Here is a 72,089-nt window from a genome sequence, read left to right as displayed (position 1 = left end):
GAGATGGTATAGCAACCCCCCCCCCCCCCCCCCCCCATTGAAGTGCTAAAAGATTAAACCCAGAGACATTGTAGTTCAGGATGATCTGAGAGAACATGATGACAGAGAGGCTGAAGGACAGAAATGGAGTGATGAAGGAAGGCTAATAGAGAGACTATATCTATGAGGGGACCTTCATCGGCGACCCTGACGGTGCTGTCATTCCTGCAGTGTTGAGTCATGCTGGATGTTTCTCTGCAGTCTCCAGGCCCAGCAGCCCTTTTTTGGGAATGTCATGTTTTAACAAATCCAATGCCTTTTAATCCCTGCTTCTGAAAGTCTGTCTGGAAGTATCGGAATGCATGCGAGGCAGCAGGCCAGACGCGAGTGTTTGGAAATAAACTAACTGTCCAATCTGATTGGCCTCATTCTCAAGAACGTGGGAGCAAGCAAGTCTGCAAATACACAACACACTCACACACGTATGCACAGACACAGATGGGCAAGGCTTCCACACACGGCCAACAAATGTTTTCTGTTTAATCGTGTCGCTACATTCCAGTTGCTTTTATGCCTATATCAAAGCACATGCAGCCTACATTTCACACATGAGCTGAGATAAAACATCTTGCTAAAAGCGTATTCAGTAAATAACGCATGCACGGTACGAATGCAGGCAAACACCGCGTTCACCACGCACTGAGCAGGGATCTTGCACGTGAGCTGAGATAAAGAAAAAGGCTGATGGGAAGACTAATTCTTTTTTGTTAATATAATTCCCACAGCAGGTCTGATGGGTCTGTGATTCAACTGCAGGAGGCTCCTGGGAGTCGGGTTAATGGACCATGTGTGTTCATATCATCATCTGTTTGTGTGCGAGTGTGTGTCTGTGCTGCATGTCTATGTGGTTTTCAGTCTAAAAAGAAGAACCAGCAGAGGGAAGTGATGAAATAAGCTACAACAACATAAAAGGGATCTAATTGTTCCCTAAAGGCACAGTGTTTGAAAAGTGACAAGAAAAAACCCCAACCTCCCACATACCAGCAAAAGACCGGCAACGACTTAGAACAGCTCGAGATCATTTGTTTGATTAAAAAAAAAATAATAATATGGAAGGCAGAAAGATTGCCTGAGAGAAAGGCTAAGTGGGAGAGAGATGTCTGTTTCGGTTTTGAATTATTATATTTTAATTGGTAAGTTGAAGGACAGCCGGCCTTTGCATGTTCCTCGTGATGTCACAAGCAGATGAGAAATAGGAGAAACCCTTACATGTCCCCTTTAAGACTACACCACCAATAGTATATGATTAGATTCTGATATGTAAATGATCCCGTTTCTTATTAGGACTGTTGCTCACAGTGGACTCTTAATCTTGTATTTATTTTAATCATCCTTATAATCAACTGTCAGCAGAAAAAACAGTGACTTTGTTTACTGTATTGTGATTGTAAGTCAACATGTTGGACTTTGGTACGAGGAGCACTGACACAAAATATTCACCTTCATTTTTTAAATGAGATAAAAATAGAAAAAATATATATAATCATAAGAAATCAGCAAAACAGGCAAATATCAGTTAAATCACTATTAGAATAAACCGGACAATGTTTTAGTAGTAATTTATTTACATATATAATGACATCTGTAGTCATGAAGTCTTTTGAGCGCCTGGTTCTCCACCATCTGAAGACCCTCACCGCCCCCCTCCTGGACCCGCTGCAGTTCGCCTACCGAGCCAACAGGTCTGTAGACGACGCAGTCAATCTGGCCCTCCACTTCATCCTGCAGCATCTGGACTCCCCAGGAACCTACGCCAGGATCCTGTTTGTGGACTTCAGCTCTGCGTTCAACACCATCCTCCCGGGACTGCTCCAGGACAAGCTGCTCCAGCTCGACGTGCCCGACTCCCTCTGCTGGTGGATCACCGACTTCCTGACGGAGCGGAGGCAGCATGTGCGGCTGGGGTCTACGGTCTCGGACACCCTGACTATCAGCACCGGATCCCCCCAGGGCTGTGTACTTTCCCCCTGGCTCTCCTCCCTGTACACCAACTGCTGCACCTCTGGCCATCAGTCCGTCAAACTGATTAAGTTTGCGGACGACACCACCCTCATCGGGCTCATCTCGGACGGTGATGAGTCGGCCTACAGGAGGGAGGTGGACCGGCTGGTGTCCTGGTGTAGCAGCAACAACCTGGAGCTGAACAGCCAGAAAACAGTGGAGATGATTGTCGACTTCAGGAAAGTCACAGCCCCACCGCCCCCCCTCGCCCTCACATACTCCCCTACCCCCATCTCCATCGTGGACTCTTTCCGCTTCCTGGGCACCACCATCACCCGGGACCTCAAGTGGGAGCCGACCATCAGCTCCCTCATCAAGAAGGCTCAGCAGAGGATGTACTTCCTGCGGCAGCTGAGGAAACTCAAGCTGCCAACCCAGATGTTGGTGCAGTTCTACACCTCCATCGTGGAGTGCGTCCTCACCTCTTCCATCACAGTGTGGTACGCTGGCGCCACCACCAGGGACAGACACAGAGTGCAGCGCATTGTACGTGCTGCGGAGAAGGTGATCGGCTGCAAGCTGCCATCGCTCCAGGACCTGTATGTCTCCAGGACTCGGAGGCGTGCAGGTCGGATCACAGCCGACCCTTCCCACCCTGGACATGGACTCTTTGACCCTCTCCCCTCAGGCAGGAGGCTACGGTCCATCCGGACCAGAACCTCCCGCCACAAGAACAGCTTCTTTCCCTCAGCCGTAAGACTAATGAACACTTAATAATTCTGTCCCGGACTCCTGAATACAACTTGCACTTTTCCATTTGCACTGCGTGATGACGATAGTTTACTGCTGCTAGTACACATCTGTGTAACCACTCCGGCTGCTGTTGATGTCTGTACCTGTATGGTCTTTGTATTTTGTCCTTAATGTTAGATGTAGCACGACTTCACCGAGCAACGTTCCTAGTCTGTGAACCCTCACTGACAATGGCAATAAACCACTTCTGATTCTGATTCTGATTCTGATATATTTGACATCTTTTTAATGGGCTAGATTTTAAAAAGTAATCAGAAATGCAATCAAGCAATCCTTGACTGTGTAGGTGTACCGGCAATATAATTATACATAATCTTTGCTGATTATAGTTGTGGTTATTTATTCTAATATATAATTTGATCCTGATTCCATATAATCAGTTTTTACCCAATCCTGGTTGCTGCAGCCACGTCTCTGGATGGCCCACAAAGTCCATGAAAACACTGGGATAGAAAATCACTGAAATAATTAAATGTGTGTGCGTGAGTTGATGTGTATTGAAGTCCTAATTTGCATAAATCAGTCCACTTAGAAAATTCTGTGTTTGTGTGAAAGCTGGATGGATGGATGGATCTGTGTGACTGCTGAGACCAAAGTTAAGAATGATCTTTTCTTCGACACACTAGTTCACAGTGTTACTGTGACATAAACAGAATGATGGAATAGGAGGATTAGGAAATACAAAAGCGCATGGAAGAACTCGCCTGAGAGTCCTGGGTTTGAATAATATGCACCTATAATCGCCAAAGAAGCTGATGTTTTGCTTTTGTGTGGTTTTGCTCAATTATTGGTTTGGCCAAAATATGTCGCCCCCCCCCCCCAAGCCTGAGAGGTCGGTGTGTCCCGAATGCTAAAGGATTCTGCAACCGAACCAACCGAAGTCTACTTAAACCATCCCAGTCAAGTCTAACCAAGGGTAGCTTCATCTAAACAACAACAATATACTGTATGTTCATTTTGAAGCTTACATTTTAAGGTATTGCAAAGTGTGCTCCTTCTGTGGTGGCATTGTGAAACAGTATAGGCATGAAGATCAGGATGATGAATGGACTTTCAACTTAAATTCAGCCTTACATGATATTTTCCAGGTAGCGTTGTAGCCTCACAACAAGAAGGTCCTTGATTCCACCTGCGGCCTTTCTGTTTGCATGTACTCCCACCACCAAAAAACATGCAATTCAGGTGAATTGGTCACAATAAATTGTCTTTAGCATGAGTGGGTGTCTGTCTTTCTATGTGACCTACTATCGTAGCCACAGCTGCCCAGGGGCAGACCGACAGGGGCGAGGCTGCCACATTGTGCCACCGTCGCCCACCTTTACAGGTGATAAGTTTTCTTTTAGAATTTACTGAGGCTAGATGGAATCCACCTTAGCTTCTCAATGCTGCAGGTTTCCACTTCCAGACGGTGCAAAGCAAAGCAACAGTGCATGCTTCATCCTTTCTCCTCCAAATATACCATTGAGTCATAGGCCTCAAAAGCTCCGGTTTCATTTCAATGCTTCACCGAATCAAATGCCCCTTGATGTCACATTATCTAAAGGTGATGCTCAGTTTGGTGTGCTCCTTCTACCCTGACCTCCTAACCCTAACCCTTACTTCTGCTTCGAGTGAAGTGCAAGAGGTGTGTGAGTCCTTCTTGTTGTTTCTGAACCTTTCCACCAAAGCCATGAGAGCAGAGCTTCTTTCAGCTAACAATGTTTACAAAATTTAAGGCGCACCACGGACTTAAAGGCTGAGTGGAATGGTTTTGTGGAATAGAAAGGCTAATGGATTTTCTTTTGCAAGGGAAAAACACTAGTATTTGTACTTTTGAGTACAATTTAATTCATTTAATTCCAAGGAATTTATCTCGAATACCTGTATACTGTAGTATTCAACTAAATATGTGTTTCTCCGGTCCTTTAATCTGCAATTTGTAATGTTTGTTTAATCATGATTTTGTTGTTGTTGTTACATGATAGATGTATTTATTTAAGGATCATAACCAAATATAATCATGTTAGCGAGCCACTTGAGATTTTCTGCCAAGGCGACAGCCAGAGCAGAGCGGTCCACTTCTGGAGAGCGATGTAACCAAACAGAGGCTCCATTCTCCTCCAGAGCTCATTTACATTTTCCTTGGTGTTAGCAACTGTGCTTCACAAACTCTTTTCCTCACTTACACACACACACACACAGTGAGGGGTGTGCGTGGGCAGATAGAAAGGAGAGGAATCCCTGATAAGCCAGTAGCCTGGCGGAGGGCATAGAGAGAGGAATGGCAGCTATGCCGGGCATTCACAACACTGTGTGGTGTCACCAAACAAAGCCTTCCCTTCTCCCGCCTATCAAAGACGCCATTGTGGTGTGAGGAGAGAGCCTTTATATCACGCACACATTCCGCACATGCCCCTCCCTCCACCACCAAACACACACAAATGCACACAAATAAAAAAACACATGTAAATCAATATATATATATGCATTAAGAGAAGAGTGTGAGAATATTATATCTGTTTTGTTGCAATATTAACAGTAAATCCATGCAAAATGGATTCATAGAGAGAGCAAGCAGGGAGGCCAAACGTTCACCAAGGCTCCTCAGTTTATCTATTATGTCATTGCACCTAAAAGCAATAGTCTCATGAGAGTGTGACCCTCAGTATACGACTCCTTGTACACGAATACCTACTCCCAGAATGTGGAGTCACAGTATTATTATCAGTATGACAATCTCTTAATTCAGAACTACACCAAAATCTGTAGATTTCAAAGCCCTCCCTTCCTCGCCGTTTAACTCATGAACAAAGCAGTCAAAAATAACACAATTTTGCAGACAGAAAAAAAATGACAGACTCTGTCTTTGTCCAAGCTAAAATGTTACGCCTGCAAAATTTCATAAAAATCCACCTTGTACTTTATTTGTAATGGAGGAAAAAGTTGAAAAATGCCCTTATTTTGGCAAGGTCATTAAAAGCAAAGAATATACCTGCAGCCATTCCAAAATGTAATAGGCTGTTCCCTATCATACAGCCAACCCTCCCACTAAGATACCCACAAAGCTACTGAGTACTTTTGTGTAATCCTACTAACAGATAAACAGACAATTGAGAACAATCAAGGAACACTCCTTAATTTGAATCCAGACATGTAATATCTATGTATACAGCTTCTCTTTTTTTGCATTTGCTTCTGTTGCCTCTGCCCAGCTGTACTGAGAGGATGGAGATTGGGGCTCCCTGTAGAGTCTGGCATTCCCAGCATGGAGCACCCAGTGAGAGTTACCTGTGAGTGGGCAGGATTGAGGGGAAAGCCGATTCTCACTGAGAGTCTGGGAAGTCAGTGACAGCCGACACGCTCCCTGGGGCGGGGGGGTTGACGGCGAGAGTGTATGCAGGTTATTCCTACAAGAGGGCTGGGACTGTTTGTGTGTGAGAGAGGGAGAAGAGAGCGTGAGTGTGTTAGCCTCTTCCTGTCGCTCCGACAAGCTCCTGACTGCTCATGCCACCTCCACTTCATCCACAAAGGACTCATGGGAAGGCAGACATGACAGGAGGGCGGGGCGTCCATATGTCTTGTGTCTGACTTTGCCAAGTGACTGCAAACACCTGTCAATCACTGTCAGGACAGGACGGGACAGGACATTACAGCTGGGGAGTGAGTGTGTGTTTGTATGTTTGAGAGAGGCAAGAACCGCTAGTCAAGCTTTGGAAGTTGAACATTTAGGGTTTAAGTGCATTAAGTTTGTGAAATGGTGGTGAGAAAGTTCATGTTTATGATTTTACATTTTCAATCGAAGAAAATAAATATGTTGTGGATGAAAGGATGCTGCTCATCTGTTTCATATTTCAATGAAAAGTCCCACAAATCTCTTCACCAATTTAATTTCATTATGAGATACAGGGAAACCATTTTGCTTGAACATATTTACCCTCATTACTTTAAAGGGGACATATTATGAAAAAGAAACCCACTTCCCCCATGTTTCTAAACTCATATTTGGTGGTTTGGGGTCATCACCAAACCAAAAACTGCAAAATCAAACGATCCAGTCAATCCTGCATAGTTTGCGTAGCTCTGTAATTAAGTATTTGATGCATGTTAGAAACATGTCACATCACATCCGGGGGGGGGGCAGTTGCAAGATGCGCATGCACTCTCCCCGTGTCTGCGCTCTGCACGTCCACGCTCTACCTGTTGCTTGCACATGAGGCGAAGAAGAACAGATTGGATAAAGTTTCAAAAATGTTTTTGTGTATACTGAAAAACTAACCTGTTACCATGGTAGCTCGCTATGATCTTAGTTTCGGTTTCATTTCCAGAGGCGTTCTGACAAAGATGTTTGAGACAGAAATGATGGACGCTGTCCTGCAGCATCTGTTTGCTATTTTTACCAAAGACTGTCGCAGATATTTCATATAAGTGTCTGGGAACTGCGTTAACTTGTGGAAAAAGGGAAGAATATGTGACATTTAAGTAAGTGTGGAAGAGGACTGGGTGGGCAGCAGATGCTGACAGGCTGAGATCATTTGGGGCCGGCGCTCCTGTCAGCCTCGTGGAGAACCTCCCAGCATGGGGGTCACCATTACAGAGGAAGCTCCCAACTCCACTTCCCCAAGTTACAGTGACAGGACCTACCAGGAGTCTGGGCCTGGACAAGAAGTCCTGCTGAGGAGCTTAGTGGCTGCAGGGAGTCTGGTTAGACTGTTGGATAGGGACCGAGACAGTAGGTGCTGAGCACAGGGACAATACAGAGACAGTAGATGTACGGTAGGGGAGAAGGGAATTACCTGCCAATTAGGGAAAGTTAATGGGAAGAATGACGGGTGTCAACCTGTCAGAACAGGGGCAGCCGGGGGGATAAGATGGATAAGACCCGCGTTATCCCTCAGATTACACTCATTACATGATCTCTCTCTCACACACACAAATACACACGTACAGGCACACTTTAACAATACACAAAATACATTGCAGTGCTACAGTATTATCGATCACCTTTGCATTTGCAATTTCATTCATTGAACATAAAGCCACTCACCTCTCTTACTTTCTGGTGGCAAAATGGTTTTAGAAATGCGTGGATAGAAGGTATGTTTTGTATTTTCCTCTGGCACAGCTGATAGCAAATGAAAGAGACCAGGATGATAAAAGGGGGCATCCAGAATGGATAACCTTTGGGTTGATTTTGTGATACTCTGTGGGTCAGTCTATGCACAAATTCAGACATTTGAGGCTGTCCACAATTTTTCCTGAACCATTTGTGTTCGTCTATGGATTCAGGATTAAATCTTGATATGAGTATGTATATATAAATGAAATAACTGTAACATTGTATTTTAGATTCAGATGTTTTTTTACTCTATTACTTCAAATCACTGTCATGTGGTCTATGTCGATTTATCATACTTGGAATCCTAGCTTTTTTTGTAAAGCCCGATTGTTTATTACTTAAATGAATATTTCATTTAGAGATGCACGGGCGACCGACATCGAGTCCCAAGTGTTTTCATGCTGATGACATTAACTCGATCAGCCATCGTCAGTGGAATATCACAGAACTGTTTGTGGTCACGCATTTGGCTCTGTGGCACAACTTGTGACTCCCCTTCTCCCTCAGGAAGCCATCCTTTTGTTATTTTAGTCCTCAGTGGAAAACTTGTCTCTTTTTTAATATAAAACAAAGATCAGGGTCAATGGGCCAGGAATTCCCCTCTGTGGCTCTGGTATGTGTGGCATGGCCATTCTGGGCCACATGGTGACAGTAGCAGCAGGTAGGGGCGTGTAATGTAGCCTGGAATGATTGACAAGCAGGTGGCAGCGGAAGGGATTCCCTACTGCTGGGTAATGTGTGTCTTCAGTTCCTTTTCAACTGATTTAGCACTATAATAATGACAAAACTGTTTTAAGTGACATTCTTGGCATTTTACAGATTAAAATACAAACGTTGTCATTTATAAATGACTTCTGTCATCCACTTTTTTTTTTCTTTCCAGATGTGGTTCAAACATTTTCCAGATTTCTACCATTGATGACTGCACGTTTTGGTGAAACAAAACATTCACACAGTCTTAAATGATCAATAAGATGTGGCATTCTGGTTTATAGCTACAACTTATTTTCTCCATTTTTCAACATCTGGCCCTTTTACCAAATGTGTCTGAGTCTGTGCATCATCATCACTGCTCTATAGAGGATCTTATCTCCTTTGAAAGGAGACAAATGTGCCTCTTGTTTAATGCATAGCAGGTATTTGGGACATAGTCAATGACTTGACTTCATTTAAAGAATTGTTTATGAATTGAAAGGAGCCAAAATGTCAAAATGGGACAGAAAGACAGTGCAGCTACGTTGTCATTGGGTTCATTTTAGTTGACGGCTAACAAAACATTTCTCACTAGTGCGTTCTACAGGAATTTAGAAATTGCTCATCCTGCTTTGAAGGGATTCTTTTTTAGGGTTGTGTTTTGTGACCTTTCAGCTTTAGGCATTCAGTCGAAGCAATTGTTCTCATTTGTCTTTCTTATATTATCATTCATGTTATATTTATTGTTCTGTGACAGATAACACTAACATTTTAGAAATGTCTTATGTTATATGAAATATGATTAGGAATATGTATATTCCTACACTATATCATAACTTTTGAACAGCTATTGTCGCTCTACAAACCGGTAACTTATCCAACACTGACTATAACTGTAAGTGAAAATAAGTTATTATATAAGGCCTTGTTTAGTGAACCGTCGCTGAAAGAACCTGTTAAACCATTTCTAAGAAAGCTTTACACTGTAAGCCTTACAGTGACCTGTGGAGAGCTTTAACATTGAAGCATTAGTGAACATTTCTTTTTCATAGTTTCATAGTTATAGTTTGGAGCGACTGAAATAATCCATTAGCAACATTCCTGAAATCCTGGGACTGGTGTATAAAAAGCCATATAGGAGTGTAATCCCTGATCGTCCAGATGCAGGCAGCGCAGGGGTGGAACAACTCAGTGGAGACGGAGCAGGGGAAACAGGTGTTGGTTGCCTAATGTGCTTTCAGTGAGCAGAGGAATGACAGCTATGTACTGGCCGCTGTGGTTACTGGCACGTTACCCAGAGCAGAGCTGACAGAAACAACCTCGAGCTGCTGCTGCTGCTGCTGCTGCAACCCGGGCCTTTATGAATGGAGCGCCTCTCCCTCTCATGGGAGGAAGGTCTTACTTCAGGGAATGTAACTGAACAAAACCAAAGGAAATATATTGTGTTTTTAACTGCATTATAATCATTAATTTCTCCTCCCCTTAACATTAATGTGTGAGTCACGGCTGACTCAATGCTCTTTGGCTCATTCTAGCAGTTAGACTATACTCAGTGCTGACCTTTGATCCTCCAAAAGCATTAATTGATGGGGATTTGTTTTGTGTTTCATTATTTGAAAGGCCCATGGAAAAAAGTATTCAGAAATCTGACAAAGCAAGATATCATCATGAATCCTGAACACACTGTGTGTGGGCAGGCGGAGGAATGTGGCTGGCCTGTGTTACATGGGAGGATGTCCTTGCTGTACGCTGTAAACAGGAGTAAATGGTGATCATTTCTGTGGTGTGAATGTGCATTGAATTTTGATCTAACAGTCTGCGCTCGACTGTTGGAGCTATAACAGACTTATAGCATTCACTGCTTCTTGCCATATGGGATTAAAGATATAAACATCAGCCCTGTTGCGGATAAGTCACAAACACGTCCCCCCCCCCCCCCCCCCATCTTCACATTGCAATTAAACATCCTGAAGTGATAAAAGTGAAACAATAGAAGGAATAGTTCAGTGCATTCCTTTGCGATATGTGATGAAAGCAGCTTGACAAAAGAAAGCATCAACAAGAGATATACTAATAGAAACTATTTGGATTAAAAAAAAAAGGCGGGGGGGGGGGTAGATTACATTATACCTTTACATTAGAAGATATAATGTGGAATAAAATAGGTCTAAATGTAGTTGAATTACTGGTGGATGAAAAAGCGCTAAAGATTTTAACTGCTTCCATTAAGATCCACTGAAAAGAAGGATTTCTGCTCTCTGTTTACACCACGTTGTGCTGAGACCATGTTGCCAAAAAATAAAAGATTGCATCACTAACTAACTATTTGATTTAGTCGTCCAAGTCCACAGTGCAGCAGTCAGTCTGCAAATGGCATTCTGCAATTCTGCATATAACTCACCAGGAGACGTTGAGATTTTCCTTCCAACTGGACATTTGGCTGAATTGGTTCATTCTGATTAAAGCAGGAAATGTTGCACATTTACACATTTATCACATGTTACATTCTTGTTTCCCCTGTCTTCCTGTCCTTTCTTGTAGCATACCATGCTATGTTATTCTCCATAGCATCATTTTAACATCACCCAATTTAAATTTTATCAGATTACGCTATATTGATTAAGTACAATTTAGTGTTGGTCTCAGTCAAACCCCCTGTTCTATTATTGGTGCATTTAATTTGCAGCATTGGTTATAAAATTGATATGAAAAATATAAAACAGAAAATGTTTTGTTACAACACTCTTTTAAAAAAACCCTCAAAATATGCAGCAATAGTTGCTCTGAAATGACCAGGCAGGTGTCATTTAAAACAACGGGAGATTTGGAGAATCAGGCTTAATCAGCGGGACAAGTGCTCTGAGACGCTGCCTCATTAGTCTGTTCTGTTGACACAAACAATGTGGTGGAAACCAGGCCTTACAGGAATACTCTTAAAACCCCCTAATTCTTGCACAAGGAGGGCAAATTAACTCTAATTACCCCCAGTGATTTGAAGGTGTGGAGCAAGTTGTTAGAAGTGAGAACATATGTTTGAAGGGAAAAGGAAGGGAAAGGTAATCCTCTCCTCTCCTCTCCTCTCCTCTCCTCTGTATTTGCATAGTTTTGGATTCAGACAGCTGGCGCACTGCTGACTGTGAGACTAATCATCTGCTCAATTACTCTGGAATGTGAATCTGGAACGTGTTATGACTGATCAGCTTTCTCTCGCACTCACTCTCTTTTCATCTCTTTTACACCACGTTGTGCGGTGGACGCTCAAGTTTGCTGCTCTCTTTCACCATCTGCTCTCGGCTCCCTTCCTCTCTTGCCGTTTCTTCAGCTCTCAGTTCAGTTCAGTGACTGGCTACGATTACTCTGGATATTCCCTTAGTCATACATTGGCAAAGCAAAAATTAAAAATCGTAATCATATTAACAACAGAATACGCTTCCTGCTACAGAAGACCGTGTCAGGAGTGACAATAAGACACGCTAATTCCTTTTTAAAGTTTATAAAATTGAGAATATTAGTCATGTATGCATGTACGCATGTATATAATAGTATGTAAATTCTGTTAAATGTTTGTTTGTGTGAAGTCAGGTAAAGGCTTGTCCCAGTCTACTGCAGATGTCTCTGTAAAGTCAAGAAGCTCCTCAACGGCTGGGTATGAATGAGACTCAACATTCTGTCATGGTCGTGCTGGTTTGCTGGAGAAAGTCTATGATGGAGTAGCCTGGGAAAACATGGATCACCAGGACCGCAAACTACCCAGTCCACTTTAGACCAATATGAGAGTTGTGTCTCCAGTCCTAGGGGGCAGTCAAACATGTTCTCTGTGGGGTTTGGAGTCTTTCAAGGCCACATTTTGTCTCAGATCTTGTTTGTGCTATTTATAGGCAAAGTGCAGTTTAGGAAGTTCTGAATTTTGTCTCTGCTGTTTGTTCTGTTGCCCTCATCAGTCTGTGCTCTTCATCATGCAATGGAACAGTTTGTAGCTGAGTGTGAAGCAAGTGGCACAAGAACACCGCCAAACCGCAGTCCATCTTTCTTTGCTGGAAACTGTTGACTGTCTCTAAATCTTGTGAGGCAGCGAATGTGTCTTGGAAGATTTTCTTCTTCTCTAAAACCTTAGTTTTATGCAACAAAACAAAACAAAACAAAATAAATATAATAATAATAATAATAATAATAAATAACTGGTATTTTAAGGGTATAAAATGTCTGAAATTAAGACAGAAATGTAATGATGAATAGCTCAGACAGGGCTCACAGGTTAGAAGAAAATGTGAATTCTCAAAAAAAAAAGAAAAGCGAGAGAGTAAATATAGCTATAATTTCTAATTTCTTAAACTTAATGCAATGTTCTGATACAGCGAGGAAATAGATGTTGGTAATAAAAGAGGCAATCATAAGAAGAGATGAGAATCCTAAGCTCCACATTGAATCTGGGTTCATCCTCCTTTCATTTGCTGCCTATTGTGCATGGAAACATGAGTTTATGTGGTGAGTAAATAGAAAGAAAAATCTATTTTATAAATATATGCTAGATTGTGTTTTATTTACAGCCAAGAAAAAGCATCATTAGTATTGCGCGAACATTGACTGTTTCCTATAATATTATTTTTCCATTAATTTGGAGTTATGATATCGAAAAGATTGTGGTTACTGCCTTACTGTTGAACTTTTGCCATCCCTGGTTTTCGGGACAGACAAAAGACAAAATTAAAGCCCAATTATCCTCCATCTGGATGGACAGATTTATGTCCATCCGTAAATGGTCTATTCTTCAGTTCTTATGTATATTGACATTAATGCAACCGTAATGGAGCAATGACGCTAAAAGGTTACGTGACAGAAAATATGAAGACGGTCAGATGAGGTCATGAAAATTCACCTCGCAAGTGAATTGTCTCACAAGTCTGTCTTGTCTGTCGTGCACAGAAATATTCAAATTGAACACGGAAGAGACCTTCTGTTGTTATTTACTCATAAATACAATGCCATAATATCTGTTGACTATGACCCATACCTAAGCCAAATAGTCATGCTAATCTTAGTATCAGCCATTCTGCGCTTTTTCTCATGATATTCCAGTGTTGTATTTAAGCCTGTTTGCCGGCCTTTGCTGTGGGTGCTGACTGACAGTGAACATAAATGAGTAATGTGTCCTGACTTAATAACTGCATATTTATTTTAACTGCTTTTTATTTACATGGTCAAGACAGTTTAGCTACAGTAGAGCGTTCTTAAAGCATTTAAAGTTTATTTTGTGTTGTTTTGTTTGTTGTTGTTGTATTTGTGTTTTATTTACCTCCCTAATACCAACACATTTAAATGCTGTCCTGAATTGAACGTGGTTTCGGCTGCTATGCATGTGAACAGACAGCGCCTTCAGTTATTACTTTAAATATCTTATATATTAGTGCAAAGCATTTAAATTAAATGCTTAAATTAAAAGCATTTCATTAAACTGCACATGAAACATTTCCTTTATTTCTGACAGCACCACTTGTTTAATAACAGACATATTAATTGACTTTTCCATAGCTTCCAGCTTGATTACTTCAACTTGGTGTTCTTCCTGCAGTGGAAGTGCCTGTGGTGATTCTACCAAGGCTGCCAGTGGGATGCCTATTTGCATATAAGTACGCTACATGCTGATACAGAAGCTACATGCTAATGCTAATTAAGAGCTCTGAGGAGAGGAGAGTAGCTCTTATTTTTATTTTTATTTTATTTTACTCTTTCTCTTCTTTTGTGAGGTCTGGGAATCCTACCAGGCTGAGGTAATAAACACATTCACCATCAAATGTGTGTTTCTGGAACATTTTTCAATTTATTATATCATCACATAAACTGTAGGTATTTGTTTTAAGGCTTAAACAAGCAAAAATAAATAAATAAAAGACAATGCTGCAACAATCAAGAGAGAGATATGCACAATTAGAGGATTCATGTTATATTTATTGTTCTGTGACAGATAACAATGCCGGGCTGATCACCTATTCATCCCAAATGTGGGTTGCTTGCTGAAAGCCTCAGTCATCATTGAATTGGCATGAGCTCAAGACAAAAAAAAATCTCTGAGTTGATTTGATCATATTTCAAATCTCATTCAATATTGAATGAGAAATAGTTTTTGATAACGACAAATGTTTCCGTTCTAATTGTTGAATTCTCTGTTTCCAATCAGATTTTTCCACACAAGCGCGTGATGATTTGTTTATTCCTCGGATCGAAATGCAGCGGATGAGATCCAGATTTGACAGTCTTGAGACTCTTACGGTCGTAGTTAGCTTCTGGCTCTGTGCCATTTGGTCTGCGCAGAATAATACAAACTATTTCTGAGGAATTCAAAAGTCATAATATGTTATCATAACTCCTCGATCTACTATCATGTATTATTAGTAGCATTGCTAAATATTTTAGTTCAGGCTACATCAATACAAGATAAAGAGTGTCATGCCAGCGAGCTACAGTGCATGCGTCCCAATTCCACAGCACTGTAGGACATTAATATTCTCCATGATGGAAACTTTAAAGTCGGTATTTGAGCTAGAGAGCAGTGGGTGAATTCTGAGCCGACATATATTTCATTATTTTTTTTTTTTTTTTTTTCATTTTCTAACCGCTTAATCCGCTATCGGGTTGTGGGCCAAGCTGGAGCCAATCCCAGCAGTCAATGGGCGAGAGGCAGGGGACACCCTGGACAAGCCGCCAGTTCATCGCAGGGCAACACAGAGACATACAACCAGCCACACACACACTCACACCTACGGCCAATTTAGTGTCACCAATCAGCCTAGGCTGCATGTCTTTGGTGGTGGGAGGAAGCCGGAGAACCCGGAGAGAACCCACGCAGACACGGGGAGAACATGCAAACTCCTCACAGAATGGCCACAAGCCGGAGACGAACCTGCGACCATCTCGCTGTGAGGCAACAGTGCTTACCACTGCGCCACCAAGCCGCCCCCGACATATATAGTACATACAAATTTTAGCTTTGACATCAGCAACTGACTCACCTATTTTATATTTCTGATGCTTGCGATGCCATCAGATCCACAGGTTTCGTAGAATGTCTCCGCATGCGCCCGCTGTGTTGTTGTTGTTGTTACTGCAGCATTACCTGCTGCCATGCACACCTGACTGATTTGGAGGAAATGACATTCAGTTTGTGCTTGAGCACACACAAACATTGAAATGCACATGCAAGCAGCTGTTGATTGTGTTAGGATGGGTACAAATAACGCAGCATGGTTCTGACTCAGGACCAATTTTGACTTTTTTAAGAACATCAGTGCAGACTTTCTTTTGGAACTTGATATCTGGGTTTTGCAGGGGCTATAATTTTAAGCATAATGTCATATCAAAGAGCTCGATGTGTAATAGAATAACATCAAACACAAACGCAGTGCTTCAAATCTTTTGCGTGTGTCTTAGAATGTAGTCTGCTGCCCTAGTGGTCTGCTACCCTTACAAGCTTCCTGTCCAGACAGGAAACCCATTCTTTGGTGTGTATTTGCCAGTCTGGGTGTGTGTGTGTGTGTGTGTATTTTTGTAAGCCTTTGCGTGAAGAGAGAGACAACAGACACGTCATGATATCTTACAATAACTGTCTGTGGAATGTAACCCACTTCCTTTAGTACAAGAGCTCAGCTCCTGTCTGGTCCACAGTCCTCCTGATGCGAACTGCAATATTCTGTTAACCAGTGTCCATGTGAGAAACATCAGCTACTTAATCATCGAACAATACAGTATCTGTATTTATGTATTTGAGCAACAACCCAGATCACATGGGTTTATAAAGAAAAGATATTGAAATAAAAATAGTCACCAGTTATTGAAGAATGTCTGTAGCTACTGTAAAGTCATGGGTCTGTCTCCAGTTAAAAAAAATTGTGGCTCCACCGTCATGCTTTGCTCCGGGGTATTTCTATTAGTGCTATTATTTATTGTATACTAGCAGTATGAAGGCTTCAGTTAAGACATTTTAGAATGTCTGACTGGAAATTTCTAAAACTGCTTTTCCTTTGCAGGATTGCAAATGATATCTCTTCACAGAATAGCCCACGGTCTGTATTTTAATCCAGTCCTTGACAATGTTCTGCCCGTAACTGGAAAAATTCAGACAGATTGCATCAAACCTGAGGTTGCATTACCAAAATGACTATTTTTTTTCTTCTGATTTTATAAAGCAAGAGGGATATGACGAGAAAGTAAAGTGTGACGAGCTGCAAAACAGATTTATGCCGTTTGGGAGACAGAATTTGCTTTTTCCATTAGCTCGAAAAGAACCAGACTGATGTGCTAAATACTGCCTAGAGTATCAAAAAAATCTGGACTTTACAAAATGATGTCTTAAAAAAAGGAATTTCCACTTACAATCATATACAATTCAGCAATTTATTATTTACATGTACAGCATCAATATTTATACTACACAACAAACCAAAAGCCAAATAGTAAGGGAGCATTCAGGCAAACATTTTAGCAAAGAGCATCCAGCAAACAACAACCTAGCATAGCAGAATTGTACACACACACACACACACACACACACAATCATACTATACTTTTACAGATGTAAACAAACATGTACTGAACAAAACAAAATGTGGATCATAATGAAGCTCCTGAAACAGAACCACTTGGTCTCACATTGCATGAAAAGGAAATTAAGCTTTGTGCTGATGAAGATAAAAGGCCTCTTTTTTTTTTTTTTTTTTTAAAGCTAGTAGTCGGTACCGGTCTTCAAAGACCTGCAGCCACATCATCAAATCACTGTCGTTAAGTCCAAAGCCTGAGTTCAAATCCGTGAAGAGTCAAGACAGTGCAGGATTCTTAGTCTGAGCTACAGTAAGCCCGTCTATCACAGCCTGCATCGCACATTATAGTGCACGTGATGGGCCCATGCATTGATAGAGTTCTATAGTAGATCCTTTTTAGTGTGAATTGATGATGAGCCGGTTAGAACCAAACTGGCATCTTTGCTTTGGTCTGATCAAGAGCTGCAGGGAATAAAGAAATGACGTGACGTTATTACTGTGCACCCTGTGAGAAAAACGTGACGTTTGACAAGTGCATTTATTCTGTTGATCTCGTTCTGTGGCATCTACCTGAGTCATATACCTCCAAGGATCCATGGAGGGCCGAGGGGGTCCAGGTGACAGAGGTAGCCGTGACGGGACTGTTGCTGCTGGTGTCCGTCTCTGTCTTCACCACCTCGCTGTGCGGGGAACTCCCTGTGCTGGATGTCGGCTGGCCGTGGTTCCTGATACCGGGTCGCAGCAGCGGGTTAAACCTAGCATCCAATGCTGGGCTGTGCGTTGGGTACGAATGGAGCATTGAGTGATGGTGCCGACTGTGGACGTGGGGGTGAGGATGGTAGATGCTGTGGACATTAGGGTAGCCACTTGCGCTCTGTGGGCTCAGGCTATAGGCCCAGTTGTCCGACAGGGTAGCTGGAGGTGGGAGACTGCCCTGGGAGAGCACGTGGTCGGCCCACAGACCTCCATCCGGATGGTTGAATGAAACGGGGCTCGAAGAAAAATCTGGGTGGGCCGAGACGGACACGGAGGGGAGGCAAGAACTGGCCTGGGCTGGATAGGTGCTGCTCCACACTGAGCTGCTCTGACCCTCAGAGAGGGACCCACCGTCTGAAACAACACACATTATTAAGATGTTGGCCTTGGCAAACACTGCCACAGAAACAACATTAGTGTTGAGTAGACAGGGATTAAAAACAAAACTATAATCTGCAAACCAAAGCAAAATGAAAACTATTTAGTTAAATATCATTTCAACACGCCGGTTGGCTTTTAGATGCCCACCTTTCCATGAGCCAGCGGGGGCTGAGGCTGGTGGCTGAGCCACTCTGATCGGTTTGATCTCGCTGTTGAAGCTGCTGGACTGACTGAGCGCTCGGGAGAAGTGCTCATCCACAACATCGCTGATATCGCCTTGGAAGTAGGTGAACAAAACACACCGGGAGCTCAAGTACTCCGTCTCTGCTGGCTGAGCATCCTTCAGCTCTGATTCAGGCGTCGATCGCCGTCCTGATTCGGTTCCTGGCGCTCCAGGGCCGTGGCGATGGCCGTGGTCCCTGGAGAGCGTCCCTCTTCCTCCTCCTTGCTGCTGGGGCTCCATAGACTCTTGCATTTTACTGTACGCATTCATCCTTCTCTGGAAGAAAAGACAAGAGACAACCATGGAATTCATTCCATTTTAATAGGATAGCAAGGAACACATTTGTTTTAAAGTTGCTTTCGATTTTTTTTTTTTTTTTTTTTTTTACATTTATCAAAAAGTAACATTCAGATTCCCAGTAGTTGTTTTCTCTGATGCAGCTTAGTGGTGGTGAGAATATAATTGTCTCTTGTCTATACTGCATTCCACCTATGTGAAACGCTTTATACCCCTGATCCACATTCCTGAGTGACGGACTGACTATCATGACGTCACCGTTTGACGGCAAGAGTAATAGTTCCGTGTCATTACGCCTGACCTACGTTGAATAACGAGAGTAAGACTGGAATTTAATCATACAAAACTTAAGTGAAGAGGCATTATAAGGTGCTACCAATCCAAAAAATAAAAAAAGTTTTGGAAAAACAAAATATATAACTTACTACCACGGTAACGTTGAGATACAGCTGCTGTGGTAAAATAGACAAAAGTTTCTTTTATTCTTTAATACTACATTTTATTTCGCACTTGCATCCGATCTGGAAACAGAGAGCGCGCATTTCTTCTCAAACTGTGTGTGTTCCCTAACCTATATCCACTGAAAAAAATAAAAACGTCATAGTCTCCTAAAAAAAAACGCACGCTTTGACATCTCACCTGTTGCTGCTGGTTGAAGTACGTGGCTTTGTACGCCGCTGCGGGGAGGTAGTGCGCTCCATAGCTTTGGTGGTACATCACATCCAGGCAACTCATAGCGACAGACCGGACCAGTCGGAGGAGAAACACGCACAGAAGAGAACGCAGACAAGCGCGACGCTCACACGGGCTGGACCCTCGGAGTCATCGGCTCCTCCATATATGCCTTTACGCACACAATGGCCATGCCGTCCAGTTTGCATGCAGACAATGCGCCTCCCGCTGCGTGCGCCACCGGCACAAAACGAGTCAAAACTTCTTGAGACAAACAAACTGTATCTTGTCAAAGAAGAAGGAAAAAAAAAACTCTTCTCTGACAAGTTTGCACTCCGCTTCTGATTGGGCGAGTATTGAGTAGCCTATTACTGGAGAGGAGTTATATTTAGAGAGGGTTGGGGCCATTTGCGCACGCCCACTGGGGAAGGGCATGTACGTCGCAGTTTGAGTTTAGCAAGGTACTAATCATGTTAGAGCCACGAGTCGAGGCTTTATTCCCGTTGATGGAACTCATTCATGAAAGTGGAATACAGTTACATTACTGTGGGTCGTATTTGGAGCTCATAGGCGCGATGCGTCACCAGGACTGCGCGTCAGAGCGCATTCTGGAAACGCACATGAGAACAGGAGATTTTGACCAGTAGACTTTCATGTGATATTATTATATATATATTTTGAATAGGCTATTTTACATATTCATTTGAGTGTCCAGTTGCATTAGACATGGAGTTTATATCTCTGAAGGTTCTGTTTCAGACACTGTCAGTGACTGTTTTTTGTGTCTGAAATACAAGGTCATGAAATATTGGAATCAGTATTTAAATAATCTAGATGCATCCAAAAAAAAATAGCTATCAATATTTTTCCACAAAAGAAAATGAAATGAACGCTTGTCTAGTCTGTCTGACCATTCAAAGTATTCCTCTGATTTACGCGCTGCTCATCGGGTATGATCCCAATTCATAGCTAAAGGAATGACCAGCAGGCCTAATTTAAGGTTCAGACTCTTGTGCAAGGAAAGAGTTCATTTGACCTTCTGGTTTTTGAATAGTAGATTTAAATGAAGCATGAACAATGGGGTCATATTTGAGCAACATGTTCCATCACATATTGGATCTGATTTTGGTGCAAAACATCCATTAATTTAAAACACTGATGTTTTGTTCTACTTATCTGGTTTTTGTACACTTCCAGGGACCTGCAGGGTGGATTCTGGTATAATGGGATATCAGGTCTTTTGGGACATCAAGAGAAAACGTTTCATCTCATCTACTTCAGGTTGTTGAGGGCACAGGAATGCAATTTGGTTATGTGACACGCTCAGTCTTCCAACATAGAAGAGAAATGAGAAACGGTGCATTTCATCATAGTGATGGTGCGCGGACACCAGCTGCACTTGTGTCTGGTTTTCTGGGTGAACTCTGAACTCTGTGGCACCAACCAGCTGGAACGCGTTGTGTTCACGGTGTAATGGGACACCTCGCTAGTTTTTCTCAACTAAAATGCTATAAGAGTTTGTCAGCTGTGACTTTTTATGTTAACATTTTACCCACAAGACATTTTGGGTAAAATACGTACATGAACCACTAAACAGTACAAACAATTATTCTATTATTGTAATATGGGAAACTATTGACAAACAACATTGAATGACTGTGTCTGTGTTAATGACTGTGTGTTACACGCCTCGATCTGGGACCTGAGTACTATTTTTTCGTTCCTTTCATGCAAGTGTGGGAGTGACAATAAAACTCTCTTGATTCTTGATTCTTGACCTTAACCACATGTCAAGTATATCAATTTGTCATTAAATACTCAAACAGTTCCATGTAAACAGCCACAATACTTGGAAAAGTCATCCGTAATTTTGATAGATTTTATTATTAACATTTCAAATATGCAGCAATATGAGGTTGTACAAGGAGTTGAAGCTGTGCTGAAGGATCGAGCCAGAGAAGTGAGGGTCTGCTGAAGTAAGATTTGCTTCAGGGGGATCAGGAGTCTTCTGAAAAGAAAAACAGAGCATATTTAATGTCACCTCCAAACCGTGACTGTCATCTCAGGGAGCACACTGCTTCCCCTAGTGGACTTATCCAAAGAAAATGTCATCATCATCATCATCATCAGGACTCCTGCGAGGGAAGGGGCGTCCCATCCCTTTGCACTGAGCTGACGAGTGAACCATTTTTTTCCAGTGCTGGCGGTCTTGTGCCAGCTGCTCTCCGTCCTACATAGTAACTCCATGTTGTCGGAGGTCATCCGCAATGACATCGAGCCGTGGCTCTTGTCGGGTTGTCAGGGGGAAGGCGGAGGACATGACCGAACCAGCGGGCACGACGTTGTGCAGCCAAGCAGGATGCTCTGGGCTGGCACGTGCGGGCGCTAAGCACCTTGTTGGAAATCCGCTGGGGCCACCTCATGTTTTCGATGGTACTGAGAACCCTGCTATCAAAGACCATCCATTCTGGCGGCCAGAGTCTTGTTTCAGGGCCATGTGTTTGAGCCATAGAGCGGGTACAGCAGAGTTGTAGATCTGGAGCTTCGTCGTGTGTGAGATGGTCTGGTGCCGCATCTGTCTCGGTCTGCCACGTCTGCTACCTGTCTTGGTGAGGACGCTCTTGAACAATACATTTGTAATTTCAATTAGGATTTTTCCTGGTGGAAAAAAAAGTAAAATAAAAAGAACAGAACATGCTCTGATAGTAGACATTATAAGAAAGAAAGAAAGAAAGCAGAAGGAGAGAGAAAGGGGTATTAAATCAAACCATGATGAGTGTTGCGTGCCTTGACATTTCAAGCTGATTTCTGATTACTGTTACTGTTACTGATGATAATCAGTTTGATCTCTTTGTATGAAACTTGCTGACTGACGGAGTTGAGTTGTTTGCTGCCACCTGTTGGTGATGTTATGACATGACACGTCGCTCTCCACAACCTCTGCAATAAAAAACAGATAATAGGAAGACGTTGTTGAGAAAGTTCTATTAATTTTAAAAATATGTATTTATCCCACAATGAATAATAGAACCAAACGTTCCTTAGAACTGGTAAAAAAAAAAAAAAAATCCCTCATATGTGGCTGTAGTAGCTTTCCAATTCAGTAAAGAGTTGTGTGGACATTTTGCAGACATAATTCAGTCAACGGAGATTCATATTTTTAAAGGCACATGGGGGCATTCTGAACTCTTTGCATTGGTCAAACCAGCTATAAGAAACATCAGGAAATTCTGCAGACAATGTAATTAAACAACTAGAAAAGCACTCTGAGAGCGCAGACCTCCGCCGAGCAGCTCATTCCCCTCATAATTCGATTTACACCATCCACATGGTGATCTGGATCATCATCAAAACTGACTCCATTCTGGATCCGATCCTGATTAAATTTGGTGGCATGTTAGAGGTCCTCACCCTACATGACTGAGTCAAATTCCATAAACATTTGTCAATAATCAACCGAGATAGTGAGGAACACATTTTGAAGCTCCATTTACTGCAATGTTAACGAACATTTCAAACTGATCCATAATCCAGGATCTCTTCTGGATCATTACCAAAATGTAATAATTTGTTCCTGGTAACATTCCCATAATTTCCTGAAGATTTCATCAAAATCTATCCAGAACATTTTGAGTTATCTTGCTAACAGACAGACGGAAAGACGGACAAACAAACGGCAATGGTTACATAACCGCTGTCTCAGCAGAGGTAAAAAGGATTTTAATCTTAAGAACAATATTTCTTGAGCACTTACCAGGAATGGTTTTGTACCTAGATTAAGATCTTAATCACAACATGAAAAGAAAACCTAAAGGAACTTAAAGTTTCAACATTTCCACCTGGAAAGTAGTATGGAAATCAGAATATACCCCAGATTTTCCATGAAAATAGATTGAATTTTGGAGCATCTGCAAGGAAAGAAGCATTTTACATATCATATTTAGCATTCTTATGCATTGTGCACAAAGTGCTCAATGTCCTATGAAACTGGATGAGTAAAATACCATTGAATGTTGGAGTAAATCCCGATAGAGGCATTGTTGAGATATTTTTTTTCTCTGTCTTTAATATTGTGACGTCCCTGAGGGCATCTTTTTAATGGAATTTGGATATAGGTTTAATTTAATTGAGAAATGTTGTTGGACTTTGGCAGCGGTGTGCTGTTCTACTTGCCCTTTAGGTGCTGAATGCATTCAATTCAGTCACCAAAAATCACAGTCATAAAGGGGTCCGATTTGCCCTATCATGCAAAATGTCTTCTGGATCTGATCCAGAATGAGGTCAGGAAATGTTTTGGAATTTGAACATTAAAACCCATTTGTGAGGGTTGCTATGGCGACATTTGCTGTAGGTTGATTTCTGTCCCTGCACAGCTGCGGAGGCATTGTTGAACTGAACGAGAAGCACCTGTTCCACATCTCACCTAATCAGCTCCTGCCCCTTTGGACAGTTCTCTGCCAGAATATCCTCTCTGTTGGTCCCTCAGTGTTTTCCGGCTCTCCCGGTCCATGTGTCGTCCCATATTCCCTATCTTTAATGCCTCGGGAAACTGATCCAGTCGAAATTGGGGTAAATTTTTCACAACAAAACAATTTTGTTTTTGGACCCTTTCAATAATATCTCTCTCATTACCTCCACAAAGGAGCTTCTGGTTTAGCTGGCCTTTAACAAGCCACTGTGGAATTAGTCGTGGACTAACGGATTTGTTGTGTCTTTAAAATCTACGGATCTAGACCCAGAAGAAACCGCCATTACTGAAAGTGTGCTTTTCGTGAATAATCATAATAATGATATCAATGTGAATCCAAATTCTAAAGGTTTGTTTTCATGGCCAAGGAATCTAAAAATCTAAATAAAATAAATTTCAGCCCATTATGTTCGCTGTAAATCACAATAGAGGGAGACTGAGGTGCTTGGCGGAGGTCTGCGCTCTCCGAGTGCTTTTCTAGTTGATCCATGCAGAGTTTTTGGTGAATAGTTTTCAGATAGTGTCAACTGCACAAATCATCTGGATCTGAAAACACTCACAGACAAAGAGAATGACTGTGAAGTTTGCAGATATAACAAAGTTAGCATGCATCTCCATCTAGTGTTCCAGGAGAGGAAACCCGTTCCCCAGTTGGTTTGGAAGTAGGGCAGTAGAGCACTCAGAATGACGCCTGGAGACAGTGCAGGAAGTATCAAAAACATCCCATTTATAGTGCTATGATGTGGATACGCCGTCACATACTCGAGCAATTATGAACACTTTGATAGCGCCTATTACAAGAGAAGGATACGCCGGAGTTCTCTGACACAGACGCTTGGACCTCAGGGGTTTCCCACCGACATCTGGAGCAGCCTGCGCCTCCACTCCTCTGTTCTTTAATGAGCCGCTGAGATGATTATTAGTGGGTGTTTTTGAGGGGAGAATAGAGGGAGGAGAAAGGAAGGGACAGAAATGATGGAGTTTGAGAATTGTTTGTTTTTCCTGCTGCTCATAGAGAGAGGGCCCCTCCAGTGTTTCAGATCTAAAGACCTTTTACATGCCTGATGGACTTTCACTGCTTTAGCTCCTAGACACAGGAGTTCGGTTCTTTAGAGGGAGCAATACAACCCCCCCCCCCCAAAAAAAAAAATAGGTTTCAAGTCTTTGTGCTCCAGATTTTAATCTCAGTACCAAAAGACACAGAACTAAAGCTTCAACCCTCCAAGATTGGAGATGTTGGCTCTGATAATTAAAACAAATTTTCCCGCTATATATGAATAAATTATTTTGTTCAATTCCTCAGCAAAATAAAATAAAAAATGCCATGAAAAATTGACAGATCTATATGTTTCAACCTTACGCCGCGCTCCTGAGGCACGTGTGCAATGACGCCGAGCGTCTGTGATTATATCTCACATTAAGCGGCATCATGAGTTTTCTGGTGCCGCCACTCTAATTTTCTAGCTCCAGAGAGAACATAGAGGAACAAACACCTGCCTCAGCTGACTCTCCAGACGGCCTGAAGGCGATAATGATGACAATAACGATGATGAGGATGAAGATGATACACAATGAGGCACATGACCGTAAAGGTTTGGTCATGTACATTAAGAGATTCACAGGCGACCACCAACATAGAAGTCACTGAGCTGCTAAAATAGGATTTGTATTTATTTATTCTTGGTAAATCTTATTAACCAACATTTACAATTTTAACAATGAGAAGAAAACAACTGTGGATGAAAATATATTGTCTGTACCTTTAGTGGATGATTTCATGCCGTTGCCACTGTAGTGGGGGGGGCAAACAAAGAGCCAATTAAAGAACCATTAGTGCATTTTCAAGTGCATGAAGTGATGCAATGTGAGTGTTTTTTTTAATTCCCTCACGCCTGTATTCAGAAAAATCCTTTCCCGTCTACTTTTAAAACCAAAACAAGTGTCTTGGTGTTTAAATCATTTCTAGTGAGAGACAAAACAATGTGGTGTGATCATTTGCATTGCACCAGTGTCTTTTCTAATGAGAAAAAAAGTCATTTGTAAGCTAATAGAATGGGACTCTCCCTGTTAAACAAAATGGGAAACTAATGGCTACAAGAGCTTTATTTTGTAAAACACAAGCCTCAACATTATCTCAGTTGTCTCAGATGCCCTGTTTTAATTGTTCTTACTGCACATCTTATAAATGGAAATGAGAGATTTAATTGCAACAGAAGCAGAGAGTGGAGGGCTTCGTTCCCAGCATGGGCGCTTGTGTGTCTGGCAGTGACCAGTGGATATTGGGTTCCCTCAGAGTCGCTGCACTGACCTCTCTTAAAAAGCAGATAATTACTTGCTCCATCCTCCAGTTCTGACTCATATTCTGCACAAACAAAGATGAATGAAACTGCTGCGGTCCCCCCCGGCGGGAGTTAATGAGATGATTGAGACTCAGGGGCCTGGTCATGCTGATGGAAAGGTTGGTGGCGTGTGTCCCCTTTGGAGGGTCAAAAGGAGAGGAATTTTCCTTTTAAACAGAAGCTGGATGTGTCCAAACTGAAAACCAACAGCAAATTGGAAAAAATAACCTGTTTATGTATTGGGTTCATGCTTTTAATGTGTGTGGAATTAAGCATACAAAATCCTCTCTGTGACATTTTGCTCTATTACCTTTCAGAAAGTTTGGATGGAAAGTTTCTGGTTTTAACAACAACTGAACAATTTGAACAGTTTGAACAAGTGTGGTGAAATGTAAATCACTTTGTTATTATCACTTTCCTATCGACAATACTCAGTGCTCTTGTAAGACATACAGTAGGAATAAATAGATGCAGGAAGTGCTTTTTTTTTGGCCATTCTTGCACCATGAGTGAAAATGAGAAACAGCCCTTTTAGTCCCTTTGATATATATACAATGATCAGACGTGTCAATGTGACCACTAAAACTCTTTATCATGGCACCTGTTAGTGGGTGAAAATATACACGAGGCAGCAAGTGAACATTTTGTCCTGAACGAAGATGTGTTAGAAGCAGGATAAATGGGCTAATGTAAGTATTTAAGTGAGTATGGGAAGGAATAGACAAACTGTATGAGCGAGACAACTGTGTCAGAACAGCTCCAAAACTACAGCTCTTGTGGGGCGTTCCTGGTATGCAGTGGTCAGTATGCATTGAAAATGGTCCAAGGAAGTGCATGACCAGTTTGTTGTTTAGCTACAGACCAGTCGGGATGCCCACGCTGCCCCCTGCCCACCACGTTTAGCACTAGCATTGGACACAGGAGCATCAGAACTGATGAATCATTTTATTTTACAATACATGGATGGCCAGGAGCATCTGCATTGCTTAATGTTTTTTCTTTTTACTATTTCTTGATGTGATATATATTATATATATTATATACTAAATTGTATCAAGGCCCTCTACATCTACTGCACGTTTAAATATGCAGTATCATTTTAAATACACCCATGTATTTTATATTATATGCATATTTTTAAACTGCTTGCTTAATAAAGGTTGCCATTTCCCTCCATCACACAACTTCTCGAACCTCATCCTTTCTCTGCGGAGCGAAGGACTCGTCCTACGTTGTCCTTCCAAGTGTAATGACTCTAATTCCCTCATGCTAATGGAGTGTCTGAGCCACGGCCCCTGCTGGGACCACCAGCCTGCTTTCTGCTGGCCACAACCTGGCTCCAGGGCGAAGAGGACCGTGGACTGGAGAGACATAAGAGACGGAGAAAATAGAGCGGGTGAAAGAGTGTTCCGCATGCATGATGCATGTAGGATCTCCCTCAGACAGATTGGCCTCCTCAGGCAAAAAAAAGACCTGTGGATAAAAGAGGGTATCATCGAACCGTGTGCCTCACTGAGTGCGACATCCAAAATTGGTGCCAGCAGCAGATTTAAACAATAACGCCTCACTGTTTGACCTTACTCACAAAACCATGTCTGCAAGATGGCCATGCTCCTGCCTGCATGTGTATGTCTGCACGTGTTCATTTTTAATAATCCTGCACCTGCATCTAAATGCTAAATCTGCCTGCTTGTCTTCGGGGGCTGTGTGTACTTCGTTGGAGGCTGGTGAGGTTGTGAGTTGCAATGATGATGAGCAAACACTACAGGGGAGAATAATCTCTCATTACCCACAATTCCCCGATGCTGTGCTGTGCTGGTAAGCGCGACCAGATTTGTCCCATGGGCAGAAATGAGTGGAGTCACTCACTCGATTTATTAGACCACCCCAAACTCCCTGCCCCCCCCCCCACTGCTGTCTTCTGCTATCCACCATCCCTGCATCTCTCCCCAATGTCTCCACCACCTGCTTTCTTCCATATGTCCCAAATCCTCTCCACTACTTGAAAAACAGGCCATGCTTGGAAACAGATATGTAATGTCACTTTAGATTCTCCTAGATACTCGGTAGCATCTCTGTTAGGCTATGACATGGTGAAGCAGTAGGTAGCGCTGTTGCTTCACAGCGAGAAGGTTCCGAGTTTGATTCCTTTCTGTTTGGAGTTTGCATGTTCTCCCTGTGTCTGCATGGGTTCTCTCCAGGTTCTCCCCGGCTTCCTCCCACCGCCAAAACCATGCATGATTGGTTGTTTCTCTTCAATGAGGCCCTGCAAACGGCCTGGCGTCTCATCCAGGGTGCACCCTGCCTTTTCATCTGTAGCAAGCTCGGATAGGCTCCAGAAGACATGTGACTCGCAAGGCAGATAATCGGCAAAGAAGATGAATAAATGAATGAATCAGTTGTCATTTTGGAAAATTATTTGTTTATTGGCAAGTGTTTGATGAATGGATTAATAACAATATAACACTATTTTTTTTGCTACTGCCATAATCCTACTTGTAGTCATACCTTGAAGAAGGGGAAGGAAGAAAGGTGGAAAGAGCAAAAGGTGAGGTAGAAAAGGAAAACAGTTAACCCAGCTCGGTTCAAAAGGTAAAGATACGCCTACCAGAAACTCTCAATTTAACATTAATGGCTTAAATCTGCATAAAAAAGTGAAAAAGTTCTGCCTCTGCAGTGCTCTTGCTTTGATTCTCCCCGCTCTTCCGCTTTGTGAATTTGTCCTCTATTCTGCTCCTCCTTTTATCCCCCTGGTACTCACTGTGTCCCCCCCAAGCTTTCTCCTATCTGTCTCTCTCCATTTGGGTTGCGGTGAACCATCCATCCATCAGAGTACTGTTGAAATCCCGTGCCTCCCATCACAGCCGCTTGCCTCATTCTGTCTTTGCATACAAACATATTTCAGCCTGCTTGCATGTCAGGGTTATCGTGAGGACTGCAAACACAGCCATGTCTTATGTCCCGTTATGAGTCCTGATTTATGCTCAATAAATACGGGAATGAGATTTACATCCCGAGGAGGCCTGAGGGAGCGCTGTTGAAATTCAACTGCAAAATGAAAAAGTAGACAAAGTATGGAATCTGTGGCTTTGCAAAATTATGGGGAAGATATTGGTTATATATTACCATCAATGAAAATGTCTAATGAAACATGCTGATGAAAAAAAATACAAAAATAAAATTGTGTGGTATACAGTGAGTGTAAACTACAGTATATAAATGTTACAAGAATAAAACGTGGTTGGAGACACAGATGATGATCAAATATTTGTGCTGCTTTTAGGAACAGCCATGTTGTTTTTAGATGTAAAATATCACTCAGCTCTCTGTTTCAAGCAATAAAGGCTGGACTCAATTTCATTATCAGATGTCCGTCAATGGGTTTATCTGTGGAGAGGAGGGGAAACACAGTCGTTACACCGATACCGCCACAGTCATCACATGGAAGGATTTGTGCCATTTATCGGATGATACCTTAAAGCTGAAAATCTTGATGCGCTTTATGGCTGCAACTCCCACTGATTGTGCAGAGATCTCATTTCACACATGAATGTCTCCCACTCTGCTGTGTGTGTGTGTGTATCCATATATTCAGCAGTTAGTGCCTTAACATTACAAGTCTGCTAGCCCCAGGCTACATCACAAAGAGGAGAATGAAAGAGATAGATAGTTAAAAAAAAAGGTGGAAGCGAAAAGAGGAGAAAGTGATGCTGACAAACAGAAAAAATGTAGAAGACAAAGGAGACTTTTTCTTTGAATCCCGTAATAATAATCATTTGGTTTTTTTGACTGTTTTTCAATTTATAAAGGTTGATCATCTGAAAATACATATTATACTTTCCTCAAGATGTTTTAAATATTTTTAAAAAATCATATTTCCATTGAATCTAGCCAGTTTCCCCATTAGAACAACCCCAGATTTAAATTATCCACGTTGCTGCACTGAACAATTTCACAACGCACATTTAATCAAACTTCAATATCTATCTATTAGAAGCTACAAAATTTGATCTTCAGTTATTGGATTCCGTGCTCTGAGCAGCAAAACCAGATACAGACCCGGGCTTAATACCTGCAGGCCCTCTGGGTGCTTGGGGCTAGATTTATCACCGCTGGGGCTCACTGATGATGAGGCCGTTTAGTGGAGGTCCCCATAGTCCTCCACTGATTAGCACCAAACTTCTTCCCTAATAACCTTAACAAGAACAACGCCTCAGGACAACATGCTGATGCACACGAGCAAGTGCACGAGCGACTATTGCACACAGTCACACACCCACACAGGCGATAGAATAAAGAGCTAAAGGCTACTCATCCTCCCCTCTGTCTCCTCAAAGTCACCCTTCTCTTCTTTGCTCCAGCCATAACTTGGTATCTTTCACTATTTCTGTGATTAGACCCCCCCGACCCCCCACCTTCCATCTTCTGCATTACCTCCCAACTCAATTTGGACACACATATGCGCCAAATTGAGTTGGTTATGGTTCAAGAGTCCCATGACTGTGGCACTCTAACATGCTATAAGAAATTATGACTACATGAATGCACACTGGAGTGTATGAAGACATCTCCTCTTGGGATAAAGAGATGATGAGAGAAATTGAGAATAAAATAATTTATTATGCTGCGAGAAGCTGTGGACATTATTTTATAGATAGTAACCCATCAGTGAATTGTTTTCCTGCAGCATTCTGAGTTTGGACAATAGATACACGCACTGCTGCAGACACTGCACAAAGTCACTGGTAAATACTGAAAGTAATTCGGAGCCCACTATGTGAACAATCGGAAAATACATAATTAAACAATAAATTAAATAAATTATACAACACACTATAGAGAACTCACGTGTTAGTATGGCTTTATTCGCTTGATTAATGCTATAATTTAGGAGCGAGTAGAAAAATATACACTTTCCAGGAACAAAAAGTAGAAAACTATCCTCTTTGTTCCTGAAAAGAATTCTCATGTGCTGCCTTCACGTCTGCATGGTAATGTTCAACTCTTTCTTCGACGTCCGTGAATATACCAAATAGAGTTATAATACCTTTGTAAAAACAAAACTAATTATTTTAGTCATTACAATGAGCGCTTTTTTAAGATGCCATTTTTCAAGATGCCGCAATGATAGTGAGAACAGGGTTATTATTGTCTAAATCCAGCAAAAACTGTGCAGCCTGGCAGAGAAATTATATAGTTTTTACAGTCAAAAAGATAACGGACAGGAGTCAGTGACGCTCTTCTTCTAATCTATGGTTATTTTACGAGGCACCTGAATGCAGCACGATAGTCCCGCCGTGACGTCAGGTGGAGTCGGCGAGTCACTCGGTTGAGGGAGGAACTCTGACAGCCTGAAGTCAACCAGGAAGCTGGAGCTGTGGATCTGACCCACCACCCCGGGCGCGACGGCGAAGCAGCGGCAGTAACTACAGCGAGTACACGGTCCGTCGGTGGACGTCTTGTGTTCGGTGTTGAGTTCAGTAAAAAAACAGGCGCCATGTCTTCCCTTTTCAAGAAGAAGACTGCCGACGGTAAGTTTTGTCCCGTGTCGAAGAAGAGGCTAGCCGACTTGTTTTTAGCCCGACTCGCTGTAACTTGTTAAACCTGTTCAGCGTGTTGAGTCACCGCTAACATAGAACCAAACGCATTAGCGTAGAATAAATGCTAATGTGTAACATACAAATGTATTTAAACGACGACGCGGGTCGATAATGTGGTTTTAAAGGTTACTTCCGACGCAGCGTTATTGATGAAGCTCTGCTAACGTGAAATGTGTCGAGGAGGAAGCTGCCTGCTTTCCTAAACTCGATGTCTCTTCACGGTGAAGCTTAATTCATCGAGCACACGCCAGAAACATCATGACATGCTTGTAAAAGCGTTGAGTGAATAAAATCACATGTATTGTTGCATTATTAGCGTATACGTTTGACTTTCAGGTCAATCTGTGGGTTAGTAGATGAATTAAACGACTGTTCTACGTACTTACTGTTTGGGATTTATGTTGTGTCAGATTATTCCAGGTTTATCCTAAATTATGAACGAAAAACGGATATAACATTACATATTTTATGAGTTATGTTTCTAGTTCAATAAGGTAATTTTAATAAGTGATGTCAAAACTCAGGGAAGCCTTTTAATTGAAATATTTTGGTGTGTTTCTTCAGGATACTCAAAATTACTGAAATCAGTCACGCGATTCTTTAATTTCAAATATTTATTATGTTTAGTCATAAGGCGTGCAATTCTTTAATTTCAAATATTTATTATGTTTAGTCATAAGGCTTGCTTTTATGGATTTGGCACATTAACCTTCAACTCCAACAGCTTTCTATTGTGGAGGTAGTAGTATTAATTTTATTTCAGTCAGTATCTTAACTCAAAAAAGAAATAGAAATAGAATGAAACAACAGAGCAATGACTGAAAGGGGATTGGCTGAAGTGAAACACTTATTAATGCTGAACCCTTATTACAAAGTAAGAAGCATCACAGCGCGTGATCTTCAGGTTTGAAAGCAGCGTTTGTAAAGTAACGCACATCTTCTCATAGCGCTGCTTGGATCCTCCTCCCATCACTGCCATCCCATCGTTTGCTGCAGCGTACTCACCGTGCTGTGCTATCTTCACTCAGTGGAGCTGTAGTCACGGCGACCTTTCACAATCTTCAACTTATTTCGTTAATGTCTCTCGCCCCACACTCGATGGAGTCGTCGTCTTCTGCTGTTGCCCGGGTTACGGAGGTTGAAGAGGTTTGTGGTTATTTAGCGAATGGCGATGAGCGTTAGATCGCACGTATTTGTAGGACGATATCCCTCCCACTTGGAGACATTGGCGAAACGTCAGCTCATACGTATACCTGCGTCTTTTCTACAAGTGGTTCAGTTCACTGACGTGTCTCGGTCATGTTGATTGTTTCATATTTAATTTATTTTAGGCAGAATAAGCTTTTCGGACATTTTTATTGTTATGGATTTTCCAAAAAGTAGCGTTTCCTGTATCAATTAGCATCTTTTGAATGCAGCATAGTTTAAAAATGTATCATGATTTCGTCACTCTTCATGGCCGACATGAAATAATCATATTTTTCAATTATTATTGTTGTTTAACTTTTTATTAAATATTATTTAAAGTTTTATCTGCAATTGTAAAAAAAACAAATATTCAATAGCGCCCCAGAATCTACTTTGGGGTGTTAAGGCAGCAAATTTCACACAAAAATTACAACTTAACTTCTTTTTGTAGTTGGTATTATAGTCTCTATGGCCTTGTTGTGTGTGAAACTGATTGTTGGGGCCGGCCCTCATCCTGAAATGATACATGAACAATATTTATACATGAACATGTGATTTCAGGGTCATTTCTCACATGATGCCAGTATACAATGGTAATTTACAGCTGATGACATTTGTGTTTTCTGTGTGCTGGTTTGGTACAGTATTTCGTATGCATGTGGGCGCATACTTTTACGTGCTCGCTATTAAGCACCACAATAGATTTGTGGCGATTTCTTCCAAAGTCAACTGAATGTCACAAAAAAAGCCTCAGTTACAGATGTTAGACAAAATGTACAGATGTTTTAATCTGTTTGCACAAACTTGTATTGGAGGGTCGCTGCATAATTGTGCTCTGATCAAGTCAGAGTGCTTTAATTGCCTTTAATTGCAGAAATTCAGTGGGTTTGCATTCTGGTTCTACGAAATCTACCCGAGTGTCCTAAATGTTCCGATTCTGCAGCTTTATTAGGAATTAATTGCTTTTCTTTCTTTTGTCTCGCACCAAAGACCTAATCAGGGAACAGGGGAGGGAGATGCGTGGCGTTCAGAGAGGGATCGCCAGAGACAGAACAGCACTGGAGAGACAAGAGAAGCAAATGGTGGGGACACACGCTCACACACACACACACACACAGACACACGCTCACACACACACACACACACACACACAGACACACGCTCACACACACACACAGACACACACACTCAATCCACTTCCTATCATCTGGGATGGTCTGATTTGCTAATAGGTGTAAATGAATATATGATCATGAATCTGGTTTTGGTGCTTCAGGCAAGTCCCCCTCTCTCTCTCTCTCTCTCTCTCTCTCTCTCCCCCTCTGACAGACACACAATTGCACGATAAGGCTATGTCCTCGGTTATATATTTTTGCCTTAAAGATGAAACAAAGCGGATGTGTGTGTGTTGCCCTCTCTCGTATTAAGTAAATATCATGCAGAGCATAATTGCCTCTTTGGGGAAACTGATTTTTATTCCTCATTAAGGCTTTCCACTAATGAGTTGTATGGTTTGAATCAAAGATACCATTAAGAGTTTACCTATAAATGCATCCTGGTTGTCCGTTGCCCCACCAAAGTTTTACAAATTTGGAGGACACAATTGAAGTGATGTTTTTTGCATCTTTGGATTGAATCTGCTTTTGCGATGTTATCATATATATAGATATCAAATCTAAGATATGTTCCTACCAATGCGAGTTGTGCTGCATCACATTTGTGTGCAGCATTCCCTCATGTTTATCACACCCATCCACCTTCTCTCTGTGTGTCTGACAGGGCAGTAAATAAGACTCTGTAGCCTTGGTCCCTGTCTTTTCACCATTAAAGCATTAATGGTTTCTCAGAAGACGGCCCAGCTGCCAGTATTGTTGCCGCTGTACGCTTTCTATCGCTCACAGCTACGCATTGCTCTGTGATTTTCACACGAAGTCTGGCTAATGCGCCTGTTCTCTTACTGTTTCTTGCGTTGGCAAACATTAATAATTGATTGTTGTTTCCTGAAGATGCTTTTAGTTCACACACATGAAATGAGCAGCACATGCTCTGGCTGTACGTAGCAGTGCTGAGAGGCCTGGCTAGCTTACTGTAACCTGGGATGCTCACACACACACACACACACACACATGATCCTTGTGGGCATCAGTGCATGTTCTGATATTTACCCAAGCTATTGACAGGGCTTGCCAGTCTGAAGGGCCTGATCCAGATGACTTTGTTTACTATGTCCATGTTTACAAGCACATTGGTCTCTTGGGAACTACGCTGGTACATTTCTGTTTGTGTATCCATACGTAGGATATGCCATTGGAAGACACTAGTCTCGTGGGTCACCGTATATTTTTTGTAGTGAGAATGCAGCGTGGCTTTTGACGTGATTTACTGCTGAAATGGATGCCTTCACTAACATTATGAAGCTTACAGACATGTATTACCTCTGCTACGTGATTGCCGGCGTTTGTCTGTCTGTCTGTCCGTCTGTTCTGTTAGCAAGATGGCTCAAAAGGTTCTGGAAGGATCTTGATCAAATTTTCAGGAAATGTTGGGGATGTTACCAGGAACAGATTATTACATTTTAGTCATTATCCAGAAAAGATTCTGGACCAGTTTCAGATCCGGAATGGAGTCAGTAACAAAATATATGTATATATTTAACCCAATTTACAGATTCAAAAATCTGTTAAAAACAAACATCTCCGATTCACTTTTACTTTTCGTGGTTGGTGTATAAAGATACCAAGAACCATTTAGAACCTTTTGGTGATGATCCAGATCACCATGTGGACGGTATAAACCTAATTATGGTGGGAATGAGCTGCTCGGCGGAGGTCTGCTCTCTCTGAGTGTTTTTCTAGTTTAAAAAATAACTCTGTTGAGTGAAGTATCGTATTCCACGACAAATATTCTTTTTGCATGCTGCTATATTTCACACACTCTTAGTCGTGTTAGCATCCAGTTCTTAAAACCAAAATTCTTCCCTTCTCACCCCCCCCTCTTCCCAGGAGGCAGAAATCAAGAAAATGGCTAAGAGTGGTAACAAAGAGGCCTGTACGATCCTTGCTAAGCAGTTGATCCAGCTGAGGAGGCAGAAGATCCGCACATATGCGGTCAGCTCCAAAGTCATGTCCATGTCGACACAGACGAAAGTGATGAACTCCCAAATGAAGATGGCGGGTGCCATGTCCTCCACAGCCAAGGTAAGCTCCTGGACCTCAGCTGGTCTCGATCACACAGCATCATGATGATATATTAAACAATTTGATATCCACTCTTTTCACGCCTTTATGAAAAAGTTAGGCGTGTCTCTGTTTAGGATATAAACTATTTTCAGTGAGTTCAGGCATCAATATTTTAGTATTGTAATTAAAGTACTAATGTGGGATCTGTCCACGTGGCAGTGTTGAGAATGAAGTGTGAGAGGAACTAATTGGCCAGGAGCGATGTACAATGCAGTCGGGCTTAACAAACAGACAGGTCACATATAATTAGGCTTCACATTAATGGAGTGTAATGAGGAGAGCCTTAATTATTTTATGTCAGACATGCACAGAGTTTCCTGATATAAACTGATGTGCTAGAAAGTCTCAGCTCCCATTCAGTTTTAAAATCAATTGGGCAGCGTGACGACAACAGCAAATATTTTATTGGGTTTTTCTGTGAATGTAAGTCACGTCTGTCCTCATCTTTCACAGCCAGTTAGGGGGTCGGGTTTTCTGAAGCTCTCCTATAACCTAATGTTTTGTTATATGTTTAGACGTATCTGGATATTGTTCCTTGGGGAAAATGCCTTGTCAGAAACATATTGTTTCTGAGAGTGTAGATGGCCACGCAAATGACACGTCAATGTATTTAGTATTTTGCATGTTTTAAAACGTTTTCAATGAAGGGCAATTAAAAACAAACACTGGCGACTTTCTCCTGATTGTCATGCTTTGTGGCTGTATCAATCTACTGTAGTTTTATTTGTTAAGGTTTTGTTTCTTCTTGGTACCATGTAAATCATCTGGATACATTTTTTTAATGTGCGCAGACAATGCAAGCAGTGAATAAGAAAATGGATCCAGAAAAGACCCTGAAGACCATGAAAGAATTCCAGAAAGAGAACATGAAGATGGACATGACTGAGGACATGAGTGAGAACACATCACACACGCATCACACACACATGCACACACACGTGCACACACACGTGCACACACACATGCACACACACATGCACGCACACATGCACGCACACATGCGCGCACACATGCTCTGGTATTTGCAGGCTCAGCAAAAACCAGATTGTCAGGATCTATGTGAAGGTGTGAGGCGTTGCTGGCTGTTTCGAATAATTGAACCAAGCACTGCCCATGCAGAGCTATTTCAATTCCCTGTAATCATTTCATTCCGTTTCTGGCTCTGTGTCCAGTCAACGACACTTTGGATGACATCTGTGGTGAGTCTGGGGATGAAGAGGAATCTGAGGACATTGTCAACCAGGTTCTGGATGAGATCGGCATTGAGATCTCTGGAAAGGTGAGACAGCGATGCCGCTGGGGCTATCGTATGCTCCCTACAATATCTTAACACCACTTAACATTCTGAGAAAATTGAGAAACAAGTAAATATTTTTTTCATCGTATGTAAATTAAAACATTAACACATTTTACACAAGTAACTAATTGCATGTCCCTCGGCAACATGGACTGAACAATTAGTGTTCCAAATGGCTCCTGACTGGTTAAATGTTTCCCAGCTGCCACATGGTGGGGCTACCCCTCAGCTCTTCCAGCTCGAATGTGCTGGAGTCAGTAGAGCTGCCCATCTGCTGGGTTTCTGGCTCCCCCTGGGGGCCTTCTGAGTTATTAGCCCTCATAACACAATGAACAAACCAAACAAATAGTCCAATAAACAAGCCCACAGCTGGAGAGACCAGGCAGGAATGTTTCAACACTTTTCTCATTTTAGGGAGGGGATAATTATGTATTACTCAATCACAATTAAAGACCTAGCAGCTGATTCTCTTATTGCTCTTGTATTGTGCATATTCTGTGTGTGTGTGTGTGTGGGGGGGGGGGGGGGGGGGAGTTGGAAGACTCATAAATGAGGTAGTTTGGGAGAAAATAGCACGAGGATAGCAGATGTGCTCTGTCTTACTGTGTTCAGTGGAATTCAGTCATTCAACAGAAAATAAAACGCAGGAGAAGAATTTGTTACTTTCAGGGTGTGCCTAAGTATCGGAAGAGTTCTTTCCATTTTTAAGTAGTCTTCAAAGCATTGGTGCATCGAACAAGTGCAAAGATTTGTTATCTTGTGTTTGTATTTTATTTTGAAACGAGTTGTCTCTGCTAATTCCCCCCCCTGTATGTGTTTCCAGATGGTTCGCGCTCCAGCTGCAGAAAAGAATGTCCCTGGCGCCGCCCAATCCAAAAAAGCCACCATGTCCGACGATGAGATTGAGAGACAACTCAAAGCTCTGGGAATAGACTAAATGTGTTTTTGCATGAATACTCTCATTGTAAAGCTGTAAGATATCAATAATAATCGAAGCAGACTCGTTTTTAGATACACTGGTTTTTATATAAGTACTACAGGTGTAACAGAGTGCACACACACACACACACACTTCAAGTCATCGGAAGGCATGGAGACAGACATTCTGTTAACTAATACATATTCACACCTTGTGCAGGTCATTAAGCACAGAACATCTGATCTATTTATGCTACAATATTTATCATTGAGTGTCTGCAGCCTGAAGGTGCACCAGTAAAGAATCTGCAGCCTGAAAAGTTCTGAACCTCCTTTCTCTACATCCATCTCTGCGTTACTAAGGGCTATAGAAAATGTTAACGACCTTTTCCCATCTGATGTTTTGATTGAACTTGATTTAGTTGATCAGCTTTTAGGCTATGGAATATGGATGGTCTTTCTTCGGCAAGTTTTAATAAGTAAAATGTGGTGATTAAAGAAAGTAGGGTTTGTCAATAACCAGATGGAACTTGTATTTTTCCGACTCGCATACCTTAGTGTTACCACAAGTTTTTTATTTTATTTTGTTTTTTAAACACGTTTCTGATTCACTTCCTCCTCGGCAAACAATCCGTATCCTACAGCAACATCCCAGAGTCGTCAGAAATGGTCACAGTTGCTTTAAAATTGTCACTGCTTCCACACAAATTAAGTAAGTGGTCAATGTTCATAATTTGTTTCCAGTTCTCAGGTACGCTAACATGAATAGTGGTGCTGATCTTAATCAGACAAACATGCATGTGGTACATATAAGTGTTCTTGATGCCTTTGATCTCTTGGATGCCTTCACTTTACCTCAATAGTGGCATCTAATGAGCGCCGCTGAAGTTGGAATGCTGTGTGAGAAAACCGAATCGGACAAAAATCAGGACTAATGAAAGTCTGGCAAAGAGGTTTGAATAGATTGATACTACTGGGTAATCAATGATGATTGAAATACTTTTTTGCTGTTAACTTTTTTATCTTAAATTGGACATATGATTGCAGGATGGCACTGGTCCTGCAGTCCCTCTTCTCGTTCAGCTGCTGTGCAGTTACTGTCATTTGCTATTTTAAGCTGTCTCCTTCACAAACTTAAACACACGATAGCTTCATGCTGATGGAAGTGGTATTTGAAACGATGACACTGATCCAGGACACATTTTTCTTCCTTGGAGCTGAACTGGATTCTTTAAGTGATGTATTCTGGTCAGACAGCTCCAGGATGCTCTCATTCCTTCCTCTTTGAATTTTTTATCAATTGTAATTCAAATTGCCATCAGAAATTGAAAACATCTTTATTTAATTTTAGTTACATAATTAGATTATCTTTTTATGTCATTTTTTTCCCTCTGCCATTCATTAGTTTGTTATGCTTGTGAGTGGAAACAATGTTTTAACATATTAACAAGTGCAATTCCATGAGAAGGAAACCATCCTTTTTTTAAATGGTGTATTGTCTATTTGTTTCTGCAATAGTTTATGGTGTTAAGGAATAAAAAGCAAAACAAAAACAAAAGATTGTGGTTAGACTCTGTTATGTCAATATCAGCATTTTAAATCATGCCCATTTATTCTCTGTTCATCAAGCTTCAATGTTTTTGGAAAAGTATTGACCTATTTTTTGAATAAGATGTAACCATCTATTCCAGTCTATTATATTATGCAGAACATTACTTTTTCTCATACTGTGGTGAATCACTTTTGTCACAGGTTACAACGTCATGAGTATCATAGCCAAAAGCAATCAGCTAACTCCTTCGTTTTCTGATTCAAGTTTAAACTGTCGGGCTGAAGCAAACAACTCCCGTGAATATGCTTGCTCTGCCTGACTCGAGATAAAAAATCAAAATAAGTTGCACCCATTTAATGTTATTTAGTGGAAGCTGGGTGTGTGGCTGAATGCAGACAGGGAGGTATCTGTTCTAGTCTGTTTTGTAAATCTGGCTTGACTGAAGGTGAACCTGGCCACAGAATTTGTTTTTTAACAAGATACCCTTGGAGCTTAACCCTAAACAGAAGCTGAGGAGCGGGAGTTATGCAGCGACCCCCCCCCCCCCTCCACACACGCACACAACGCCTGGTTCATGCTGAACATTTAATACATATGCCATCACAGGTGTGACATTTATGTCTTTTAATTCATTCTTAGCCAGGTTAACTTTTGGACAAAAGAAAGTGTCCCAGTATATTTATTTATTATATATTCATTTTAAATGCAGTATTTATTCATTTTTACTTTTTTATAGTGCCGGATCAATACTAATAATACTGAAATAATAGAAAGACGTTCCTGAGCAGCTTTTTCCCATTCTGCATACTGCATTCTACACTCCCCACCCCGAACCTCAGATATGTTTCAGCAGTGATTGACCCTCCTGCAGTTTATTCCCTTATTTCCCCCGATAGAACTCCAGTCAGAGAGCCTTGCATGAATCACAGCAGAAACGGCTTGTTTCTGAATTAAGATGTCTTGTAGTTTTATTCATGAGTCCCCAGCGACACTCGTGAATTGTACAGCTCATGCTGTTCACATTCCCGACTCTGTGCTAATACATGTATTCATAGGGTAGCATTAATGAAAATTGAGAGATGGCACTTGTGCGACTTTGTTTTCAGAAATGAATTGAACTGATTTATATTTCGGTACTTGGGGAAATTAAAGTCGACTGCTAACATTTTTGTGTTAAGCACCAGTCTTTGGCATATTTACTGGATTTTCAATCAAGTTGAATGCAGCTACTTCTTATCTGTCTACTTTCCATCCATACAGGGCTTTTCAGTACTGCACTATATTGTTGTGGCTTTCTAATTTCTGTCTCTGCTCTTTGATGTAAGTTGAATATGAGATATTAGACATGTGAAGAATCAGTCACTCCAATGAGGTCAGAGTCGTGACTGACTGCTGTTCTTCTTGTTAAGGTAGCAAGAGCAAAAAAGCAAGCCATCAACAAATGTGAAAAATTACAGCAAGGCAAGCAGACCTTGGATCGTTTATTAACGGAAACGTCAAAAAGTTTCATATATCTCTGACGACGGATCATAAATCAAAATAATTTTCTCTGCAAACATACTAATATATTAGCTATCAAATAAATAGGTTGCTGTGGAACTTTAAATACATTACAGTGTTGTCTGCAGCTAAATTAAACATTCATGTAATTGATTAGTGGACATGGAGGCATCGGCTCTAATCACAAATACAACATCGACGCAGTGCTTTGAAGAATGGAATATCCCAGCCGCTTGAAAAAAGAACAGCATTAAAGGCAAATGGTCTGCTTTAAGAAAAGCACAGAGCTGATCAATTGTGAGGATTGAAGAATTGAACCATGTCTGATCAGGTCTAATAGACTCTCAGCACATGTGCAGCAAACCATGTGCAGGCAGTAAAGTTTCAGTGCATTTAAATGCCGGGTTTGTTGGCTGCAGTGTCAGACTAGCAGCCGATTATATATGGTTCAATGAAACCTTTCATCTTCACAGCGTCAACGTCAAACGGAAAAATCGCTGGCTGGTTGCTTTTTGATATATTTTTGAAAAACAACGTTACTTTCTGCCATGTGGGGAGACTCCATCCATCCATTCATCATCCATCCATCCATCATCCATCCATTCGTCTATCCATCTTCTTGTAGACAGGACGACCGCAGTCCCCTCGCCTACAGCCGCTTATCTAAGTCAGGCTGAAGAGGTGATCTGGCTCAACCTTGAATTATGCCATTGGCCTTTGCATTTTGCTCATCTGTGAGATGCAGAGCGGGTTGATTTTATTTAAACAGGCGCTGAGGTTTAGACTCGTCTTCACCCGTTTCTCTCTTTGGCGTCTGTTGCAGAACCAGACTCTGACCACCTCCTTCTCCAGGTGGAGGGCTTTGGCAATCCGTGCTATTTCCTGCGAGGATGGTTTACTCTTTTCCAGAAAGCTGTGCTCCAAAGCTTCCTTAGCGCCAAGGCTGCAGGGGGACAACAAGGGAGTAATATAATTAACTATATGAAACTAGATATTGCATGGCATGCATTACATATATCTTGCTAATTTTTGATACCTGATGGTTGTTCTCCTTTTCCTCTTGCGCTCATTCATTCCGATTTTATCATTGTATAGTGCTGCGAGGAAGGAAGAGAAGTCGTATTGCTCCTTTAGTGTGGTTGTTGGTTTTCGGTAATGATTAAAAAAAAGCATTAAAACTCCTGTCGCAATTATTTTTAATCCGGTTTTAGTGCTTCATATTCATGCGTCAATGATTTACAGCATTTCTAGCAGATTCCACCGCACTGAATTAAAGGTGTAATTATTCCACCTTATATCAACACAAGCTTTACTTCACCGGGGCGAGACATTCAAGTCATTGTTTAAATGAAGAGGTATTCCGTATACAAATTGCTGGAGAGGGGTGAATGCGTGCGACTCACCTCCTGCCAGCTCAGCTTCATCAAGCCACTTGGCCAGAATGGCCTTGAGTTTGCAGGCATTCTTATAGCTCAGCTGCAGATTTTCAAAGCGGCAGATCGTGGTCTGGCTGAACTCTGAGCCGTGGACCGCAGCAAGAGCCTCACCAACATTCGTCTGTGTGTATCCTGGCAGTCATACCAAAATAAACAGAAATACAGCGAGTGCATTAAGTCAGAGACCTCAAAACCTCCACCAGTAGCAGCGATACGATTGGTCAGCAACAACCGCATGAAGAAAACAAACACCTGCCACTTGGATTCATCCTATAAAGATATGCATGGGGAAAAGCAACTGTTCCAGAAATGTAAGCAATTCTTGTTTTGCTGCATAGATTAAAAGGCTGCCCTGAGGCTTCGGGCCATTGTGAGATATGTACATGCTCAAAGCTCACGAAGGTGTTCAATGAAATGTATTCTCTGCAGGATTGTTTTTTTCATTTTGGTCCCGCTAACAGACAAACAAACCAATCACTCATCACTTTACATTCATGGTGGAGGCACTAATTATCGTGAGCAGGGAAAGAGCAAGGCAAGTGCTAACCACAAAAACAGTCAGGCATCTAATTAAGGCAAGTGTGAATGTACTCTGAGGAGGGGGGGCTGTTGGGGTATTACAGCTCACCCAGTATTACATTGAGACTGGCCTCTATCTTGTTTGGCTTTGCTGTATCTAATTTTTAATTTGTCTTTTGTCTTTTGCTATAAAACTGGTCAGATTCAGGTAATGGTAAATTCCAGCGACTGTTTTTCTGACTAAATTAAGCTCACCCAGTTTGATCCTCCGTATTTTGAAGTCATTGGCAAACATCTCCAGCTCTCGAATCTGTGGGGAGTCCATGGCTGGAGCATCTTCCGCATCGCGCATGTTCTTCCTCTGGGCGTCGGTTTTCAACTCTCCCACGCCGGGGCCCCCCAGGGCCTCATCAGCCGAGAGGAAGGCCGAGGGCAGTGAAGAGAAACTGTGGCTTAATGCACAGGAGCCGCTACTTAAACCATGATCCGGAAACTTGTACAAGCAAGGCGTGAGAGAGCCTGGAGAAACAACAGCAAAGCAGAGGGGATACACAGAGAGGAAAATTAGGTGGTCAGAGTCACGGGGGAATCCGACTGTCAGGAGGCTTGTGAACGCATCGTGGCCATTATTCCCACATGCAAGTTGAGAACCTTTATTTCGACAATCCAAAAAGTTTAGGCGGAATCCCTTAGGAAACGTTTGTTCTTTGTTTGTTTGTTGTTCCGCTATGAGAGGAAAGTAATTTTTAAATAAAAGCGATGGTTCTCTCCTCTCCTGAAGCAAAGGGGCAGGTCTACTGAGAATGTTCTCACCCAAGTTGTAAGTGAGAAAACCACTTTCACCTCAAGACATCAGCGCTCAGACAATATCAATTCATTGATTTATTCTTTATTGATTATTTTCCGTATTTGTGTCCAGATATTCATCTCTACCTGGAAGTGTACAAGCCCCTTCACATTTCTTTGTGGAATACTATTGTCTCAGCATTTCTTCTGTATTTCAAGAGGTGACATCTCTCAATGAAATTTATGAGGCCCGACGAAAAAGAAAAGGTCTCAACATTTTGAAGGGCCAGTCTCATCCTGCAAACATTTTTTTTTTTTTTTTGTCTCAGGAGCATTAAAACTCGAACATCAATGTTCCAGTCGAGCACTTTCAGTGCTGTTCGTCTCCTAAACTCCTCAGACCTGGCTCTATAGGAATATCTTGAGTGAACTGTAAAGCACCATGATGTGTGACTGTCTGTTTATGATGCGCATGATGTTGCAAAATTGCACTAACTTCACCAAAACAAATCCAAATGACTACGTCGTATGGCAATAAAGTAGGGAATTTAATTGAATTGTATTTAAAAGTCTCCGTTAAGTATAACACATTTCATAACCTTCTCTCGTCTATGTATTTACAAAATACTACTAGGTGCAGCATTCATTTGAAAGATTCTTCCTGTTTCTTTAGGTGTTAATGTTGAGGGGTTGGATGCACTGGGTGCTTTTGCGGCTGCCATTAATGACTGGGATGGGTGGCTGATCAATCACAATCCAGAACATGCTGCTTGTCAATTTATCACACAAAAAAGAGTGAGAATAAAAGCTGCATTTGAATTTAAGTCGCGAACTGATGGAGCCGATAATATGTTATGCTTTATTTGTAATTCAAGTGTGACAACAGTCAAATAATGACTTTCAGGAACGCCATTAAGATTGTCTGTGTTGATAGTAAATATGTATAACGAACAATGCAACACTCCCCTCTTGTGTTTGTGGGGTTGTAGTGCAGCACAATCTACATCTACAACTTGATAGACACTGATTCAAATTGTTGCATGAGAAAAAAAGAACTGGGATCAAATGGAAAACATTAATTTCAAAATCTCATCATCGTATCTTAGAAATAAGACAATATGGGATAATTTCTCATGCTCAACTAAAAACAGTACAAAGACAATATATTTCATATTTTGAACAGTTTTCAAAACCGTAGCTCAAAAGCGTAGTTTACTTGCAAAATTATCACAGTCTGTCTCTCTTTCTTTAATTGTATACAACATGCAGACATTGGAATTACGCTTATTATAATGCAAAACAAGTGCAGCACAAAAGGAATGCATGAAACGTTGGCCAAAAGTGGAGCGGTGAAAAGCAAGCCATGACTGACTTGCTGAATCTCCAGCTGGAGACCGACTCCACACTGCAACTGCACGCATCAGTGATTTTCTGCAATCCTCAAGGTGCTTGGTAGAAGTTGGACTCATTGTCTGTTCTAAAGTCGGGGGGTGGCATGGGAGGGGGGTTGCCTAGATGTCAACATCAGAAAAGACAGTGAGCACCTCGGAAAAATGTTCCTCTCCTGCCCTTTAAGGGTCTGGGGGATTTAGCTGGAGGCACCCAGCTCGCCTTCCCATGCTGGGGGAAGACAGGAGACGGAGTTGTCTCGTTTGTGCCTGATGCCTGCACTAATGCTCTCTGAGGAGAGCACATATAGTTGTGCTGCGCTGTACACAGTGTGTGTGTGCTGTTCAGACAGTTTGGACAGCTAGCCACTTTCAAAAGACTTATGGGCTCAGCGGGTTTGTAGAAAAAACAAAAGAAACTTCATAAGCCTGTGTGGACGTTGACGTCACCTTCTAACCCGATCAGAAGTTTATTTCTGATCAAAGACAGAAAAGCTAAGAAACTGTCATGCACAATAACATCATGCTGCGGTCTTTAAATTGTTTTTTTCCTTTTATTATCTGAAGCCAAAACAACTATAACTCTAATATAATTATCATGCCCTGTAAACAGTTACCTTTTCATGGCAGACGGGGATTCGGCAGAGTCTTATTACAGTCCATATTAACTTTATTTACCTGAGAGGGCTTTTAAAAAGCAACATCTCATTACATTCATTCATTTGATCGATTGAAAAATCGATTATCCTAGCTTCATAAGTGAGAAAAGGCCGACTCCTTCCCTGACCTCATATCCTCCAGTTTACATCACTGCTGTATGATATGAATCTATTAATGCTGCGGGTTCCTCTCAACAGTTCTGCTTTGATTTTTCGTCATGAATATGTTTCATTTTGAGGTTTTACACGTCAATTTCACCTCATCATTATTCTAATTATAATTATTATTATCGATTTGGGGGTGGCAGTGGCTCAGTGGATTGGGACTTGGGTTGGGAATGGAGTTTCACCGATACTCAGATGAAAATATGGAGTTGGTCTGGTGACTGGAGAGGGATCCAGTCACCAGTCCTCACTGGTGGCACTTCATGGGGGCACCCCTCACCCTATGCCATCTTTGCATGCCATGAGACACACACACACCTTGACCCACTCACACACACGCACAACCGTATATGCATGTCATGTATGTGTTGATTGTCAGAGGGGCCCATAGTATGGTGGAAAATAACATTACATTGTGTGTGTGCCTTGTGTGCCTCATGTACATGACAAAGAGTTATTTCTTTTCGATTTGGTTTGTCTTCAGTCGTCTGTTTAAAGGCCTCCACAGTTATATCCAACTAATTTGCAAAACCAAATGTGTGATGAGGGAAATGTAATTGCTGCCTGGACTATAATCAGAGACAATGATTTTAATGAACAGAACAGAACAGAACATTTATGTGTCACGCTGGAGTTGGATGGAGGCAGTAGGAGTGGGTTTATATCACCTTAACACCAGAGGCCACAGTTTTAGGCAACAAATGCACTTTGTTACCTCCTACAATAAATAAAACAGACTTTCAAGCTTTTAATAATTTAATCACTTGTTCTGCATCAATATTTCTACAACTTGCCATATATTCCATATTAATTAATTTCTTCACTGTGTGAATAGAAGAGAAAATGAGTCTGCACAGTTTTTCCTCCATGGGTGTTTTTGTTAGATTTGATAAATTAATGATAAATTAATGTTTTTGATAAATTAGACATTCAAGAAGACAAGGCAAGATACTTTACAAGTAACTTCCATTTGTCCTTTAAATCTTTCAATTTATCGATTTCTGTTTTTGTTCCATTTGAAGACACTGGCAGAACGGGAACCGTTCATTTAAGCTACCGGTAATTAGAGTGTCAAATAACATCCTGGAAAAAAATAACATCAAGGAAAATGTTGATGTTAGCGTGCGTGGCTAGCATGTCTTACCAGACTAGTTGTTTGTTAACAAGCTAAATATGAATGTTGGTTGAAGCTATTTTTCAACCTCACTTCATAGGATGTCCTTTAAACACAATTTGCTACTAATATGATATCTTTAAAACAACATATTCTATTTGTTTATTTCCACAATACAAGGAGCGAGCGAGATGAGAGAAGAGTCTGTGGGAGATGAGAGAGAAAAAGAGCAGACCAGTGAGGCAGATGAAGAAGAGTTGACAGAGCTGCGTTCAGACCACCAAGTCAAAGCTGCAGGATCTGAAGATGCTTCTTCTGATTTAGAGGACACAAACAACACCTGCTACGAGCCTAGAGGTCGGCCCTAGCTTTCTACATTGCTGCACAAAGAAGAGACAGAGAAATGCATCGGCCCAATACTCTGCCGTGTGCTTCTTTTGCCCACTTTGTGCAGTCATGGCAACCAAAGAAATTCTACATGCACAAACATCTGTTCTACCTCTGTGGGCTGACCCTCCCCAAGGCTGACCCTGTGGAACCACCCCTGGTATAGAGGCAACTCTTTTTGACTTGTATATTTTCTCCTACTTGATTATATCATAAGAAACCATAACAATTATAATTTCTATGACAACAAAACATCTTTCATTTTTATGAAAATCAATATTAGAGAGGCGTCTGACCTTCTTTATTTTTCCATCCATGCCTGATTCACTTTCTGTCTAAAGAGTTAACGGTACCTAAATATCTTTGGAAAATGGGTTGGAAACCGGAGGGTCACCTGTTCAAGTCCCGGCCGAGACAATAGTATAGTAGTGTGTAAATGACATTTTGTGCGTGTGTACTGGTGTGTGTGTGATATACATATGACAATGAAGAGTTCTTTCTTTCTTCAAAATAAGAGGTAAAAAGCTCTTCTTGAAATCGTTCAACACCAATGCCGTTTGTGCTGTTCGCACATAACCTGGATTTACTAAGTCATTTTTGACTGTACTGTTTATTAACAAGAGCCCTGAAGAGCTCAGGAGTGAGGAGCAGTAATCATATCTGAAATCGATTTTAACTGGCTTCAATTTTTTGTCATTAAATGGGAGTAAACAAATTGCTTGCTCAATTTACTGGTTTTAAATTGCAGGCTGGGAGGCAGCGTAAATTGTATGTGCATGTTGATACAAATAGATATATCTGATCATTACCTTGCAATGGGTTGGCGCCGCTCACCATGTTAGGGTGAGGAACACCACACGTCTGCAGGATGCGAGTCTGAGAAATACTGGCCGAAAGCATCTCCTGAGCTGAGAGAGAGAGAGAGAGAGAGACTCAGTGAATTTTTGATCAGATGATTTGATTGGTTGCCCATCAACAACAACTCTGAGTCAAGGTTTGTGACCTTATATAGTATGTTAAATAAACGTCCTACTTGCAGTGTGCAGATTAAAAATGAAAACCTCCACAAATAAATGAAATCATTTTGGAAGAGGACACCTCAGTCCTGGAAGCAATTTATGATGTACGTTAGTTTGAAAAAACATCGTCTTCTGTAAGAATTGTTGTTCTGTAATCAGCTCATCAAAGTAAAGAAACATTTTATTCAGTCATGTTGTAATAAAGAATTATTTTAAAGGAAGATCAATTAATAGTTTTGTCTATGAGATGTAAAAAAAATAAAAAGCTCTGTGTTGTCTAAAACTTATACAAATAACTTATTAGCTCATTCAAAGCTGGAGTAAACAGAAAACTTGGCATTTTTGCTCAATACACTAAAATAACTATTTTTTTTTCATTGTTAGCAGTGATAGAGGTTTAAAATTTCAGCCCTGCAACAGTTAACACCACTCACCTGCCATCATGCCATAGGTCGCCTGCTGATTGCTGTAATGACAGGGAGCGACTGGATAATGCAGGCTCGGCGGGCCATTGCCAAGAGCGTTGCTAAGGGTTGAGGTGGACAAGTGCATGTGGGAGCGCTTGGAGGACTGACCCAGGGACAGCCCAGATGATACTGATGGAGAGAGATGCCATTACAATCAAAGCAGAGAGCAAAAGTCCATCAAACTCAGAACCAGTGAAATGTGGTAGATAGGATTTATTGGGGGGGGGGGGGGGTTGCAGGTCAATCAATTCAAAAGGAGCCTAATATAATATAATTAGAGTCTGAGCTGAGCCTATTTGCTCTTTAAACATAGACACTGGAACAAAAATATCAGCGACAGAAGCGCTAGAAGATCATTTAGCTTTGAACATGGGACAGATGTGACATCTCACACAGCACTTTAAAAGGTCAATATAAAATACAGACAGAAACAAATATCTATGACGGCAAGGATGTTAATATGTAAATATTTTTAATTTATTATTATGCATTGGCTCAATTAATTCGGGTTTAACTTTATCATCACTCAGATATGAGCCATTTGTAGCTTAATGTATGAAGGGCACCAAATTGGTTAAGCAGGTTTCACCTTGACCCTAATCCTGACCCTAACCCTAGCTGTTTGAGATTTATGGATATTGGCTATCGACATCGGCTACAGTCACGATCTGTCACTTCAATAGACACCACTAAATAATGGCTAACATTTGATAGCCCACCTATTTGAGTCTTCAATGGCAACAGATATAACTTGTAATAATTGCACATTTATTATAAATATTGTGTAGCGTGACTTTATCAAAACCAAGCATACATTGCTGTTGACACTGCTGCTTCACTCTACCATGAAAATTATTTACAATTTATCTTAAATTCTCAGAGTTTACTTTCTTTTAATCCAGTCTATATTCTACAAACATAATGATAATGTATTGCTGGGTCAATCCCTGAATTAAATATAAATACACATTATTTCGTTGTTCTTTAATTATCTCTGTCAAGAAGTTTGTGTTATACTGTCAAATGTATTTTTCATTATTTAATGTGCCATGAACTAATGAATGGATCTTGATGAACATGAATGGATGCAACATGGTCTGGATCCATGGCAAAATTCACATCCACCAGATTTAATGGTTTCCATAGCAACGCCGCCCGTTCAATTTTAGTTAGGATCAGTATTTTGGGTAACATATTTTCCAATAATGTAATTCTTGTTGAAGTTATTCATGCATTAATTTTGTATAGAGCTTCAAATACTAATGCGTGCATCACTGCTAATGTACAACCACTTCTGTGTTCATTTTTGTCTAGCATTATAATTCGATTATAGCTAATGAGGCTGTAATGAAAATAAAGATTTCCCACTAAGGACAAGCCTCCAATATACTGCAAATTCTAGTAGACTTTACTTTAGCCTATGATCACATTTCACTGGAAGAAAAAACAACAACAACAATAAAACAACACATATGTTCCATACTGCAGCAAAGCAATGTGCACAAAAACCCACAGGCACAGCATTGCAGGAGATTCTGCTACCAAGCACACATTTGTAAGAATAATGTTCCGCATGATCTAATTCAGCACATTCTGAAATATAAAAGTATAGCAACCAGCAGCCACTGTGCACAAATCCTCAAATCAACTCTCGACCAAGTAGAGAAAACCTGGCCATCCCACCGGATTTAACACATTCACATAATTTGTATTGACTTTGGATAGTGTGTATCTTTTATTCCAATCGATCCTCCCTGTTTCCTTTACTCCCTGGATGAAAAGCGGGATGTGGCCAATCTACAGGAGCAATTTGTAGGCCGACATAAAACAGAGCTCATCGGGGAGGAGCCATGAGACTTCCTTTAAAATCAATAGAGTCTTTCTGTCAAGACTCACAAATCCCTGAATATGGATGAACCCAGTCTCTGTATCATTTCACAAGGACACAGTAGAGTCGAAGCTCGGTGTGGTTGTTGTCAGCCTGTTGCTGGGCTTTAACAACATGAAACAGTATATTAGTACATCATCAAGCTGCTATAAACTTCCATTCTCCTCTTAGTTTCTCATTTTGCAAAAGAAAATAGTCACACAAGAAGAGAATGAGACAAATATAAATAGTTAACATTACAGAGCAGCAGAGTGTTTGAGGCAGATTTACCTGGGGCAACCATGCTGTGGGTGTGAGCAGTGGCTGGAAGGCCTTCACCAGTAGATGTGTGGTGCATCAGGATAGGAAGCGGCGAATCCACTGCAAGTGGGGTGAAAGAGTCGGCGCTGAATGCCTGGCAGGCCATTCTCCGCTGGCCTCTGTCAAAAGCACCCAATGGCAAGTCTTAAGCTTTATCCTTTAAATGGCTTCTTTTCCTTGCCCTCTGCTGCTTCATGCAATCAGGTCTTCCTGTGTCCCCCGTGTCCTTGGCTTCCTATACTGCCTCGTCTTTATCTCGCTGAGTCTCCTCTCACCTGTCGTTTTTTTTTCTCTTGTCCTCCCAGTCCTTCCTCAATCCCGCTTAATATGCAGGGAGAAAACTCTCTTTTCTCAAAGATAAATGGATGTCAGAACTTCAAGCAGAACTTCAGGCACATCGGAGATAAACGGTGCAGGTTTGTATCGCCTTCTGTTACAGAGCTTTCTCTCATGAAGGCCTCTGCCATACACCCCGACACCTAAATGGAGTTTAAGCCAGTAACTATCATACCTTCAGCATTTTGTGTACTGCTGGTATTTATATCCCGCCCACCCACATGTAACCACCCTCCCGACCTATGAGGCCCCCTATTTCATATCAAGCTGCTCGCCCCCATCTACCAATCCCATGTCAGTGCTGTGCTTTTACTTTTGTTTGTCTTTACCTGCTTTTCTCCTCATCCTGTTTCCAAATCCAGGATTAGGGTACAGAGCGGCTGAGAAACCTGATCCCCTCCGCTCCTCTTCCCCCCCTCTTGTCATGTCTCTCTCTCTCTCTCTCTCTCTCTCTCTCTCTGATTACAGGGATATGCTTTGGCTGCAACAGAAAAAATAAATTGAACATTTAGAACGTTCACCAAATCAAAGATGAAATTGTATTTGGTGGGAGACGATGTTGTCCTTGCATGTGCGCACCAAAAACACTCCTCGGATGAACATGCTTGTTTTCTCCCAGACGTTTAATTACCCTCGCAGGAGCTTTAATGAGGAAATTGGACATTTTTGTCGGACAGACCCAGCTTGACCTGGAGGTCAGGAGCCCTCTTTTAGCCCTTTAGTCTGCAACAAAAGACAGGTAGCATTATCTCTGAGTGAGTGGAAGGAAAAAGTTAGCATTGTCTCTCCATGGTGTCCATCTTGTCTTGAATGCCGAGTCCTCCAGGTAAAGACAACAGGTCTCGTGAGAGAGAATAGAGGTTAATCTGAGGAGCGTAGCCCCCGTGTGTCCTCTGTTGTGTCTGCTTGTGTTCGTGTTTATCCTGGAATATGATTCACTATTGTTGATGTTTGGTGGGCAGCAGGTGGAATAAAGCTTGTGGGTGGCAGGCACGATTTGACTTGTTTCACCATGCAGTGTAAATTTGGACTGGATGTACTTGGTCCTTTTGCTCAAAACAATATTGAAGCAAAAACATTTCCAGTTGAAGTGCTGAATGAATTTAATTGTACCCTAAATAAATGCATGAAAATGTATAAAACTTGTAAGACATTTCTGTCATTTGTGCCTAAAATCTCCACTAAAAATTAAATTCCAGCGACATGCATCTCTTCTTTGACATGCAGCCTTATAAATTGATGCAAGTCAGTAATTAAAAAAAAACAAAAAACAATACAATCACACGAGCTCTGATTAGGAAAAAGCAAACAAAGATGGACTGGATTGAAATAAACATGGACTAATCCCAATATGAAGAATAGTGAAAACTCTACTGTGCGACTACAGAAAATAATAATCCACCAGCAGCAGCGTCAGCCTTAAATACTTCTCTCTCTTCTTCCAGTTCAGCAAACAACTCCTACTCAGGTTAAAGACCATCTTCCCTGTTGGCTTAAAAACGCTTTCTGTTTTTATACTACCAGCTTTACCATGTAGCAGCCCTGGCTGGAAACGTATTTTTAAGCTTATTTTTTGAGCTCAATTAAAATATTTCTTTGAGTATTACATATTTTATCTGGGGCGGCTCGGTGGCGCAGTGGTAAGCACTGTTGCCTCACAGCAAGGAGGTTGCGAGTTAGAATCCGTCTTGTGGCCTTTCTGTGAGGAGTTTGCATGTTCTCCCCGTGTCTGCGTGGGTTCTCTCCGGGTTCTCTGGCTTCCTCCCACCACCAAAAACATGCAGATTAGGCTGATTGGTGACGCTAAATTGCCCGTAGGTGTGTCTCTGTGTTGCCCTGCGATGAACTGGCGGCTTGTCCATTGAACCCGCCTCTCGCCCATTGACTGCTGAGATAGGCTCCAGCATGGCCCGCGACCCGATAACAGACAAAGCGGTTGGAAAATGAATGAATGAATGAATGAATGAATGAATGTATTCACAATGAGAAAAGAGCGCACAGACCTCCGCCAAGCAGCTCATTACCCTCCTAATTAGATGTACACCATCCACATGGTGATCTGGATCATCATCAAAAGGTTCTAAATTGTTCTTGGTATTTTATACACCAACCGTGAAAAGTAAAAGTCAATCAGAGTTGATGTGTATTTTTAACAGATTTTTTAATGCATAAATGGGGTTTTCAATGTCCGACCTCATTCTGGATCTGGTGATAAGATAGAGGCCCCCACCCTACATGACTGTGCCAAATTCCATAAACATCAGTCAATAATCAACCGAGAAATTGAGGAACAAATTCTGACTGCAGTGTTAATGATCCAGAATCCAGGATATCTTCTGGATCATCACCAAGATATCATCCAGAACTTTTGAGTTATCTTGCTAACAGCTGGATGGACGGATAGACAGACAGACGGGCAGGCAGACAGACGCCTCGCCTCACCGGAGATAAATTTAGTAGTCTTTATTTTTAATAGTCCTATTTTCCCCTCAAGTTCTAGAGATGAGTCTGTAAAAAAATCTAGGAAGAAATATAGAACACTTGCACATATTGGAATGGCAGTATCTTGGAAGAAAATTGTCAAATTTTCTTATCTATTACATTTCAATCTCTTAAAATACCAGGAAATGTAACCTTCAAAGTGCTTGACTGGATCTAAACTGATGATTTAAGTGTGAGGTGTGGAAATGGCAAACGGTTCCCATGGGCAGACGAGGAGACACACACACACACACACACACACACACACACACACACACAAGGAGCCTAAACCTAATTAGTGCAGAGACCATGAACCAAAGGAGTCCTCTTAAAGCACCTGGCCTGGATCCCCCACCTCATACCCCCCAACACACAGTCTTTCCTCCCCCCAACTCTCTCTCTCTCTCACACACACACACACACACGCCGGAATACAATGCACTAAGGTTGACAAAAGGACAACTGCTCTAATCTCTTACACATACAGAAAAACATGTTGAAACACATGCAGAACAGAAGTAGGTAAATACAGATATATCCCCCACCATGCATGCAAGCATGCACACACACACACATACACGCACACACGATGCAGTGGGAACAGAGTGAGGTGACCCATTCTCACAGGTATCACATCCTTACATACTGTGTACCAGGTGGACTGTGTGCGCATGTGAAAATGAGAAAGCGACATGTCACGAGACAAACCTCCAAGGCTGCTCAGTTTCCTCGTTATGTCATTGTTCCAAAAAGCAATTGTCAAATGTTGAGTGACTTACTGGCCATGAAAACCCAGCTATAGAACGAGGAAGCACGCTTTTGGTTGTTCTTCTGGAGAAATAATGTTTCACTAACGGAGCATGACCCACTCTTCCAACAAGTTTCATGGTAATCAAGTTATTTATCTCCATAGATAAAAATGGCCCAAAATGCCCAATCTTGTGATGTAGGAAAAAGTGGAGCAACATTCCTGAATCTGCCCCTTCATTCGTAATTGTAGTGGCTTCTTCCTTTCCACATGCTCAACAATTCTTACAAGTTCAATTAGAGTCCATCGGATAGCCTTTTTCCATAACATCGGATTAAATGGATTGCAATTCAGGTTTCATAAAAATCCTCTGAATGATTTTTGTGACAAAGCCTGATGAAAAGGTGCGCATGTGTTTGTACAGTATGTGTGTGTGTGTGTGTTTGTGTGCACATAGCTATACACCATTGCACAATAATGAGAAATGATACATTGGACAATGTTAATCTTATCTAGAGTAAATTTTCCAAAAGTAAATTCCCTGTTGACAAACAAAAAGACTTACGGTAATTATCCACACTAGAATAATTGTTTATGGGATGATTTTGAGTTTTTATGAAGTATTAGCACATCATTTCACATTAAAATGATAAATGGTGTTGTTCGAGGCAGAATGTGTGAGTACAGCTGCATGTTTTCTAACATTCTTGCTTTTTAATCACGAATTTGAAAAGATGAGTGGGTGTGTGTATTTTCTTCTCATCATCCAGTGTAAAGCCTGAACTTTGCTGATTGACCCTGCAACACGCAGCAGCCTCGTTCAATAATCAACCTTGACTAAAGACAAGATTTTTATTTTTATTTCCATAGACACATATTTAAACTGCATCTTGTCAGACTATCCCTTTTTTACCATCTAAACCATGAGAAAAGGACAGTGGGAGTGAAACTGAGTGCTGCAAATGACTTTTGTCCTGTTTTTGAAATTGTGCATTCGTTGTGCAGCGATGAACTCTGACTGAGGTTTGTTGGATGCTTGAATACATCATAGCAGATATCAGCTCTCCTGATGAATATCAAGCGTACCTCATGCACCAATTTGACCACCATCTGCGCCTGACTCATCAACGTCAGCACAAACACCGCCCAAACCGATCCAGGAGGGCTAATTTCATCAACATATTCAGCAAACCTTGTTCAAACAGCAAAGGTTAACAGTCCATAGGAGGAAACAAGAGAGGGTTCTGAGTCTCCACTCCTCGTCTCTGGCAGATTATTATCTCTCCTCATTTAGCAAATGTCAGCGGTTGTACTGATTAAATGAAATTAACCCACACTATTTACAACCTCCAGCTTCATACTGTAACCGAGTTCAATTTGTTGTCAAATTGCTGTGGTGACATTATGAAATACTGTTTTTGACCCTTTGTATATTTTTTTCTCATATAAGAGAAGATCATATCTGATCGAGTGAAGCACAGCATTGTATTGTTCACCAAGAAGAAAGAGAACAGGGAGGGGATTCGATCGCACAAAGTCATCACAATGAGCGCTCCAAATATCCAATACTTACAGTGTCAAGGTGTAATTAAAAAGAATAAAGAATAAACCACCCAGCTTACCGATCCAAATGTTCAATTATCCTGCAAGCATCACCAACGCGAAAACAGTGAAAAACCAAATCAATGCATCAGCTAGAGTTTGAGACTCGCCATAGAGAGAGTAATGATTGAAATGCAGTCAACACAATAAAAATAAAATAAAAGCTTAAACCTACTGTGAAATTCCATCCGGAAACTCCTTCTTCCTTTTCTTTGGAACCCCACAGCCACATTTCACCCACTGTGCCACAGCTATGAGCAAATGACTGATCATTCTTTCCTTCTGGAAAACAGACAGACATTATTGGATGTGCTAAATATATTTATTGCATGAAACGCTGAATGTTTAAAGAGACTTTTATTTACAATCCATATACAATTGTGGGGGCGAACAGCTTTAGCCCTCTTTACATAGTCAATGCTCCTGCTGGCATGCAGCTCTTTGTTGTGATTTTTTTTTCCCCTTCCTCCTCTGCTCTTTGGTTCACCCAGGCTTTGAAGGACAAATCGACTGAATAGAAAAATTCTGAAAAAGGACAAGCAAATCAAGAGATGATTTTGTAGAATAGCATTGAGAGAAAAAATATGTGTTAGAGAAATAAAAGGAAAAATAATCATAAAGTGCTACTTTCATGTAGCACTGCTGTAAATTTGAGATATACTGCATTTGAACGTAGCAGTCATTGATGCCTCTACTTTGACATGGCTTTTCATTACCTTATGAAATCTGTGTTGTCACCGTGCTGTGTACTTGCATTGTTCTCTACTGAGACAGCAGTCCCAGAACATAAAGTTGAGTGCCAATAGCCCTGTGTGCCATGCACCATGCAGTATTCATTAAAAACAAACCTGTTCCTGACTCAAACTGTCATTTTGCATTACAATCCCGAGGATGGGTGCGATGCAAAATGTTCATAGAAGTGATAAATAAATAGGAAAGAGAAGAACAAAGAGTCAAGACAGGAAATCTGTGAGAACAAGAATGCAATATAACAATTAGACATACTGTAAATACAAGTCAATGCACATGCATTTTATGTAGCCAGCTTCATTCAAGCCTTGTCTTTGCTTGAGCAAAATGTATTTTTTTTTTTACAAAGAAATGGAATAAGAATTATACAGGATGATGTAGGCCGTATCTAGGCAACAGGCAACGGGCACCAAGACAGGACCGTTTACTCACGTGTCCCACAAGTCTAGAAGCTTTATGAGATTCCATCTATCTCCTAATTTGCTGAAAAAGGGCTGTGCCCTATGAGTGCCAAGAAATGAAACTGGATAGCAATGGGAAACCACCCATAGTTCATACTCCATAAATGCAAGCCAGGTCTGCATATGAAAAAACACATTTGAATGATGCTTATGTTATTCTGCTATGATGAGGTTCGCTTCTGTCCTCATCAGTACAACTAGAGCTTTCATTAGAGTTGGACATCTGCATCATTGGACTTAAACTTTCTAATTCTCCTTCAAAGTGCGAATATGTCAATAAATGGCAGGTCATTGTCCTTGTCAAAGTGTGCTGGTAAAATCTTTGTTTATTATTTTTCTTAGAGTTGTACTTTTTTTGTGGACATAATTATATGTATTGAATGTACATGCTTCTTATATTAGCATACTACTCTATTCTACTCTACTTGACTCTACTATTCGTGAGTGAAAGAAACCCATGTGAATTGCATTGTGAATTTTGCTCAATTTTCACCATTTGCTTCACCTGACCACCAGGGGGCTGCACACACGTGTGTGTGTGTGTGTGTGTGAGTGTGTGTGTGTGTGAGAGAGAGAGAAAGAAAGAGAGAGAGAGAGAGAGAGGGGCTACCACTAACTAACTAACTTGTTTTCCTGTTTCGAGCTGCAGCTGCAGATTCATTGGGGAGTGGGACACCACTGTGATTGCTGTCACTCTTGTTGACAGGCTTTTCTTTGAACAGTTCATCACACTGAGAAATGAACGTTTTTGTTAGCGGGGAAATCATTGCATGGGCTCAGAGTATTTAATACTGCAGGCACTAAGAAAACTGTATTTCAGATTACGGCAGACTCCTGATGGTCTAACGCCGAACCCTTTATGTTGGGTTTATTGTTTATGTGGATCCACGCAGGCTTATAACCAACCAGCTGTTCACATACAATAAACTCCATGTAGCATGTGCAATTACAAGCATTGGAGTTGCAGTTTGTCCAGGGTGTGACCCGCCTCTTGCCCGTAGACTGCTGGGAAAGGCTCCAGCATTACCAGCGACCCGGTTATGGATAAAGCGGTTAAGAAAATGGATGGATGGATGGCTACGTGGATTTTTGCCCTTCCAGTGCAGTCTGCCAGTGGTTTGCAAGATCAGTTTCAAATTCCGTTTCACTCTGATAATTTTGTGAATTTACAATGACTAGTAATTTTTCAGACAGTTGAAGACAAGTTTACCTCACACTTTAAAATCTGAATTCTGGTTTGAATTTTTTTTTTCTGCGTTTAAATGTCGATATTTTAGGCTGTGAAACAGAAAGGATCCCAACAGAGACAGACGCTTGTCTTGAGGAGGAAAGCAAAGAGTAGCGAGTTCAAGTTTAACCTGCAATATAAGCAGAAACTGGTCATAGCCGTGAGTTACAGCAAGGAAATTATGGTTTCACAGTGGGAGAGAGAAGTTTGCATGAGAAACTATACAGCAACAACTCACCTCTGAATTAGCTTTAGTAGCAAACCTGTCGGTGGCAAATAGAAGCACTTAGAGTGGATTTTGAAAATGCTCGAATGTCTTTTCTCTGTGTCTGGGGATCAGGTCATCAAGCCCCCTGCTGTCGACTGCCACCCCATCCACGTTGCACCCATCCCCTATGGTTCCTTGGCCCCCACCTCTCCTTGTCACTCACACTCAGGGCTGCGTGCTGAGCCCCCTGCTGTACGCCCTGTACACGTATGACTGTACCCCGTCACACCCAACCAACAGCATCATCAAATTTGCTGAAGACACCACCGTGGATGGGCTCATCACAGACGGGGACGAGACAGCGTACAGGTCTGAAGTTGGACAACTGTCTGTCTGGTGCTCAGAAAACAACCTGGCACTGAATGTCCAAAAGACAAAGGAACTGATTACGGACTTCAGGAAGGACAGGCCAGCCCACGTCCCCCTCTTCATCGATGGAGTATGTGTGGACACTCTCTACCTTCAGGTGTCTGGGCACCCACATCTCCAGCAACTTATCCTGGTCTCCTAACACCAAGACCTTGGTGAAGAAGGTCCAGCAGAGGCTTCACTTCCTCCGTGTCCTCAGGCGGAACAACTTGGACCAGAAGCTGATGCTGGCCTTCTATCACTGTTCAGTGGAGAGTGTACTGACTTACTGCCTGGGGGTCTGGTACACTGGCTCCACTGTGAACAGGAAGTCGGTGCAGAGGGTTATCAACACAAAAAATCTATCAGCCGTCCATCCGTCCCGCTGCCGAAACAGATCCAGGGCCATCACCGGAGATGCCTCACACCCCGCCCATCACCTCTTTGACCTGCTGCCCTCTGCACAGCGCTTCAGGCCAATCAAATCCCACACCAGCACACTGTCTCACAGCTTCTTCTCATGGGCCATACGGACACTGAATAACATTTAAAACAATCATATTCACATGCATTCATTGTCATGAACGCTGTGTGTTTACCGTAATAACTTCATGCCTGATCTGTTCTTTGTATTGTTCTTTTCACCTTTACTGTTTCTTGTACTGTGCGGAGCCTACTTAATTTCATTGCATCACAGTGTGAAATGACAATAAAGTGCTATTCTATTCTATTCTATTCTATTCCCTCGGCGGGTGGTGAGTCCACCAGAGGTCGTGCCCACGTCGACACCTGGAGGAGGTGTCTGGGGCGAGGGAAGTCTGGAAATATAAGCGGTGGAAGATGGATGGATGTATGGATGGATGGAATTTCATTTTAAATCAATATGATAGGCTTCTTTTCCAGTATTAAAGAGCAGACTTTTATAGAGCAAATGCAAAAGTGCTAAACAGAGAAGATATATTGCACAGCTGGAATGAAACATGGCTTCCAATGAATGTTAATGTTGCTATGTGTTTCCTAGCTGTATAAATAAAAGTAATTAAAAAGTTATTCAATATTGCCAACATTGTGGTTCGTCTATAGCTTGTTATGCTTTCCCGAGAGTGACAAAACAGTATATAGCGCTTTAACTTCACTTGCTGTGTGTTTCACTATACATATTAGATTTAAGTCATTTCAACCCCCAACTTAATTTCTACAGAAGAGGCTTTTTTTTTTTAAGCTTCGGACCTCACAGTGTAACCAGAAATAAACAGAAATGTATTTAGAAGAAATGGTCATTCAGCCATGGCTCATTCTGGACACATGACATTTACTAAGCCAGTGGGCCTTTCAGCGACCCCCCATCCCAGGCTTACTCTTTGATGGTGCCATGAGGGTAAATTAAACACCAAAGGGATGACAGGCTCGGGGTCTGTCACTGGTAGATTGAGAAACACCAGACAAAGCAACGTCGTCGGACAGTGCGTGTTTTAATATGCAGACCAGGTCTTGTCTGGAGTAAGAGGAAGGCAGGAACCATGAGAAAGCATCACATTTCAGTGTGCCTAAATTTAAAGGCACACCCCCTTTTTTTGTCCACCTACTTTGCACATATTAAGTGTCTTTGTAATTTATTGTAATTTATTGTAATTTATGTAATTTATTGTTATTCATTGTCATTTTGCATTGGTGGTGTAATTTATTTTAAATTTATTGTTAGTGTGCATCGGTGGTGTAAAATCATTTTTATTTTTCTAATGTTACTTTGCATCAACTGAGTAATTTAATATTGGTTTTATTTTTATTTGTATTGTTAAATGTCGATGATTTATGTACTAAGGACTTTCAACGGAAACAAGACCGCAAGGTTTTTTTTGAAATGCTCCTCTTAGATAGGATGTTTGACTTTATTTGTACGGTAATACATACTACTGTGTGACTGTACTTGTACTCTAACATTCTATCTCATAAATATATTCATCATCATCAAAGAAAACATAGAAAATAAAGGAGAGGTAATTAACACAATTATCAGATTTGTTTTTATTAAAAAAGAGGTGCAGTACAGTACATTTAGAAACAAGAGTCTTTTATTTCTGAGTTCCTCTCTGTGTAGGAAAGACCAGAGCTCATAGTCTCAGATCAAACAGTCCTGGTGATGAAAAGAGCAGGTCTGAGGGACTTGATAGAGAAAGAAAAGGATGAGAGACAGAGATCAGAGAGATGGACCAAATGAACATTAATTTCCCCTGATGATGTTGACTGGAACCAAAACAGCTTCAAAGAATATGAGGTTGAAATCTCTGGTCATACTGGGTGACACAGATCATCTCAAGACAGCACACCAGGCTTTGTCCAGTGAAATACATACTTTCCTCTTTAGAGCACCTTAGAAAATATTTTAGTCACTATCTGAAATATTCAGTTAAGCTGTGTTCTATTGATTCCACTTGAAATAAATTAAAGCTGCTGGCGATCGACCGTTTGACGCATATAAGGACGTTTCCAAATTTCAATATATGCAGCTGCGTTAACAGTATGATTAAATCTTTCTTCCGGTTCGAAGAAGAGAGTTGTGTGGCGGCGCGATTTATTGCTGCGGCCCGATGCTCACTCATCGATCTTGTTTCGTTGTTGCGCTGTACTTGTCCTGTGGTGACAATGACAATAAAAGCATTCCATTCCATAAATGTAATTTATTTATTTGCACTTATTTGCATTTATTTGTGTTGAATTAAAATGGAAAAAAAGAAAATGCATTGAACTCTAGCAGACTGACGTTATGTATGTTGTCATTGTCAAGCACAAATGCAGACAAGTTAGAAGGAAAAAGACTATTTGTGCTATCCAAAATCACGTTTTGTGTGCCACATCAATAGCTAAAGCTTCCTTACTGGTGTCACTGACACACCCAACGAATATTAAGAAAATTAAAGATTCTTGTTTTTCATTTCACTCTTAAAGCTAATATTTGCATTTCAGACAACCGTGAAAAGTTATCGTACACAAACTTATTGAGCAATGTTCGACAGGGAGTACATTGGCAGCAAATGTAAATGTAAATTTAAATATTTACATTTTAATGTAGCCATTTCATAAATTTATTAATTTGACTCAACAACTTGACTCGTGCAAATGTTTAAGTTTGTCTGAGATTTTTGCAGCAAATAGTTGCGTGGTCAAATCAGCTAAAAAAATGTTTGCAGACATCTGGTGCTTACCTTGGTAGGGAAGAGAGCACAGTCAAGAGAATATGGCCATATGCATAGCACATTAGAAAGAGATCACTCCCTTAAAAGGTTTTGCAGTAAAAGGTTGCCTTCAAAGAAATATGTTGCATAAGAGACTGCTTTCCATGTATTATTCCATGTACAAGGTATTATAGTACAATATGAGCTCGGCATATTTGCTTTGAACTTCAGCTCCTGTTGTGCTCTTACTCCTCTGTACGGGCGCGTTCCTGTTGTCTCATAACAATTTTCCACATTGACTCATATAATGTTAACTAGCGTAAAAATAAACCTTGCTTGCCTCGAGGAAAAAAAGGGAGCAAACAAAAACACACACATTTTATATATCATGCCAAAAGTTAGAGTCACCATGGCAACAACAGATAGCACAGCAGCAGATCACAATCAAAACATCTGATGGCTTGTGTACCTGAAGGAATGCTGTCAGCGCCTCTGTATACTAAAATAAATTAACTATTAATAATTAATCAACATCCAGATGTTCTAGGATTAAACATCTGGATGTAGAAAAGGATAAATAAGATACTTTACCTCTACATGCATAACAGTAGCACAGTGGCATTCCTCCACATGAACATGAGACCATGCAGTTGATTGTTATAAAATATGCGCTCTGGCAGTATTCCGTGCTGCAGCACCTGACACCGGTGCCTTACGGCCGTATTGACATTTCAAGACATGTGAATTCAAGCTAAAGAAAACTCAAAATTGTACACACTTATTGTGGAAAGTTTTGGTTCAATTCATTAGAAGCAATGGTAAAATCAGAGCTGTGCTTTTCAAATCCCCTTCAGCAGTTTGGTGTCAATGCTCTATTGATCAGAAACTGAGACAAAAGTAAGAAGTGTATACAGCTTATAGCTTCACTGAAATGGCACCAAGACTCTGTAGATGCATTGCAGTGTTCTTTTGTAATTATATGAATTTTCCAATTCGAATTCACTTTTAAATTCATTACTTTATTATTAGGCATCATGCTGAGTTTATGGTAATTGTTGGTGACAATTCAAATTCATACAAATACTGCATGAGGAGACTGGCAGGGTACATCCTGGACCCATCACTAGTTAATCACTGAATCGAAACGCAAAGAGACAAGCTATCATCTACGCTCACACCTAAAGGTGATTTAGGCAGAACATCTAGACTGCATATTTTTGGACCATGGAATGAAGCCAGGGTTCCTGAAGGGAACCCAAACACACATGGGTGGAACATTCCAATATGGAAGAGCAAGGCCACAGGTCTCAATCCCAACAACACACTGACATTAATGTTATTTTATTGTATACTATAAACTCCTTCTTATATCTATTATATCATCTTCTCTGCTATGTTGTTGAAACATATTTGTGGGGTATCACTACATTTACTATAGTATATTACAAAAATACTATCCTTTAGTACATATCTTTACATAAGATTTACTTGAGTACAAATAAAACTAAAACTGTAGCATGTAGCAACCATCAATACTGCTGTGAATTTCCTGCAATGATGTGTTAAAGTTTGCTTTGCAACCTTCACCTGGTACAATCGCCTCCCCTCCAGCAGCCACCACCTTATTTGCAATACTTCTGTATTTCCTGTGATGCTCCTTGTTACGACGGTCAAATACATCAGAGAGAAATGAAAAAGCAGCTTTGCCGATGCTGGAGATTCCTATCAGCTCTGATGTCGAGATGCGGCATGTCTGCCATTGTTCTCATTCCCTCTGGTTATCATCTTTCAAGCAAAAGGAGGAGGCCCAATGTTGGACAGACAGGAATTCAAGATTCAGCAACACTTAACTGTGCTGCTGTGACTAGCCTGTGTGAAAATGACTGAATTCTGTTTAAATTGTGCACGTGAGGCACCTTTGAAAATATTACACACTGGAAAAGCATGTACACAGTTGTGTACTGTGTGCATTTGAGATGATATTTTAGCTCGTAGTTCAGTCAGAATCAGAACACTAATGTTTTATTTATTTCATATGTGCCTTTGGTCAGTGGCTACAATGTTTTATATGTTCTAAGGGAAACTATTAATTTGAATTGAAATACAGCCGATGCCAAACATATGCAACAACAAGTGTGACTACAGTGGGATCAGTAGACAGAATGGTGTAAGTTGGGAATTAAAACGCAAACATGGTCATTATAAAAGGTAGCAAAAAACACTTCAGCACCAGAGAATGGATCACACAGGAGATACTGTTTCACCCTTATTGTGCTTTAAGGTTTTTAATTAACATTACAAATTAGTACTGTAAGGGGATTGTTGTTGTCATACATCTGAGCTAGTAAAATAAATTGCAAATTAAATCTTCTTTGTAATTACAAATTAGTACTGTAAGGGGATTGTTGTTGTCATACATCTGAGCTAGTAAAATAAATTGCAAATTAAATCTTCTTTGTAATTTAAAATGCACATACTGGAGCAGAGTTATGTCATGACAGCATAGGGGAGGGTTTTTATTGCTGACAACCTTCATGTAAAAAGGGCTTCAAATTCACTCTTTCATTTATGTGGCCAGTTTTCCAATGTGTTAGTGCAGATTTATTTTCATGCTAACAGGATAACTGTCTAAATAGCATTGTTAGACTGTGTACCACTGGCTATCTCAGGGGTGGGCAAACTTTTTGACTCGCGGGCCACAATAGGTTCTAAAATTTGACAGAGGGGCCGGACCAAGAACAGATGGATGGAGTATTTGTGTGAACTAATATAAATGACACATGGAAGCTATTGCATTAAAGGATTTGGCCTTTGGCAGGCAGCATTACAGGGAAAAGGTCGACTGAATGAGGTTAAATTATAATACAATTTTATTTAATGATATAATTTGGATAGGTTTTGCGGGCCGCATTAAAAAGACCAACGGGCCGCATATGGCCCCCGGGCCTGGGTTTGCCCATGTCTGGGCTATCTGAAAAAAATATTCAAATATTATTGAATGTATTTGCATGAAAGGAGAAAATCCTGGTGAATTTGGCGATCCCAAAAGTTTCTACTAAACTCAAATGTAGGCCAAAATATGTCACTCTGTCATACAATTGCAAATACTTCCAAGACAAATTGTGCCAAAGTTAACATGTTAATGTCCCAGTTTAAAGATCTGCCGTGTTGTTGTTAAGCCTACTTCTACCATTGCAGTGCACAAATCACAAGAGATAAGTGGGGAAATAAAATGACCCAACTCAGACTCGATATGATTATTTACATTTTGCCATGTTTGACACTAAACACAGCATGTATTCATACATGTAGTCATATTATCTGTGCTCTCTCCGAATTAATAAATGAAAGGCTTCTACAGCGACCTCAAAAAAATAAGATATGGTATATCCTGTCATGGATTTCAAATGCAGATGGTGGCTGGTTATTCTGCTGAGGCTGAAAAGCATGAAAATTCTAAAATGATTTGCAATTCTAAAGTTAGGGAATCAAACACTTGGCTGGGGTGTGCGTAACGACAGCGTTACAGTAAACTTATTGAATACCTGTAGAACAAATTATATTTACACCAAGTTGATCCATTGACAATCTAGCTGTGTCACTATGCTATGAGAAAAATACATTACATTCAAAATTATTTTTAATATGCATGCCATTTTAAATCATGTCATGATGCTTTGCTACTTCAATGCAAACTAATATCTGTCACATACCCCTGTAACAGGTATTTATATTTATTTTATGTTTTATATTATGCAGTCTTTCTGAACTAACCCAATTGTAAATGTAATTGAGGGAATAGAAACAAAGTGCCTTCAATTAAAAATGAATAGGAAAGGGGAATACAATTAAAGAAATTACCCATTTAGTCTGGTGGATTGATATTTTTGCCAGTTCCACAGAACAGAAAATGATTCAAGTCATTTCAAAATACAGTCAGTTAGGCTTGAGCCCCAAGAGTGCCAACACAGCACACAGCAACTTGCCAGTAATCCCAGTCCAGGTGTTTGATGCAGTACACAGAATGTTTGACATTGTATCAGTGTCTCCTCCTTCCACCATTTATGCATTTTCACTGTGCCACATGATCATTATTTTCCATCATCTGTTTGAAACCGTTTGAGGAATCTTGAAACACAACGGCATTCACACATCTTATTCACATTTAGGAGTAAAGATCCCAATCATCCATATCAACCCTGATTATCCAAGAAAAGTAATATAATTATGGCCAGAAATTTCATTCCATTCTTTATGGCATAATATAGGATTATACAGTCCATCTGGTTTAAAAAAAGAAAAAAATATTTTACTCAAGCTTTGTCAAGCTTTTTTTAAATATACAAAGTAATCACTGATATATATATAATAATAATGCTTGATTTTATATAGCGCTTTTCTAGACACCCAAAGACGCTTCACATTGTGCATTATTCATTCACACCACACCTGGTGGTGGTGAGCTACTAGCCACAGCTGCCCTGGGGCAGACTGACAGGAGCGAGGCTGCCAATTTGCGCCATCGGCCCTCCTGACCACCACCAACATTCACTCTCTCACAACATTCACACAGGCAATGTGGGTGAAGTGTCTTGCCCAAGGACACAACGACAGTGGACACACATGCCGGAGCCGGGAATCGAACCGCCAACCTGCAGTGACAATATATATATAACAAACATTAAAACCTACAAATAATTCTGAGATATGTCAGTCACACAAGTCATGATTTCAAAGGTTCATTGTTACAGAATAGGACATATTTTTTAGTTTGGTATCTGGGCTCTGATCTCATCAAAGTTAGTAGTTATACTTAGTTGATAATTTTGAGGAGAGATGATTAAAAACTTGAAGGCTGTGGTACGAGTCTACAAGTTGATTCTGAGGAGGTGGTGGGGCTGAAAGTGCAATAGCAGCAGTGACAGATGGCGTGATGGGAACTTGTCACACCTTCAATAAACCGCTAAATTAAGAGAATGTGGTGATGCCTTTCAATGGAAATGAGGCATGTCACGTGCGTTCGTGTGAATTAGGTCTGCACTCTCGACTCCCTGTGTTTACATACTCGGGTAAACTGCTTCATTTCCTCTACATACCTTGCAATACCATATAGAGCTGCAAAACACTAGATCAGAGATACAGTACTCCACTGACGTTGAGATAGTCCACTTTCAGAATGCAAGGTAGGACAAAATGAATGCCGGTCTATGGCACTGTAGCCCAAACATATTCTTTTTATGAAAAATTATAAACATTTTCATGATCCTTCAATGTAATACATTAAATGCAATGTTCAGTTAAGGTTTTTTTTTTTTACGCCTTTATATGTTTTCCTTGTGGACTATATTTGTCAATTGTGTATTGATATGTTTTTCATGGCACTATAATGTGAATCTAATTGTAGTCTTGTCAGGGCACAGACAGGGAGAACCCAAAAAGCACGACAGGAGAAGAGGAATCCAGAAACTGCGCTTTATTAATCAAACACCGGGTAGTCAGTCCAAAACTAGCCGACAGATCCGGGGGGGGGGGCAGGCAAAGAGGTCCAAAAAAACAGGCAGAGTTCAGAAACCAGGCAAACCAGACAGACTAGTCCAATGGGGCAGGCACACAGGCGGAATCCACAAAACAAGCAGGGTTGGTACACAGGCGGGCAGGTTCAGGAAGAGTGCTGGAAAGTGTAGGAGCATGTCACGAAACAACCTGGCAGAGTGCAGAGGACTAAATGCGGAGGTGCTGATGAGGAGATGAGTGGCAGGTGTGACGCGTAGAGCAGGTGCCATGAGTCAACAGATGATGGGGCGATAGATCTGGAAGAACAGGAGATGTCATGTTAGGCACATGGATATGTGAGTGAGATTAGGCAGCCGCCGTGACAAGTCTACTTTTTCTATTACATTTCTCTTTCTGCAAAACTATGTGTAATATCTTCGAGGAAGGTTCGTTCAGTCGTAAACCCTAATAATCCAATCAGCATTCATTACCAAAATGTTACTGGTTTGTTTGCAAAATCATCTTCCTTGTAGGAAAAATGAAATGACATTGGCATGTTTTTATTTAACTTATGACACCATATTTGCACAAAGTTTTTTTTGTCTAGTAGTATTTTTATACATTTAGTTAGGGTTACATTGAGACTCTCTGTAATGTATTACCAGGAGGGCACTCTGAGAGTGAGCAGGTCTGCTGGGCAAATCAACAAGCCTCAATAACGCTGAATAAATCTCACACTCTAATTACATTTCTGTTGCACGGGCCCATCAAATTAATTTAACAATTCTTGTTGGTGGTGCTAATGAAGCAAAATTTAACAAATCCTGCTCAGACAATAAGTAAACTTTAAATGAAATAAAGTCTCCGTTGCCTAAATAGCCTCATAATGCCTGCCCTTTTGTCTTGGGAACCTACTTAGGATTCCTATATTTATAGATACCTAATCTACCAGCCACTCAGCCAAATTAATTGTTTTCTCTACTGTTATATACTGATTTAAAAAAGTTGCCAAACTACACAAGCAACAGCTCATTCCAGGTATTTCTTTTGGCTCCGTAGATCACATCAAATAATGAATAATGCAGCAAAGCTACTGTGCCTCACGTCTAAGTGAAAACATCATATTTCCTAATGGGAAGCCACTCGTATCTGAGCAGCTGTGGGGAACATAATTAGTATTTTGAGGAATTAATAATTCATTTTTCAACACAGGTGCAATGCTATTAATCAAAAAGTACATTTTTATGATCCATCCGGCCCACATTAAGTGTTCTGCCTGCAGACATAGCTGTGATCTGTATATTGCCAGTGTGCTGGAGTTCAAACCGGTGCAATTCTGTCTATTATAATATGTGTATTAGTGGCTGGAGACACTGTGGAATTCATACATCCCTGTGCTTTCCAGCTTTAGCGATGTTTTATTCTGCAGTTGAAGATGCACTTAGTTGATTTTCATAGGCTAATATTTTTGTAATTATTGTTGGTCATTTCAAGATTCATTATTGTCATTATGCGAACATAATAATTTGTGTTTAATTATGTGAATTCTGTTCTCCTTTCTAGCACAAACAACACACACACATCTTAAGTATTCTTTTCCTAAGCCCTGTTAATTTAGTCTTTTATCAAACTTTAGCAGCATCGGTGGCACAGTGGATAGCGCTGTTGCCTCACAACAAGAAGGTCAAAGGTTCGAATCTGACTTACAGTCTTTCCGTGAAGAGTTTGCATGTTCTCCACATGTCTGCGTGGGTTCTCTCTGGCTTCTCCGGATTCCTCCAACCACTAAAACATGCAACTGAGGTCTATGTTGTTATTGAAAAAGAGAATGAGTTCTCAATTAACTGAAAGACTTTCACAGATACTTCATACACATTCTCATTAAAACCCATCCCAAATAGCATCATTAGAAACTCTACACTGCTGTGTTTTGAATTGAGAGTTAAGTTAACCTTTTATTACCATCTGTCTGGTGATTACTTTATGAGGCGGGTGCTTTCCTGCTGCTGTTACAGTCAGTGAGGTCATTTAGCGTCCCACAAAGCACAACCCTGCACCACAACCATTGAGTTCACTTCCAAAATCCTTGTGACGTGTCTTTTTTAAAAATTGACACTGTTTCCATGTTTTTATATTGAGTTACAATATATAAGGATCTGGTGTTCCCTTGTGTCATACATTCAAGAGACAAATGTATCACATGTTTAGGATTAGAAATAGAAATTGAACCTAAATAGTAATATCTTTTTAGGACTGGTTTTAAATAAATGATTTCACTGATGTTATGGTGCATGACTGATTTATGTTCAACACAAAGCAAAAAAGGGCACATCGAGGATGCAGACCACTGAAGGCTGCAAAAACAATGTTTAGGTCTGTGGTAGATCCAGATGGTAGATCCAGATCTACCACAGAATCACTTTTATGCTTAATAATGCTGAGTCAACAGTTCTCCAAATGGAGAACAAACAAACGCTACACAGAAAGGTCTCAGGCCCCCAGGTGGATCTGAACCTGGGACCTTCCTGCTGTGACAACAGCGATACCCACGACACCACCATGCTGCTCTTACATAACTATGTCTGCTAAATAAGTTAACTTCCTTTTTTGTTTTGCTTAGCATGATGCACTTCCTGAATCTAATCATTCAAATGGGTTGATTGCGAAATAAGAACATTTCTTCACAGGCTATATTGAAAAATACTATGGCAGAATACTATTCCCTTTAGTAGAATATCATCAGTCAGACACCTGCCTCCCAGAAACTAATGTCCAGGTTAGTAACTTTTTTTTGACATGGCTTTAGAGCAGTGACTGTGAAAGAAGGCGGTTATAAGACAGATAAAGGTGCTTCAACCACAGTAGAGAAGACACAGTGAAGTGAAATGTTAATTTGCCTTTATGGCCCAATGTCGCTCGTAACTTTCAGTTTGCTGCACAAAATTATGGGGAAAAGGACTTTAATCGGCATGCCAATGTGGCTCGTCAAAGTGCTAGTGTTATTAATTAGCATTATGTCTAATGTGTTTGGTAGAACGTTTTTGTATTTTAGATAGCAGCATATTAAGATTAAACTAAATTGACAAGAATGTGCCCCAGGTAAACCTTAACTGCACAAAACTATTTAAACATTTACAAGCGTCTAATCAATAAATACATTAAAGAGGCTAGAAAAAATCAATCTTCTCATTACCTTAAAATGGCAAGCAAAGACTAAAGTACAACAGAGTGATTTTGTGATTTTTTTTTTTTTTGGTGTGTTGACTGTATGATCTTTATAGGATACATTTACGGACACAAGATGTGTTCTGTCCATGCTCACCATGTCTTCGCACAGTCCCGCTGACAAAACCTGATGCTCAGGCAAGTCAAACTCTGCATAGCAGCTCTCGTCACCGTTTTCAGGAGTTGAATGATGTGGGCTGCCCTGGTCAAGTGGCCTGGTGCCAAAATACAGTGACATAATAGAGAGTGACCATGAAGATCCTCAAGGACACAGACTGTAACAATAGAGAAGACTCAGCTTGGTTT

At 41.0% G+C, this 72,089-nt stretch overlaps 3 protein-coding genes across 3 annotated transcripts; 1 reads left to right on the top strand and 2 right to left on the bottom strand.

The window, feature by feature from the left end:
• Positions 1–16,977: 16,977 nt before the first annotated feature.
• vgll3 (vestigial-like family member 3) lies at positions 16,978–19,650 on the bottom strand. The gene is given in 5 exon segments (XM_068746667.1): positions 16,978–17,574; positions 17,683–18,222; positions 18,397–18,748; positions 19,409–19,572; positions 19,575–19,650. Coding segments are annotated over 5 exon segments (1,173 nt in total). The 3' UTR covers positions 16,978–17,533.
• An 11,975-nt stretch (positions 19,651–31,625) lies between these two features.
• chmp2ba (charged multivesicular body protein 2Ba) lies at positions 31,626–40,039 on the top strand. The gene is made up of 6 exons (XM_068746191.1): positions 31,626–31,779; positions 34,027–34,118; positions 36,039–36,233; positions 37,067–37,169; positions 37,448–37,554; positions 38,396–40,039. Exons 1-6 carry the CDS (start codon positions 31,746–31,748, stop codon positions 38,507–38,509), a joined length of 645 nt encoding a protein of 214 aa, XP_068602292.1. The 5' UTR covers positions 31,626–31,745; the 3' UTR covers positions 38,510–40,039.
• A 2,205-nt stretch (positions 40,040–42,244) lies between these two features.
• pou1f1 (POU class 1 homeobox 1) lies at positions 42,245–51,776 on the bottom strand. Its single transcript, XM_068746525.1, has 7 exons — positions 51,641–51,776; positions 49,450–49,611; positions 48,806–48,904; positions 43,753–44,016; positions 42,946–43,110; positions 42,579–42,639; positions 42,245–42,485 (listed from the first exon to the last, which is right to left on the bottom strand). The coding sequence occupies exons 1-7, from the start codon at positions 51,774–51,776 to the stop codon at positions 42,245–42,247; spliced, it is 1,128 nt and encodes a 375-aa protein (XP_068602626.1).
• Between the last annotated feature and the right edge of the window lie 20,313 nt (positions 51,777–72,089).

Source organism: Brachionichthys hirsutus, chromosome 12, assembly GCF_040956055.1.
Source record: "Brachionichthys hirsutus isolate HB-005 chromosome 12, CSIRO-AGI_Bhir_v1, whole genome shotgun sequence".
NCBI classification, from domain to species: domain Eukaryota; kingdom Metazoa; phylum Chordata; class Actinopteri; order Lophiiformes; family Brachionichthyidae; genus Brachionichthys; species Brachionichthys hirsutus.
The sequence above is the reverse complement of the archived record's forward strand: the minus strand, read 5'-3'. Positions and strand labels throughout refer to the sequence as shown.

Bases quoted from the DNA above. Each gene is read 5' to 3' on its own strand.
- chmp2ba (XM_068746191.1), top strand. From the start codon at position 31,746: ATGTCTTCCCTTTTCAAGAAGAAGACTGCCGACG. The intron at 34,119-36,038 runs GTGGGGACACAC...CCCTCTTCCCAG, and splicing joins AGAGACAAGAGAAGCAAATG to GAGGCAGAAATCAAGAAAAT. The intron at 37,555-38,395 runs GTGAGACAGCGA...ATGTGTTTCCAG, and splicing joins GCATTGAGATCTCTGGAAAG to ATGGTTCGCGCTCCAGCTGC.
- pou1f1 (XM_068746525.1), bottom strand. From the start codon at position 51,776: ATGGCCTGCCAGGCATTCAGCGCCGACTCTTTCACCCCACTTGCAGTG. The intron at 49,612-51,640 runs GTAAATCTGCCT...TCTCTCCATCAG, and splicing joins CCACAGCATGGTTGCCCCAG to TATCATCTGGGCTGTCCCTG. The intron at 42,486-42,578 runs GTATCAAAAATT...GTCCCCCTGCAG, and splicing joins AAAAGGAGAACAACCATCAG to CCTTGGCGCTAAGGAAGCTT.